Genomic DNA, 72,089 nt, shown 5'->3' on the forward strand with positions numbered 1-72,089 from the left:
GAGTTGTTATTTCAACTCAATGGTATGAAGAATGCCGAGTAGTTTCTCTCAAAGAACTTAAATGTATTTTTCGTGTCTTTGTAGTATAAGTTGTACATAGATAGTGTAATAAAAATACAATAAGAGTTGTCTTAGTATAAGTTTGTATATATCTAGTGTCCAAAAAAAAAAAAAAAAAACCAAAAAAAAAAAAATATGAATAAAGTAAGGTTACTGCGCTAAATGAGTAGAAGTGACGATACTTTAGCTTTTAAGCCTGCTTAATCGTAATATAACTGCTTAGTTCAGTGATTACAATTTGGGATATATCGGTAGACACAAAGTACCAAGGTTTCCTTCAATCTGAACTTAAATTATATAATGTTCTTGTGGGAAACATATTCAGATATATGGCTGAGATTGCTTGCTTTTCAGTAATGAATTGATCTAGTCCTTAAATTTTGTGAAAGATCTAGCATTACTATAAGATTTGTTCAATGAATAGGCACGAACCTCTACCAATCATGAACATAAAAGTAAATGTGATATTGTTATGCAAATCAATTATATGCAAATTAAGGGGCTAATGTGGTCTTTGAGATTCGGACAAGTATGTCCTCGGGGTATCTTTGTATACCTAGCCTACCTAAAGCTTCCAACTTGGGATAGGTTGTCAGAAAGTTCGCTACATGGATCTCATAGAAAATCACGGGTTCCTTATAAATCATGAAATGCAGAAGCATATATGTGAAATCACAAAGTAATTCAATTCAGTTATCCACAAAGTGTCTCATGATTGGTTAGGATGTTCTTGAATATATTGAATATTTTTTATCTTAGTGCTTGTATCGATTACGAAAGTATATCTGAATGTGGGTTACATAAGTTCGCAAACTATTCAAATGGCATATTAGGCTACTCGGGTTACATGGTGACTGTCCTTGGCCAGGGTATGTCGAAAGTGTCATAACTCAATGGAAACTGGATGTACCGAGTGTTTAAGAGGACAAACATACCGGTAATCGCTGTTGGGTCACGGTTCAGAACTTATAATAAGAGAATTATTTCTCACTCGCAGGCTTATGTAACATGCTATACTGATCTAATCAGCAGTAATCATGCTTAATGTGAATAATGTATAAAGTCTAGTTAATTAGAATTTAGATTAGTTTATTATTCTGCAATTTTTATTCTGTGTTATTTTTCTTTTTAATTGAGTCAAAATAGTATTTTTATAAGTTCTTATTGCACGAGAGATCCTATTCAAATTCTGAGTATATTTTTGCTGAATTCCTTCATGTGAATTTTTAATGAGGTTGTGTAGACTGTTCACAAAGAAGATTTTCTAATATGGACATTAATTTGTTTAAAGTTTAGAAAAAGATCTTTTCAAGTGTAATGTGAAATGTCAAAGTCATTTGAAATCTCATGATTTTCACTTGTCACCAAATTATTAATCGGTTTGTTTAAATTTGTGTGGTGACATTTTAGGGTTTGACAAGAAATGACCTCCCTTGATCTTTTGTTAGATTTTTAGTTATTTCATATTTGTTAACCCTGATTGAGTATGATTGTAACTTGAATTTTCTGCATTATACTGTTTTGTTCTCAATGCGTTGATGAGTTCTGTGGTAAGTGTGCAGTGTTCAGGTTAAGAAGATAACGTTGGAATGCTGACTTCTGTTATTGCATTGTTATTTACATGGATGATATCATTACGATAAGATCCTTGGTGTGTAGTGATAATATTTGTGATGCAGATTAGAGCATGTGAAGGATGAATACATGAACTGGTTTTTGGAATGGTTATTTATTTATGATTCATGTATTTAATGAAAATAATCAAATTTGATATTAGTTTCCTTTGAATTTCATGCTGTGATTTATGACATACTTTTGGAAACTTTACTAAGTTCTTCAGTGAATTTTGTTGGATAGTTCATTGTTTGTTAAGTTTTGTAGACGGCATTTAGTATGGGACTTAAGTGTTTCAAGATGGTTTGCTGTCATGCATATCTATGATCCAAGGAAGTTCTCGGTGTCATAATCATATTGGTAATGAGGTTCATATTTAAATTGATTATTTTCAGGATAGCGTTTAAACCATGGGTTTTCATTCAAGATTATAATGTTCGGTTATCTACTTACATTATGATTATGAATTTGGGTGCTAAGCCAGTTTTTAGTACAAGGCATGAACAGGTTGCTATCTAACGAGTTTTTGCTATGTACAGATTGTGATAAAGGGTTGTGTTTTGGAAGATTGCTTGGATGAAACTCTGAAATTTTTGCTGAACTACGGAATATTTTAGATTTGTTCTTACGAAGATAACTGCTATCTTCGTTCGACACACCTTTGTTCAAACAAAGTTTATCTTCGTTTGGCTAACTTCGTTTGTGAAGTTATGCCCGACCCATAGTTGGCCCATTGTTAGTTCCATATATAAAGGGGTTTTTCTTCGTTATTTCTTTATCAAACGAAAAATACTCTCATTTTCGAGCAAAACCCTAAAAACACAAACTTTTTTCTTTTCTCTCACTTTAATTCGTTTTCTTGATTCATTGTCCAAACTGAGATCTAAGTAAGTTTTTAATGTTCTTTTCATTCACGAATATGATTTAGGTTCCATGTATCTTCGATTTGATTTGTGTTGATTATGTTTATAAAATTCTTGTAATCACTCACCTGGTTTGATCAAACGAATTTAGACTTGTGTGAACGAATTTAGACTTTAGTTCAAAACGAATTTAGATGTGTGCACATGGACTTAGATTTTGAATTGAACGAATTTAACTTGGGTAGAAACGAAGTTACTTTTATGCCTTACGAACTTAGACCCAAGTTGATGAGGAACGAATTTAGCTTAACACCCTTAGGTTTATTCAAACGAACTTAGACTTCGTTTATAGGTTACGAACTTAGAAGATAAGTTTTATAACTTACGAACTTGCATGTACAGTTTAGTCTTAACGAACTTAAACTTCGTTAGGTGTTAATTTAGGTTTAATTCTTACGAACTTAAGACCTATTTTCGTTTAGTTATTACTTACGAATTTAGCTTCTATCTTCGTTCTGTCTACTTAACGAATTTATTGGTTATCTTCGTTCAGACTTGTTTTGCGAAATAAGGATTAGGGTTTTCAGATTAGGGTTTTCACATTAGGGTTTTTTCAAATTAGAGTTTTTCAATTCTGCAATCCATTTATCATGATTATTTATATTTGTTTCGATATTGTGATTGGTTTTGCAGAAATGGCTCTCGCTCCTCGTCAATTTGTGAAAAAGCACAATCTTGCCCTGAACCTAGATCCAGATCAGCATAATTGCGAACATTTTCATGAAATGTTCAACTACATTGCTCGCTCGCGATTATCTTTTGCTTTTTGTGATTCGCCGAGACTGATTAAGCTGTATATTGATTCTTTCTGGTCCACTGCTCATGAAGTCATGGTTGATGGCCAAAGTTTTGTACGAGCAACTGTTGAAGGCACAACATTTGATTTCAATGCTGAGTCGCTCCGCACTATTTTGCATCTAGGAGCAGAACCAGACGTAGAAGAAGAGGAAGATGTTGAAATGACTTACGAGTTCGAACTCCTTCTTCGCTGCTTTCAGAGAATGGGATTTGTTGGCCAGGTCAAACTTCCTTTTGACAAGAGTGGTTTTCAGGGAAGATGGAGGTATCTGGCGTATGCATTGCTCGTCTGTTTGAGCAATCGCAAGGCTGGCTTTGATCAACTATCTGCACAGATTGCGTCGCAGATGGTTGCTTTGGTATATAATCGCCCTTATCCTTTCTCCCGATATTTTTATCAAGAGTTTGTTGATCAGATTAATGCTAGGGGGAGAAAGCGATTTCTTCTGTATCCTCGATTTGTGATGGCTATAGTTAGACATTTTTGTCCAGACTTAGAATATGACCAAGGTCCTCGCTACGTTCTTCATGCTTGGCCTTCGCGTCTTTTTGCTGATCTAGAGGCAAATACGAGTAATGTGGCTGGTCTCCATGATCCACCACTTTTTGGTCACCTGATTAATCCAAACTATCAATCTCGTCTTGAGAATGATATGTTTGTGGATGCTGCTGATGACGATTCTGATTCTGGTTCTTCAGCGAGTTCTGTTGATGGTGTTGAGAGTTCTGGGGATGAGTCTACTGGTTCGGATGTTGGAAATGATGATGATGATGTTGCTAGTTCCGACGGTTCTGCTGCTACAACTGCGACAGACACAGATGATTCTGCTGCTGCTGAACGTCGAACTAAGATGATTCATGATATTGCGGCTGCTTCTGAAAGCGATCATTCGCATCAGTCGTTTGATCAAGCGGGTGTTTTGTTTCATAGAGAACGCAGAAGCAAAGCTTGTCACGCTGTTCCAGCAATTTCAGATTCCGCTAACTCAATTCCTGCTGCTGAGATTGATCCTGATGTTGCAGCTCAACATGATTCTGAATTGAGAGAAATCTTTGAAGATATGGAAGACCCTGTGAACAGAGCAAGTTCGGTTACTCCAGTGAAGAAGCAAGGGAGTATTGATCTTCAATATACCAGAATTAAGCGTCGACGTGTTGTTGAAGCTTCTTCTGTAGCAATGCCTGATCCTCCAAGACCGACTGCTGCTGTTGCTCCTGTTCTTGGTCGTCGTGTTGATCTGTTGGAGACCAGGGTTCGCACTTTGGAGTCTGAACTCACTGAGACTCGCGCTGCCTTAACATTTTTGATCAACTGGGTCAAGAATCAAGGGGGAGAAGTTCCTGAAGAAGTTTGCAGATTGTCAGCGGTTCAACCACGACGTCAGAATGACGATGATGATGCTGATAATGCTGCTGAAAGGAATGTTTCTCGCCCAGTTGAAGATAGAGGAAAGGGTGCAGCGATCGAGGGGGAGACAGGAGGTGATACTTCTCAGCAAGGTGCTTCTGGTTCTGGTGCTGGTCCTTCTGGTGCTCCTCGTGATTCAGGTTTCTAATTTTGTCTATGATAAAGATTGTTAGATATAATGTATAATTGATTGTGTGTAATAAGTTATGACATTTTATGTAATGAAAATGTAATTTATCTTATTTTAATACAAGTACATTTCATCTTTATTATAATTATCATGATTATTCTTTTATTCTGGTGTTCATTTTGTGTAAATTTAAATAGATGATCCAGATTATACAGATTTATTCTTTGATGGTGATGAGCTCGAGGAAGGCGAATTTGTCCCTGAACCAAATCTAGATATATTCAAGAAGCCTTATGGGTTTGACGAAGTATGGGACTCAATTCCTGAAGATTCGTTGATTGATGAGAATAGAGTGCTGGATCAGCAGAGATCAGATGTTAGAGAAAGAATGCTTCAAGTCCCATTCAGCAGCCTAACTCCAGTTCTACATTTTGTTGTGTATGCTAAGAATGGTGATGTGTCGATTCCATCTGAATATGAGATTAATGTGACAAGACCATTCAATTCAAATGATTTTCCAGTTTCTCTCAGAGATGATGATTCATTACATATTGTTGATCGACGTGTTCCCGAGAAAAGAGTAAATGATTGGATAGTACATAGGGAAACGTGGAAACCGAATTTGTATTGGACTCATATCTTAGATAAAGATGCTGCAAAGTACAAGACAATCATCTGGAGTTGGTTTTATGATGATGAATTGAAGTTGTTTGTGCTTAAAAGACCAGAGGGTTGTCAGTACTTAGCATGGTGTGAGAGACATTTCAGAAGTTTGTGTGAAGAAGATTTACATGAGCTTGGAAATAACTGGATTATCAATCCAAGCGATGATGGCTTAGCTGATGTGGTTGGTAAGAATCTTAGAAAAGATTTCTGGTTAAGGAAGAATATGAAAGATTCTGATAAACCACAGTTTAAGATCGAGCCAAGATCGAAGAAAAGAGTGGTCAAACCAGATAAAACAATTGAGTTTGTTCAACATGATATTAAATGCATGATCAAGGTCCCTGCCAAGAAATGGGCACAAGATGTCTTGGACAAGATGGATAATTGGGAAATTGATCGAAATTCTGGTGAAGCCAAGATGTATGCAGATTCAAAGAAGCAGATTTTGTTGAGAAGAGTTTATGATCCGATGCAGCTTGTGAACTTCTCGAGAAATGATCTGAGAAAGCTGTACGATACAGAGTGTTCGTTTTTGCCATTTTGGAAGCATGAAGAAAGTAGATATCGTAAGATACTTCAGCTCTGCTTACATGAAGATATTCATGCAAATAGCAAAAGATTGTTGTTTGATTAATGATCAGATTTTGAAGACTAAGAAATCGAAGGTGCTGCTGTCAAGGGGGAGTTTGTTGATGCATGTTGATGTGACAACAGCAACTTAGATTTGATATGTCGTTTAGATTGAGACATTATGTTAATTTATGCCGTATCTATATATGTAATTGATAGATTATGGACTTTATGTTATGGTAATGATCGATTACATGTTTTGGTGTTATATATATGTGTGTTATGTATGATGTTTGTTGTGTAATATACAAGTACAAACATAATATGTGTTAGGATTCCTTAAGATGAAATACTTAGGAATATAACTAAGTCTTGTATCTAACGAAGATAAGGTATATCTTCGTTAGAGGCAAACGAAGATAAACTTCGTTTGGTACAAACGAAGATTAACTTCGTTACATGGGCTGGGCAGCTAAGTTCGTAAGAACAAAGCCCAGCAAGCCCAGTTCGACTCAAAACATATATATACGAATGAATACTCTAAAATAAGGATCACGTTCGACATACAAGTACACCAGACACCTAAGTTCGTTCTATATCTTATAGAAACGAAGATAGCATAATACGGCTGATTATTTACTTGATAATTAGCGATATACCAGTTTACTAATCAAACTAGTTATCTCGTGAGGATTCCGCACTCACGACATAATCATAGACGATCTCGAGAGCGATCTATAGCTATCGAGGGACTCACAAATAGTAAGTCATTTTCCTCTTTCAAATTACTTTTTGCAATTTGGTGAACTTGTCTAAATACTCTCAATCCAAACAGTTATACTTCACAACTTTAAGTATTTCGATGAAGGAGATTATTTAGCAAGTATAGATCACTTGTAATTCATAAGGTTGTTTAGATATTTACTTTGGTATTATCTAGGTTCCGCAACAACCTTGTATTTTGTTTATACATCAATAAATAAAATACACATTGAAAATTACTTTCGTGTTCCACCTCATTTAACTTGTTTATTTATTGCTTAAGTCTTGTATTTTCTTATTTATATTCTTCCATTCATATTTACGTAAATACTAGTCCTTATCTAGTGCATACTTGACTTGTTGTATTTTACACTCGTGAGTTAAACCATCGGTGAGGGACTTCACATTTTATAATTTTGTTCCCCATATATAAAAGCTTATATTCCCGTAGTTAAACAAAAAACCTTAAAAAAAAAACTTAAGTACGTGTAACTGGCAATGAAGAGGAACAAATCAAAGCCCCAAAATCAACATCCTCAAGTGTTGTTTTATAATTTTGTGTAAACGACATCATCTACACAAAATCAAAGCCCCAAAATCGTTCGTTTTATAGTTAAAATCTTTCAATTTTAATCAGATCCAGAACCTATAGTTTCATTGAATTACAGTTTGTTTGTTTATTCGAGATGGCGACTATGAACAACAATCAAGGGTTCTGTGAATGTTCTCAAAAGGTCTTTTTGTTATGTAATTAAAATATTGAAATAATATATATATATATATCATCACTATTATTATATATATGTGCTAATAATAATTCAATTGAAAATAACTAGGGTTTCATTTTTCTTAGTGGTTGATATGTATATATCTGTGTTTTTATGTGTGTTTTTCCCCATTAAATTAGTAAAAATTCACAAGAATTCACCACACTGTGTTTGTATGTGTGGATATGGTGGCAGAATCAGTGGAAAATCACGGCGAGGTGTTGATAGTAACGGTGGCGGTGAGAATGACGAAGATGTAATCGCTACAAGAAAACAACGGATTACCCACAAATGCTATTTAGTGGGTATTTACCCACTAATCACCCACGGATTACACATGACGAGCGATTTATAATGATAAAATAATTTACCCGTAAATTTTCCACGTATTTACCCATATAATTACCTACAAGTGTATATTTTGCGTGTAATTTGAGGCTAACATATTCTAAAAAACCTTCTTCTTACATATTACCCACGAGTTTGGATTTCGTATGTACTAATGTGGCTAATATGGTGGGTGAATTACCCACAAATGCTAATAAGTGGGTATTTATTTACCCACTAATTACCTGCAAATTACACATTATTTGTGATTTATAATGATAAAAAGGATTACTCATAAATTTCCCACGTATTTACCCATACAATTTCTCACAAGTATATATTTCGTGTGTAATTCTAGACTAAAATATTCTAGTAAATCTTTTCATTTTACATATTACCCTAGACTTTTGACCTCGTGTGTACCAACATGAGTAATATTGTGGGTAAATTTATGTTATCAATGAAATACCCAAAAAATTTTATGTGGCGTGTAACGTTTTGTGGGTAATTTGTGGTAAATGAATACCTACTATTTTATTCATGTCTAACTTACATGTTTATTTTGTCGAATGTAAAACTTTGTGGGTGATTAGTGGGTACATCTATAACCACGATTTTTCATACGATATTATTTTTTTATATTTATTTGGTAATGATGGCTTTACGTGGCTAACTTACATGTATATGTTGACGAATTTTATTTTTTGTGGGTGATTAGTGGCTAGATATATAACCATGATTTTCCAACGATTTTGTTTTAAATTTTCTTTTTGGTAAAGATAGATAAGCATTTGAGATCATATTGTCATATAACTCAATATATCACTTAAAATGTAGATTTTAATAAAATATTTTATAAAATATTTATTTGTTGTTGTCTCATTATGTGGTAATGTTACAAGACATTTGATGACCAGGGTCATATTATAACATAAACTAATAGAACACTTAGTAATTATAAGTTATTGAAGATTAGTGTTCTATGAACCTTATTTGCCAGAGTTGTACTATAACATAGCCTAATAAGACACTTGACTGATTTTATAACTTTAATATTAATATGACACTTATTCGTTATAGTATTATTTTAATGCGGAAATCATACGTACTGTGGAACAATACTTAACATTAGATTTAAAAAAATGTTGAGTTGTACCATAACATATCCTAAGACACTTGACTGATTTTATAACTTTAATATTAATATGACACTTATTCGTTATAGTATTATTATAATGCATAAATCATACGTACTGTGGAACAGTTTTCAACATTAGATTTAAAAAAATGTTAATTCGTTAGCGTTTTATTGTAGCGTAACTTAATAAAATTCACTAAATATATAATAAATAAATTAAGTTAAGTATAATTATTTTGAATTATTTGTTTTTGAAAGGTTAATTTTTTTTATTTTTTATAAGGTGTGAGTTATTCATAAATATCACAAAGTCTGTCTTAAGTCTTAACCGAGACCTTGTTGAAGAGCTCCCTTGCCAAATAAATTCTCTTATTAAACCCCTCAATGAAAATTTTCTAGCACTTAAAGATGTGATGGAGAAAACTCACTAAGAACCATCATAGGTGAAAATAAAATACTCGTGGACACTCTAATTATGATTTGAACAAGACTTTAACCTAAGACAATAAATAAGAATATGCTTAGAGCAAGAGTTGAACATGAGACAAGAAAATAAACCACCATTGCTTTTTTTGTTGTTTTTTTCTTTCTTTTATGCCAATGATTTCTAGCTTAATCGATTAGAGGCACTCTCGGTTTTACCCAAGGTTTTGAGTTCGATTTTAAGGGATGACAAATTTTGAGGTTTTTTCCTTCCGAATACTTGTAATGACCTATAATCAATATCTCGTTGTGTAGGGTATGTGTATAGATTCACTACTATAAGATAAGGTTTTTCTGATGTCATATACCGACTAAAGTAAAAAAAATTTTTTTTTTTCAATTTAAAAATTAAAAAGCGAAGTACAAGTGTAATACTTTTTTGCAAAAAACATTGCCCGCCAAAAAAAATTGAACATCAAATTCAAAATCCATTCAAAATTTTCGATCCACCCGCCCTCTCAATCCGCCCGCCCCCTCTTTTTATTTTAGTCCTAAATATCAAAACAATTCACATTCCTGATTCCTCCCAAATCCCCATAGACATAATATAAAAATCTCAGAAAATTTTAATTTCAAAACCAAATCACTTTCTTAGATTCAATTCAATTGAAACACATCCGAAATAAAAAAAATCTCAATTCTATCTCATCTTTATATTTTGCTAATATTACTCACTTTTACTTCCACAAAAATAGAATTGGTTTTTTATATCATCCTTTTATTTAGAGATATTGAGTTGATGTATTTATTTAATTGCATATATATTTTCATCATTTAAAAGTTCCGTATATACTTAGGAATTTTCTATGATCAGTTAAGTAATTTTTTTAATAATTGATGTTGTTAAGTTTGTATTGACATTGAATTAGATTGAATGTTATGTTTTGTTTTTTCATTTGCTATCTGTTATTTATTTACAAGGTACAAGTGATCTAAAGAAAATGGTTGTCAATGGAACAAATAACTCTACTACTAGATTGCATCTATATTTGCCTACATGATGTGCTGCAGAGTTTTCTCAGGTACAAAGTCAAGAAAATTGATTAATGATCTCGTTTTTTTTTAGTTTTTATTTTTATTTTTATTGGGAGATGTGTTATTCGTTGATAAAATAGTAATATGAGGATATTCATCACGGGAGAAGTCCGTTTCATTGTGTTTTTGTTAATGGTAATCAGATATAACTATACTTTGTTAGGAGACAATATGGAAAGGATGTCTGCTCCTTTGTTAATGAATACACATAAAAATGACACGAAATCTCATAACATTGTGGGTGATTCAACCACCACCGGTTCTAATGAAAATGTGACTGGTACAAACTCGGGCACTCGCTCAAACAATAACAATGTACAGAATTCATTTTTTGGAATATTCTTTTGTGATATCATTTGTTTTTGGGTGTCATAACAGGCTATATAATTGAAGCAGTTGGTTACGGCGATCACAAAGATATTTGAAGAAAACATTGATGCCGAAGTATAAAGAAAAGGAATAAACTGATAGAGCAAATTGTTTGAAGGATGAAATTCATCAACTCATACTCTTGAACTTATGTGTAAGCATGTCAGTATTTTCACTCTAGAATTTCATTCTAATTTTGAGAATAATGATAATGGTGAAGAAAGTGCAAGTCATTCTTGTCAAGAACATAAAAGTCATTCGGAAGCAGGTGCAAGTCATGAATTTCTAGAATTTTTATCTAGTTTTAATGTGTGTTTTTGTTATGGTTTAGTGTTCTTTTTATTTGCTTTGTTTTGCAATGCATTTTAGATTGCAAGTTTTAAAATTATTTTTTTTTTACCTTTTTTTTTTTATCTTTATATTATGAAATTTTAATGTATCATTTGGTAATTATAGTACATTCTATGTCAATTTGGAATTCACCCATGCATATGATGGTATATGATTTACACAGGATTTATCCAAAATAAAATAAAATGGATTGTGTCTAATTTATCCACAAATATACCCTCCGATTGTGATGGATAAATTTTGTGTCTTTACCCTGCGCTTTACTCACGATTATACTTGTGGCAAAAAAAATATTACCCACAAATTATAAGCATAATTGAGAATATATACCCTCGAGTTACCTATGATCATCTTCGTCTGTAATTTACCCACAAGTAGATACCGATAAATTAAAAAATCTTTACCCACAAATTTTTTACTCTATCACTTTACGTGTCTAGATTTAGCCACAAATTAGTGGGAAATTTTGTTTTCTTTCCAAATATCTGGAACAACAATTACCCACAAATTTAAAATAATCACCGACTAAATATGTCATTGGTATAATTACCTACAGATCAAATTATTCGTGGGTAGAATTAGCCTCGAAGGTACTACCCATGTTGTAACACCCATCATTTTAAAAACCTAGATTTCAAAAAACTTTGCCAAACGGCATTTAAAAAAGTAGTAGAAATAGAATCACTTAAAAACTTCCCCATCCGTAACTGGATAATACCTTTATAAAATGGTGTTACTAGCGTGCATCATCAAAACAATATAAATGAAATTCAAGTTTTGGCACAAACATAAATGTCATTCATTAATGAACATAAACGTAAATAATGTAGTCGAGCATATGACTATGGGTAAAGTCTAATCATAGGGAGACTAATGCTTATACCTGCTTATCCTGGAGGACACAACGTTTTTCATAAAAGCAAGTGTTAGCTAATAGATTAGGTAAGTAAGATACACACATTTTAACAAAACGTTCTTCGTTTTACTTTCATAAAACTTCTTCGTATTTTACATATTAAGACATGAGCACATTACATATCATCCACAAATATAGTAAGATAATCCCATTTTTACTTATTCCCACATCCCAACACGTTTCATATTATATCAAATATATACATACAACTTAATCAACATGTCACATCTTACATATCTCACATAAACATATCACATATATACGTATAGCACATGTAAAGTATTTACTCCTAATTAGCCTATCCATCGTTAAATCATACGTCTCACATATCTTACTTAATCTTACGTTACATTGTAATCCCACGTCTTAAATTACATGTACATCTCTCTTACATATTCTTATAGTTATCTTAATCACTTAATCTCACGTCTCACATCTTCTCTTAATTAACTTATTCTCATGACTTACATATTATGCACTAGCTTAGCAAACATTGCAACTAGCACGATTTCCCACGTCTTACGCACTAGCATTACAACTAGCACGATTTCCCACGTCTTAACTTTTAGGAAAAGCAATGCTATATACATAGTATACCGTCATGCTTTTAACAATGGTGGTTAGTCACTCCACCCGGAAATACTAGTCACACGTAACTATGCCGCAAGGAGCCACTCAAGCGACCACGTACGCACTAGCTTGGCATAAACTAGAACGCGTTAAGCTTAACACTTCCCACGTCAATCTCACATATTTAGCTATACCATTTCCCACGTATTTATATCTTTCTTACTTTCTTACGCACTAACACTAAGGCTAGAACGGTTTCCCACATCTCACATTTTACTTTAACATTAGATACAATCGTTATCTAATTAGTCCCACGTCTAATTTTGCATTTAATCCTACTAACGTGCACAACTCATAACAATTCCCACATGTATCTAATGAACTAGACATATCATATGTAAGTCCCACATACAAGCCATCATATATCAACATTAAGGCATATCAATGACATTATCAACAACACATATCTTAAACATATCATGGCAACGTATATATACGCATCATATTGAAGTATGCACATATTTACTTCTACTTTAAATATCATCATATCAACACAAATCATTTCAACATGCATACATTCCCACATAACCTCCCGCATAACCCAGAAAACACAACACATATAAGATAATCCGATTAAGAGGGTAATTATAGAAAACCACATTTTGTTGTGCCTCCAGCGTGAGAAAAGTCATGTATCTTACCTGATGATGAGCACAACGATCAATAAGCAACTTTAAAGTATCTTGTTCGAGTTCCCGACTACCTATCACACACATATAATCGACATGTAACATAAACGGGACCTTAAAAAACATCTCCAAGCTCCCTAAACATTAACAGAACTTAACATTTGCTCATTATACTATTCATTGATACTCTTGTAGTTTTGATTCATCTTTAAAGGATATTACCATTGGAAAATAGACTCTCCCATGATTTTGTGGATAGCTTGTTCATAAAAAATGGAGTTACGGTTTGAAAGTTAAGACTTTTCAAATACTGAGTAGTTTGCATTCTGGACTCGTGATGCGACATGACCACCATGGTCACGACATGACCTCTAACCAAAAACCCAACTTTTCTCACTTCTGTAATTCAGATGCGACATGACCATCTTGGTCACGCCATGACCACCTGCGGGTTTGTTCAATATTGCATGTTTTTCACTCCAAAACGAATCCAAACACACCTAAGGTTAACCCCACGACTTATGCACCTAAGATTGACAATGAAAACATGTTTCCAATTACCAATTGATATCATCAAAGGATCCGGAAATCAAATGCATCAAATCTATTACCGGTTGATTATCAAAAACCTAATAAACAATAATAAATTGAACTCATACCCAACCCTCAAGATCTTAATTGATTGGACAAAATCTTACCAAAGAACTTAACTAACAATCAAAGAATGATGTTATACCTGTAGGGATGATAAACAGATCCAAAACTAGAAGAAACCACATTTGATTCATTCCGAAATTGCTCTAAACTTGAAGGATTGACTTAGGGTTTTGTGTGTGAGACTTTCTTAGGATTTTAATATGATTTTATGACATATGGGACGTGATTTCTACCATATATCTGCTGGAACAACTTTCATAACTTAACATCTAATTCCTTGCACTTCCTTATGGTATCACCCGTCATTTAAAAACCTGGATTTTCAAAAAACTTTTGCCTAACGGCGTTTAATAATAGCAGAAAAGGATCACATATAAATCTGCCCATCCGTAACCGGATGAAACTTTTATAAAACATTTGGTGTTACTAAATGAATCATCGAAATAATAAAAGAAAATCCAAGTGTTGGCACCAATATATATGCCAAGCATTATTACATAGTCTTTAATCATAATATCATAAATGAAGTGGCCAAACAAAAGGCTAAGGGTAGTTTAAGCATTAAGAACATAAATGCTATCGTCTTTAATGTCTCTACCCATCCTCACCAAGCTATCCTTTCTCTAGCTCCAAACTCATCTAATCTGATGACACAACATTTTCAAAGAGCAAGTGTTAGCTAATAAATTAGCTAAGTAAGAATAACATATTTGAAACATTTGCCGATTAGATATATTAACAAAATGATATCATCATTATATGTTAATATCACATGAGCATCATAAATATCATAAACATAAGAAACATCATAAACATCGTAAGCGCCATATAGCATAACACATTGGGAACATCATAATCCTAAGTGTGCCTATCATCATAAAGCTTTACTTTTCATCTCTCTTTACTTTCTTTATATCTTTACTTTTCTTTTGCCTAGGCGTAGGCAATGTGACATAAGCCACACATACTTAGGGATGTGGGGTTGTGTGTAGGCGGTCATAGACCATACATGGAGTCCTCACACCCGACATGATGGGTAAACCATAAGGTGGTCCATCGGCGTCGTTAAGGAAAGACAAAGTCGTTTCCAACTGAATAAACCATTTATGCCTTTATGCATTGGTGGTTAGTTACTCCACCTGGAATAAACAAACATAACTATGCCACAAGGAGCAACTCAAGTGACCACGTACTCACAAGCTTTACAACTAGCACGGGTTAAGCTTAACACAACTTTACATATGCTCGAGACTTCTTTATTACATTAGTTTAGGCTACACTTTCATCTAAACTAATCACTTTTATCTTTACTTTATATTAACGTAGGCTACACTTTCACCTAAGTTAATCACATATCATCTTTACTTTAGGGCCCTTAACGTGCACGTGAACATGGAAATCCTAATCAAAGGACTAGTGACTAGGTGATCAAGCCACACATTAAATCTTATAATAAACATATCATCACTTCATGATCATATAACATAATCATAACATCATTTCATAATCACCTATCATAATCATGTCATCATTACATATTCACTTTACATAAGCATATCATTACACTATGATCATTTAGCTTAAGCATAACATCGTATCATGATCACATAACATATACATGGCATTATATCTTATTCACATTTCATAAGCATATCATCATTCCATGATATGAGAACTTACCTTATGCCTTTGCTACCTGCATATACATGTCATTCATCATAGAAAGCTAAGCGTCATATCCCATATCAACCTCCCATAATCCCCTTTACTTTACTTTCAATCATACATAAATGTTTGGAAGGTTTTACTTATGAAAACGTATTTTGTTGTACCACCAGGTGACAAAAGATGTTATCTTACCTCGGTACAACTTACCAACCAGTTAAGAGTATCTTAGAGTGCTTGCTAAGTGCTCCCGACTACCTATAATCATTGAATGACATAATGAGCTATCAATTACCTGCTACTTATGGTCATGACTCAAGACTAGATGCCTATAAACATAACCCATGACAAGACTTGAAGCATCGGAGGTTCGTTTAATACTTTAGAGCTTACATAACTCGATAGAACTCAACATTCACTCACTAATTTAACCTTTCAGGAAATTTTACATCATAATAATCTTTTAGAAACATTACCATTGGAAAGTAGACTCTCTCACGATTCCGTGGATAGCTTATTTGTCAAAAACGGAGTTACGGTTCAAAAGTTATGATCGTTTAAAAATGTTAACAAAATCAGTCCCTAACGGGAGTTACGAAAACTTTAACGGGAGTTACGAAAATTTGCAACGGGAATTACAGTGGGGGTTTTATCACAAGTTACCACCTAACGGGAGTTACACAACCGTAACGGGAGTTACGACGACCAGACGTGAAAAACAACTCCAAAACCTAACCAAACATATCTCCAACGACTTTAACACAACTCTAGGTCTTATGAACATAAAATACACTTAAAATAAGACCAAAATCACTCATTGAAAACATCAATTAATCCTTGAATCATATACCAACGTTATACAATCGATTTAAAACCCGTAATGACCTAAAATCGATTATAAACGTAATTGAATCCAACCCAAACCCTAAAACCAGAAATCAATGGGTTGAAAGGACTTATTATGCATAAAATCAATTACCTGGAGATAGCCAAAGGGGATGCAAAACTTGATCAAACGCCCTCGTATCACCCAAACGACAATGAAATCGAATAGGGAATTGATTGTGGCAATGGGGAATGGTTAGGGCTCAAAGAGAAAAGGATAATATGAGTAATTAGAGTCTAATGACCTGCTCCAAGACCCTAATCCCGTTTTTTAGTTTCCAGCTATATCAAAACTAGTCCCTAGACTTCCTTATGGCTCATATTTAGCTCAAAACACTTATGGGGAATACTTACAACACATTAAACACTTCAAACACATCAAAAGGCATATAAAATGTATCTTAAACACTTTAGCACATTAATCATTAAGGCACTAAAACCTTACACATTTAGCACATTAAATACATATAAGCATCAAATCATCAAAAGACTTAACGGAGACATAATGTTGACTTAACGACTCAAGTCAACCGTTAATTAAAAAGTTCAGGATGTTACACTTATAACTCCATTTGTCACTTAACTGCTCGTTTAACGCGTACGGGAACACTTAACGGCTCTTGTATCTTATTGGGAACACTAATTGACTTCATTAATCATTAACAACTTTAATTTTCATTACTTTAATCACTTTAACACATATCTCACGTTAATCATTTAATTCACATAAGCACATAAAACACATAGTAACTAACGGTTACTAATGACAAGTTAACAGTAAACGTCAAAAAGTTTTGGGATGTCACACACGTACATACGCTCGTGGTTAATCTGGTGAGTATTAGTTATTTTCCCATGAATTTTAGTCATTTACACACAAATTTGGTTAGTGGGCAATCCGTTGTTTTCTTGTAGTGAATATGGGTGAGATTGGTGAATGTTGAAGCATTGAAAATGAAAACTTGGTGCAGAAAGGAAAGAGGTGATATCTTATAAGGAGTTGTTATAGTCTTGTGAAGCAATGGGATTCGCAAAATCAGTTAACGAAGCCAAAGCGTTTGCGACGTTTTGGATGAGGGTGGTGTTGTTATTATATTTAGGGATAAAGTTTATCTTCATCCTGATAAGGTATAATACTAATCTGATTGATTCATATTGTTTATATGGTTATTTATTTGTATTTATTATGTCTTTAGTGTGTTTTAAGAGTTAGATTGGGTAGGGTTGTTGATAGGTACGTTCAATTATACTAGGGATACTCCCATGGATTTTGTGCCTATATAAAAACAAAAGAACATGGTTTACTTACAATACGTTAAAAGCGCTATTCGGCAAAGTAAGTTATTGAAACATACAGCCGAATCGCTTGTGTTTCATTATCCATTGTTTTACACGGCTCAAGGCGTTATAGAAAGTTGGAAGTTATACTTACAAGTGTAAGTTACTGATGCCTTGCTTTCGTATATTTCTATATAAGTATATGTTCTATATTCGTATGAATTGAAGTGGGTGTTTTGAATGTAGAATATAAATAAGCTCGGGAAAGTAGGTGAAACGGTTAAAGTTGTGCTTGGCCATTTTCATAACCATCTGATGCCAAAGTTTCTTGTGGTTCCGTATATTGATAAATCTTATCTCATCAGTGAGCAAAGGAAGGTTGTTGGCTTTACGTGTCTATAAATTTGTATAATTACTTGCATAAGATTGTGTTGTTGTTTGGGTGTATCGTACTGAACTTTTTGAATGCGTATATTTGGCCAGATTTATCAACTCAAGGAAGTTGAAGAGGTCAAGGTAGTCCATAAGACAGAGGAAGATACAGTAAAAGAATACTGAACAACTGCAATACGACTTGAAAATGCTAAGCTGGATTCTAATGATTTTGGGCAAATTATATTGACCGATTAACTCAATTCAATCTTTTTTTGCTTTCCTATAAGTTTTTGATTTATCTTTTTTTGCTTTCCTATAAGTAGGAGGTTTGGGAAGTTTAGTTCAACCCGTTTTCTTATAATGAGTTGATTTCGGTTATGTTTTTTTTTCCTTTTAGTTGAAATCAGTTAACTTAAGGTATTAGTTAAAAAGGAAATTGGATGAATGAAATGGACTAGTCTAAACAGTTTTTATTTTCATCCATTGTTAAAGTTAGTCATTTTTGTCTTGAATATTGCTATAGTTTTTGACATATTGATCATTTATAACAGTGAGGCATGTGAGCGGTTCACATTTTGGAAAGTTCTGGCTGGTGAAAAGGAAGGGAGTGATGGGATTGTAGTGTGACATGTGCGCCGTTCACATTCTGGAAAGTTTGTTAGGGTTAAGAAAGGTATCTGTGTTATTTTGTTATTAATTGTATAGGTATGTTTAGGCTAGTGGTAGTTTGCCAAGTTATGGAGTGAAAATTTATGGTGCATTGCATTGTTAAATAACTGAATTATTTTAAGTGAATAGTAATGGTATTTTTTTGATAGTTTCTGAATATAGTTGATATAATAGGTGTTGCTCCCTGGTTTTAATGCTATTGTATGCTCTTACATTGATGTATTTGTCAATAGGAAATGTTTGGAAAAATATATCACGACGAAAAACTTTGGACACAATAAACATTTTTTAAATCAAAATCAAAAAAATAATTATTTCGTCGCAAATACTTTTATCGTCACAGCACATTTCGTCGCAAGAAACATGGCGGGAAATTTTTTCCCTCGGCGGGAAGAAAATAAAAAAGAAAATTGTTTAGAAAAATTCATTGCGACGAACTTTTTTCATCGAAAAAAACTCTCTTTAAAAAAATTCAAAAAAGATAAATAGTTCCTCGCAATAAACCCGTTCGTCGCAAATCTTTTAGTTTGACTACGAAAGTCAAAAAGTGGATATTTTTTGTTGTTTAGTGTATTTTTTGCGACAAAATGTGTTTCGTCGCAAAAAACCAGATTTCTTGTAGTGTCTCTAGTCTCTTGATACTACCCAACCAACAAGCCCAACTGTTAGCCCAATCCAAAAAGAGATGCTTGAATCAAAGAAGCTACACGTTTAATTAATTACTTTATTTACTCTCCATGTTTGCATGATAGGAAGTTACATTACGTATTTGTTGCATTAATTTAGGATTAGTAACTGCTCTTTTACTTATAAATTGTACTTCCGATAACATTATGAAATGGTGAAGAAAATATTTGGCAAATAATTGTATCTCTCGTTCTCTATGTTTTTTGGAGCCTAACCCCCTCTAAGGGTTATCTATCATCTCTCCCTTTTTTGTTCTTATCCAAGCCTCACTGATAGCTATCCAAACAATGGCTCGACAGTTTTCTCTTGTCTTTATTTGAACCTCGACACCCATGAACTTAGATTTTTTTCTAATCTTAACTTATTTAAGGGAGAGCCTCAACGCATCGCCTCCATTTTAGCTATAAAATATAGAAAGGTACGCGCTCCTAACATAAACTTAAGGACAAAAATCAAATAAGGAAAAAAACTGATAAAAGAATGAGAAAACAAACATTTGTAGATGAAAAAACACATTTTCTTAACGAATTGAACCTTTCAATATTTTAATCAAACACAGATTACAAAGAAAAAATGACCAATGACATGCAAAATAAGATGCAAATGAGATACATGGGAGACTAAAGAGACATGAATATAATGCACACCATGAGGAGCATGTGGGGGTGACTAAGCTACAACAGTAGTGCTTTTGGTTGTACAAACTGCAATGGATGTGTTGCACGAGTACTCGTCGACCAGGCAATTAAAATTTTTTATTAGTTAATACATCACAACTACCTATTATATACTGTACTATTGGAATTGGTTATGAATATTACTATTTGTCCGTGCTATAACCTGTAATATTATTCGGATTTTGTCAAATAGCATTCCGTTCGTGTTTTTTAATATAAACTATTGGAACTGGTTGTGAATAGTAACTCGCCTGCGTGGCAAGTCATTATTTGTCCATGCTATAACCCGCACTATTATTCGGATTTTGTCAAATCCATTCCGTTCTGGTTTTTAGTACAAGTTACTTTTTGGTTTTTTCCATATATTTTTCCTTTCGGGTTTCCAAATAATTATATTGAAAACGTTTATTTTTTTAATAACAATATTCAGATTTTACTACATTGGATCATTTCAAGCTTAAAATTACAGGCTACTTTTTGGTTTCTTACATATTTTTATTCATTTGGGTTTTCAAATAATACACTAAAGCTATTTATTGTTTGCTATTATCTTTGAATAAATATCTATTTCATATGTCAATGATTTTAACAAACATATATAGTGAACACATCATCAATAACAAAACATAATCGTTTCTAGATTTTCAAACAATATAGTAAAAACTTTTATTAATTTTTTTTGTCGTATTGACTTTGAGTAAGTATATATATTTTATATGTCAAAGTTTTTAGCAAACATAAATAATCAATAACAAAAAGCTATTGAACTAATTGAAACCACGCAACGCGCAGACGGAAACTATTGTGGTTTTGCCTTTAAATAAATATATATTTGATATGATAAACTTTTAATCAAACCTATCCACGACAAAATGTTTGTTAATTCAACTCAAGTATACTAGATAACACAGTTTTTTAACACGACAATTGATGCCCGCAACGCGGGGTTGTAAATTTCCTAGGTTATAATAAAGAGATTTTATTTATTCCATTCTTCAACATAAAAAACCAAAAGGAACAATAACTTAAAATGCAATGATTATTTAGGTAGGCATATAACACGGATGTTGTTTTCTTCAGATTGTTGGGTAGATATGTTGTGGGAGTCGAGGCTCAGCAACAAGTACAAGTGGTTTAGCCAAGAGAATATTATCATGATTTTCAATAAGGCTATTAACCTGTTGCTCATTTTGTGGTGTCTCCCATGAAAATCCTTGAATCATTCTAGCTAACAACATTGTGGTGATGGTCGTTCCCAAAATCATTCCCGGACAACCACGTTTCCCTGTGCTAAATGAAAGTAACCTCAACTCATGATCAGAAAGAGCCACTTGTTTTCCATTCTTCCCTAGATGTCGATCTGGATCAAACCTCATTGGATTGTTCCACACATTAGGATTCCTTCCCAGTCCAAGTCTACTAATTAGCACATAGCTACCCTTGGGTATGAAGTAACCAGCCACAATAGTATCCTTGAGTGCGAGACGTGGAACGTTGAAGGGTGTGTAAGGATGTAGCCTGAATGACTCCTTGATACATGCTTTTATGTAATTAAGTTGTGGAACATCTAACTCTTCAACAAGCCTATTGCAACCAACAACATTGTCAATCTCCTCAACCGCTCGTTTTAGGATCAAAGGTTCTTTGATCATCTCTGCCATTACCCATTCTACTGCATTAGAGGGGTTATCGATTGTGGCAAGCATAAGCTCCTATGCAAAGAAAGAAAATAAATAATGAATAGAAATCGATAATAATGTCTAGGTAATACATATTATTTGAAGTAAGTAGAAAATAAAAGAATCATTAAGAGTAATATGGCCTTGAATGTGCAATATACATTGTAAGAAGAATTTTTAAATATTTTTATGTTATTTTAATAAAATCTAGAAATTCCTACGGTTGAGCTCATAAAAGTTATTGATCCACCTAACATATAATCCAAAAGAAAAACAGGAAAAGAACAAAGAAAACCCATTGTTCATGATATTCTCAAACGTAAAGCATATAGAATTTTGAACTAAGCTTATATATGTGTGTGTATACATATATATATATATATATATATATCGATAGATGTAGTGAGACTTACAAGAATTTGGGCTTTAATCTCCTCAGGTGTAAGTTTTGGATTTTCAAGTGTTATTAGTTTATCAAGTAGATCTTTCACTTCATTTCTAGCTCCATTTTTCCATGCTTGAATTCGTTCGTCGATCAAAGGATCATGATACTTTTGAACAATTTTAATGGCGTCCCTCATGATCTTTACATGGCCGTCAAAATCTATTCTCCATCTTAACCATGGGAAAATATCAGATGTGGAAAACCCATAAAGATACCTTAGCATGGTGAAAAGAGCGGAGATATGTTCGATATCTTCGACACCTGGTCCTCCATCTTCATGGCCTTCCCCGAAGAATCTCTTCCCAAATATCAACTTCTTGATCACATTTGCACAAAAATGTTGGCTTGCAATTCGAATATTAACGAGTGTACCTTTTTGAATTTGATTGCTTATGTAACAAAGCAAGTGATTAGCTTCTTCATCTCGTTTTGGTTGGAACCATTTGTGAGCCCACGATGAGAGCATGTTTTCACTCACGATTACTTTCATCATTCTCCACTGTTCTCCTATAGGAGACAGGACGGTTGTACGATAGTTGTTACTTATCAAATAAGCTGATATCGCGTCTGGCCTTGAAGCAAATACTTCATCTTGTGTTTTGAGAAACTCACATGCAATTGTTGGGCAAGATACTGCAATGACATGGGTTGATGGACCTAGACGAAGGCAAATGATCGGGGAGTTGTAGTCGTCCATGAGCTTGTGAATCCATCGGAAGATGGGTTTGTTTTGATGTAACTGGATCATGGAACCAATAAATGGAAGAGGGGTTGGGCCAGGTGGCAGTTGAGTGGAATTTTTCTTTTTAACAAGCTTTATGAACAAGAGAAATAAGATAATGCCCATGATAATGGAGGGTTGAATGGTCATAATTTTGTGTCAACAATTTTAGTTAATGAAGATATTGATTTGAGTTGTGATATACATATACTACATGTTCGTGCTGGCTTTATAGTACTCAAGCCCAGCTCCAGATAATGCATTTTTTTAATATATTTTATGATCTTTAGCAGAACACATGATTCATATCCTCAAATAATGTATTCCATTATTTAAGAAGAATGACTTCGACTATTTTTGTAATGGAGTTTATTTAATAATAATCACGTTTCTTCTTAATATATGCTTTTATGAGGAAAATCAAAATGTTTTATGAGGAAAATGAAGTTTTGAAGATGAATGCAAAATAATGTTAAATTATGTGCAGCTTTGTCAAAGTAAGAGTAAAGACTTAAAATTGATGTCTCGTGAAATAAAAAGAAAAGAAAGAACTTAAGCTCAGAACTCTTTTATACCGGTTCATTATTTTGGCCAAATTATGTTTCTAGTCCATATATGTGATTTATACCGGTTTACATGTTGTGTCGTGGATTTGATGAGCACACTCCGGGCTAAATATGTGAGCTACTCCTCATCGATCAATATTAATCTTTATATTTCAAAATATGTTCGATGACTCACCAATATTTTGTAATTCAAATATGGGCGGAAAAAAGAAGATAAGAAAGATGGTCCTAAAGAAGGCTTCTCTTCCATATCTGATTCGAAACTAGTGCCGTCTTCGATAATGTTGAAACATTTTGGGACCCGGCTCAAGATTAAAAAGTAGGCCTCTAAAACTAAAGCGAAGTTTATAAATATAGAAATATGTAAGAATATAAAATTTTTTAAATAATTTAAAAATTCTGAAAACAATCAATAAACAGATACAATTCACTATTTTCACTTATTGAGTTACTCGCTTATAAATACATATACAATTTATGTTACTCCATATACAATTATGTTTACCAACTCAATTATACTATATTGACAAGGCGAACTTGAATTTTTAAGCCTAAATGGTGTTTTTTTTGTACACCTTTCACAAACAATTTGCTATTTATAATTTATAATAATATTTGTGGCATACAACTATATCTTCACTTACCTTTCACCAAAATTTGATATATTGACTTCCATTCCTAAACCATCTAATTAACCTTTTCTCCGGCGGTTATAATAAAAAAGTATCTTATTTTAGAGTGACCAAACCACCAACCTTCGTATAATTTCTTCAATTTCAATAGCAGATGCATGTTAATGAGTCTGTGCAAAGTGCAAAAAACCAAGTACACTCTTTACTCACATCTTGTCATCTAATTGAGATCATAATTAGCATATATAAATACAATCTCTATATATCTATCTCGAAGAAAGTGGGCCCTCGAGGAGAGTGGACCCGGCTCGCCGACATCCTCTGCACCCCCTTAGAGCCAGCACTGCTGAGAGGTCTCATCCTTGGTCTTCAAGAAGAATACTGTTATGCTTAAGATTTTCACCTCCAAGATCTTCAGGTCCCAAGTTCTTCGTGGTCCAAGATCTTCGTGGTTCAAGATCTTCGTGGTTCAAGATCTTAGGGCTCTAAGATATCTGACTGTTATTTTACTTTGACTTAGCAATACAGGAACAGGTAAAACGGTAGACTTGCCCCCAAAGTCAGAATTTATGTTGAAAACGTGTAGAAATGGTTCCACAACGTCCATTTACCAAGTAATCAAGTCAAAGAGAAGAATCTGCTCAAGATCCCTGATTTCCAGCTCCAAGATCCCAGATTTTTAGGATAGTTGGTTATTTTCTCTATAAAAGGGGCAAGTGATTGCAGGTTTAGGCACTTCGTCTTAGACCAGAAAAAAACACATATTTCTCCCTATTTTCTTTTGTAAACACATCACACTTAGCACATTTCATCATTGTAACACTTAGATCAATCACTTGGGCTCTCGAATTGTAATTATCTTTGATTTATAATAATAAAAGTAGCACGAAGGGACGATTGTTTCCTCCCGGGGTTTTTATGCCGGAAATCCAGAAGGATTAAGGGCTTTTCCTCGTCAACAAATCACGTTGTTCTTACTCCTTTTATGCATTTTACTATATATATATATTTTATATAGCGTTTTCCTTACGATTATCGCTCATATCTTTACGTTTTGCTTAATGTAGATCAATTTTTACAAAGTAATCTTTTTATTTACGTTCAAGTACATTAATTACTCATATTATATGCTTTTATAATGTTTCTTAATGAATTTTTAAGTATTATTACATTTTAACGTTTTTTATTCAAGATCTTGGCACTTTAAATGTTCATTTATTAAATTTTACAAGTAGATCTTTACTTTTACAGTCCTATCTTGATAAAAACATTCTTTTAAGCATTCTTTTACGTGATTATTCAATATCTGGCAAATACGCTACATTTTCGCAATTATTTTGACACCTCAGTCTACTGAACTTTCAAGATCTTTAAGCACACAACCTCACGATCGAAAGTTTGGTTACATAATTAATGTAAGTCTTCAAAGGTGATTATCTTAGGTAAATTTTTGACCAAAACAAATACCCACGAGAATCTAGAGTAATCATCAGTAACTACTAGACAGTAGTACATATACCATATGCTTCGAGCATTTACTGGTCCAAATAAAGCCATATGCAGCAACTGAAATGGAGAGGCAATAGAATTCTGATTCTTTGGCTTATGCGGCTTCTTAGTTTGTTTCCCTTTAAGACAAGATACACATTTATCTTCCACCATAAATCGCTTATTTGGAACGCCGAGAACTAATCCATTGCTTGTAATATAGTTCATTTTTCTGAAATGGATATGACCCATTCTTCTATGCCATAGAAGAGATTCGTCCACAGAAGCTTTGGTAAGCAGGCATACTGGCTCCATTGAATCAACAACACCTAATTTCAAACCATAGATGTCCTTCTTTCTTGGAGCTTTCAACAAGATCTATTCTTCTGGAATTGCATAACCTGGTTCCAAGATCAGGGCTTCCCTTTCAGTAAAATGAATTGGATTCCCTTTGTCGCATCTTAAAGACACACTCATCAGATTATGCTCTAGCTGCTCAACAAAGTTAATGTTATCCATTTTAATCTTCCCATTGACGACTTTTCCAATACCGGAGATACTACCACCCTTGGGACCAACAAAACTACCATAAGACCCTTTAACAGGTGTAAACTCTGTTAATAGTCTCTTGTCACCAGTCATATGTCTAGAACATCCACTATCGACAAACCATATCCCAATAGTTTTCCTTAGTGGTTCCTTCTGTTGAAGGACTTCTAGATGTGCGATAAAGCCCGCGTCAACTTCTGGAACCATACATTTACATTCAACTCTTACTGGACTTGATGGTTCAGGTTTCTCTTCTACCATCTGATGAAAAATATCATGATCATCTGTGCTGGCATACATTGTGTAGTCGAATGAATTATCAACTAGATCGTTCATTCCTCCATCAAAGTCTTGTAATTCAGCTATGAATGCATGATTCTGATCATCGGTACTAGTCGATTTCCAATAATATATGCCATCACTTTGAACAACCAAAGCTCTTAAGTTGTCTGATTCTCCTGAGCTTCTATTCCCGGTATTAGCTGATTGACGCCTTGAATTCTGACCTGCAATAGAAAGGCCTCAAGGGAGGGTAAATGGCATCACATATCGAAAGGCCTCATTTCTATGTCTAAAATGAGTTAATATTTCGGAACTATCGGTACTTAATGAGTCGTATGTTTATGCAGGTTCACGGGAGATGTAAGAGAGGGTAAATGGCATCAAGTAATTCAAGATGAAGGTCTATGAAGCTACAAGACACAAGGAGTTGATTCGGGAGCCGAACAAAGAAGTACGAACAGCAGCAGCTGACAGCACCGCTAGTAGCCATCCCAGCGCCGTTGGCCCAGTCCTAGCACCGTTGGGGAGCTCATCCAGTGCCGCAGGGCGACCCAGATTAGCAACCGACTTTCAGCTCTATATAAGTCGAACTAACCCTAAAAACCCTAAAAGAGAGCCGATTTAGCAGCCCTACCCGCCCATATTCAACTCTACGTCGACATTGCAGATTCCAAGGAGGTTTTGGAGCTTTTTACACCTTCCGATCTTCATCTTCAACCTAGATTTACTCTTTTATTTACTTTCAGTTGGTAAACAATGTCTTTCATCTTTTCAAAATTTATTATTCCCTTATAATGTCATGCTAGTAGGCTGAATACTTGTTTTGATCAACGTGATGATCATGTAACGTTTATTGTTTTACTTTTTTTTGTTAGAATATGTTGGAGTGTGATTTACTGTTTATCGTAGATCTATGTTTACTAGTTCTTCATATTATTATCGGTTCTATATCTGAATATATTAGTTTAATTCTAATGGTTATCTGAATACATTTTGGTACTTTATGGCACTAGGCTTGTTAACAGGTTCAATGTTGGAGATTACATTTAATTGGACTAGAATCAAGTGAGGGAGATTAAGTATGGAGTTTGGACGAGTTAAATGTGAAGATTTGAAACGAAAACAAGAAAATATGGACACTACGGAGCTGCCAGCGCCGCTGGAATCGTCCAAGAAGCAGTCCAGCACCGCTGGGGACATAGCCAGCTCCGCTGGAAGTAGGTGAGCAAATTTAGGGTTTTTCTTGTAGCCTATAAATACCCACTTATAAACCCTAAAATATAACATACGCACATATGTCGAAAGTACTAGCCAAGAGGTCGAAAATTAAGGTTCCTTAGCACTCCAAAGCAGATCTAACATTTGTTTGGTTTTCATACTGATTTGTAAACATGAATTGATTGTTGTTTAGGGTTGTTTGTTGATCTGTTTCTATGCTAAATCACAGATCCATATTTATTTGAGTATAACTGTGTTATTGGTTTTCATGCTGATTTGTTTGGGGTCATTTGGTCCGACATCCTTAGAGTCATTTAATCTGTTTGTGAAAACGTTAACCGGTCTATAATTAATGAAATCATTTGATCTATATCTGAACATTCGATGGGAAACTAATAATCGACTCAAACGAGTATGTGTTTTATTAGGTTATTTTAGTTGATCTGGCGAATGGAAACTGGATGCATGAGACTAAGACACTTAGTGTCTTGTGAATTAAACTAGGACCTAGACTTACATAGAAATTCCAGTCATAGTGCAAACTCAGTTTTTAAAGCCCAGTAAGCGACCTAATAAAAGTGGTGTCCTGAAATTATCTTTGTCCTGTCCACAAAGATATATCTTATATATTATTTAAGAGTTCTTATCTAATATAGGTTTTATAATAATTATTATTCATTGTTGATGGAATAATTAATTGTTTGTGTATATGCATCTAACTAGAATAGAACCTCTATAAAATAATACTTAATAAAATAATAATCTTAATAAAATTAATGATTTGTCTGGTTAGACCTCAATCAATAAAATAATAAGATAATGACTTTTTTGAAATAATAGTGTAAATATACTAGTCTCGACGAAACTATAAATTAATAGTTCGTAAAATATTCTAAAATTGTTTAGTAAAAAAAAAATTATTTGTTTTTTGTGAAAGACCGCATCGAGAGTTGCTTTACCTTTTTAATCATTTGTTCTCATATTTAACTTTAAATCTATCATTAGTTTTTTTCAAAAAATATTTTTATTACACTTAAGAGTTGAGGCATTATCTTCATGTATTGCAAAAAAATGGTTGTGAATTGTTGTTGTCACTTACAATGCTTTAGTTTTTTTAAAACATATATTTATTGCACTTAAGAGTTGAGTCGTTATCTTCATGTATTTGTTATTGTTACTTACAATGCTTTTTTCTAAGTGATCGGTTCAAAGTGCTACCGGATCATCCTCAAGTTTGACGTCATACATGAATTTTTTAAATTAATATACTATTAATTTATTGATATAATAATATCTCGTTAAATTGATAAAATAGTTTGATCCGGTATTAGGAATTTATTGAGGTTTTCCTGATATATATATTATATATATATATGGCCACCACAGCTAAGAGAAAAAAATATTTTAAACTTTTGATCTTGGCCATTGAAAATCATAAGCTTTTAAATCTTGACCTTTGAAATTCAAAGTCAACTTTCTCAAATTTAAAAGTCAAAAGATAATAAACATGGTAACTATTTAATTGCATATTAATAATACTAATGCTAATTATTCTTAGAAGTTTTGAATTTGTGTACCAAAAAAGAAACACGACAATGATCAGTAACAACATACTCATCAATCACAATTTCATAATTAATTACATTTTACTTAACAATTTATATGACATTTGAGTTTATATCATTAAAAAAAACATAACACTTCTCATTTCAAAGTATCACCATAAATATTTATAATAACATAAAAATATGGGGTTTGCTAAATACAACCCTTAGGGCTGTGTTTAAGGTGCATAAATTGTTTGTACATTTACCTTGAAAATCAGGAGGCAGACTTTTAATATGGAAGGTACAAGTTTTTTTATGCACGTTAAATACAGCCCTTAGGGGCTGTATTTAGCATTTCCCTAAAAAAATATTAATACTTACTCTTTATTTTTTACCTTTCAAAATAAACTAAAAAAGTAAACCTCAGCATAAAAATAAAAGTCATTTATAGACTAATATTAGAAAGTTAATGAATATACAACTCTTTTAGGTTTATATATTGAATAATTTTATTTATTTATTTTTTTAATCACAATATTAATTTAGTACCAGTAGATGTATTTAACTAACATAACTATGTTGTAAACTGTAATTACTTAAACGTATGGTATTTACAATTGAAATTTTGTTTTTATAAAATGTGACCAGTATTTAAGGTATTTAATGTACTTTTATTAAATTTAGAACCATAATAATATTAAAAAAACATGCCTTTTAATTTTAATACCATTTGGAACTTCAAGATAACCTTATTTCTCTATTAATTGGTAATTCCATCTGAAATGAAATACAGGGAAAAGTAAGGATGTTCAATTAACAAACAATAGCTTACTTCAATTTAGAGTTGGTCAATTCTAAACATGAAATGTGAAACCAAAATCAATATCGAAAATCAAGAATCAAAATTGGAAATTATAGATATTACAGATACAATGTATAAATACGGTGCGAAAATATAAATAAGAATCGTATCCCCACAATGCGTAACATGGTTAATAATTTTTCAAAAGATTTAACTTTTTAGTTAAATCAAATTTAAAAATGATGCTTATAAATTTTACATATGAAATCGGGTGAGGGTGACGATGGTCCACTTCACCAAAGATCGACTTTAAAATTTCCAATGCACGGATGAATAACTTTATATAGAACAAAAGCTAAAATAAATATGTTTATAATTATTTACATAATTATAACAGGTTTAGGTTAACTGATTTGGATTAACGGGTTGAAAATAACCAACCTGAAGCTGACTTGATATCAAAATCGAATTGAAAATCTCAACCTGCTGTCAAACCGAACCCGGCCACCAACACAAAAAAATTGGGTTTGCATTGGGTTAGTGGGTTAATTTCATATCACATGGATTGGTGGGTTGACATGTTAAATGGGTTAGTGAGTTGACCTCAAGTAATATAGATTGGTGGGTTGACGGATTGAATTGAAATCAAAATGAGTTGTGGGTTTTGGATCAAGTAAGTTGATGGATTGACCTATTAAAAAACATTATATAAATTAAATTATATTTAGGTTAACAAATTGACTTATTAAACCAAATGGTCAACCCAACCCTGGCCCACAAAAAGTCAAGTTGGCAGGTTACTAGGTCGAGATTCACAACCCTAACCCAGTTTTCTGAGTCGGTTTCAAATCAAATTTCGGGTAAAGTCAAGTATTGGCAATCTTAATATATATCAAACCGGCTCTATATATCTTATATCAAAAGTTGTGCAAATTTATGACTTTATTTAACATTATACTCGATTTCATAATAAATTTTATTTCTGAATAAAATGCTTATAAATTTACTTGGTAACCCGATCACCGACCGGGTATTGATCTAGTTATTTCATGGGTCGAATGTCCGATATGTAGAATTTTGTAACTATAATTTTGGGAGAAAACTGAAAAATTTGGAGCATTTTGGGCTCACAACACCACCACAACATAATTACCAAGGGTCTTAATTAATAGGATGCATTATTGAACTGGAAATTTCAGCCTATGACTAGGCACATACAATAACAAAAGTAGGTAATTAAAAAGATGCAACTAATTAACACACCCGAGTGACAGAAATGAAAAATCAAGAGGCTAAACTAATTAACCCCAAGACCAGCAAGACAAACAAACAGAAATTAAGAAGCTTTTATTCATTCATTCATGCATCCCATCCCATTGAAAGAAGCTTTCATTATTCGTGCTCAAACCACCTTGACACCTCACCGCCACTTCAAGTTTGAATGTGGTCGGGTTTCAAGAGCGCAAGAGCTTCACCATCGTGCAAATTCTTTGAGTACCTCAGTTTCCTGTAGCCTTGACAATCGATAGGGAGGAACAAGCGAGGGTGATGATCGTCCACAAGGTCTGGTAACGGTTCAAGTATCTCAGCTAGTCCTGTAACGAACGATGTAACCGACACCCGTGACTTTCCATCTTTGCTTACAATCCTGTGCCTAACATTGCGAAATCTTCCATTGCTCCACACCTTCCAATAGTTTACTTACTTAGTTCGTTAGTTCTAATAATATATATTTATAAACATATAGATATATATATATGGTTACCGTTGCCATGTCAGCAATGAGAATAGAAAGGGTGCCGGGCCATGGATCGAAGGGGACGAAGTCGCCAGAGGGGCTCATAGCTTCCATACCACCAACGCCTTCCTCATCATCATGGACGAGGGTGAGGATACCAGAGTCTGTGTGCACCGGCCCACCCAAGCTTCCAAAACTTTGAGGGGTGAAATGGTATTTGTTTATCCTGCTTTTGCATTTCCAATTCTCGAATTCTAGGTTTTCACTTTTCGCCCCTAAGCTTTCACCCATTTTCTTTACGATCTCCCTAGCAACCTGATCTAAAGCTTCAGCATATTTTCTAATCGTCTCTCTGAAACAAAAACACACACACAAAAAAAAATCATATATATACATACATATATATATATTGTATGTGTTTTATGTATACCTTTGCTGAGGCGTGGCATCCAATTGAGAGCAAAAAAGGTCAACACCACGAGTTGACGTTAAGTCCTGCATTCCTATCGCCTCGTACAATGGGTGTTTGGGCGTCGGAGCAGCATATCCATCTTCAGGGACTTCGTGGTCGATGTTCCGGCGCTTGATCTCCTCCGGCAACTCACAAATTGACCGGGCCACCGCCTGCATCTCCAGCATCAGTGTCTTGGGAAGTATTTCATTGAAGTTGACCAGCCTAAAACAGCCCCATTCTTCACACGCAGCTAACAATTTCGATGATTGGTTTGGGAAATCCTGCAGATCGATCACCGGAATACTTGCATCATCGTTAATAATAGTGTTGGCACCCATCTTCTGTTATTGTTTGCTGAAATTAGCCAACAAAGCTATTGGTATTTATAAAGCAAAAGAGTAGGGGAGAGATTGTGGGTGAATACTTGTATCACGTTTTGTGAAGATTGGCTTAAATTAATAGTTTTCAGGCTCCTCGATAGTCTTAACTTATGTTAATATCAAAATAATAGATACATGAAAAACAATAAAACATAAACAAAATAAATTAAAAAAAATAATCTCTTTTATAATAAAAGTAGAAAACATAATGGAACAACTAAACTGAAACGGATGAAAAATAGTAATAACTTTACATTTGAATATCGAATAATAAATAAATACTAACAAAATACCTAAAATAAAATTAAAGTGATATAAAAAAAATCGTTTGTTTTTTAGTTGAGAATTCACTGAATTTGATTTTGTTTATTAAATATAGTAAGAAGAAAAATAATACCGAGTACGAATGAGAATATATAATAAAAATTTAAGTTGTATATATAATAATTTATTAAAAAAGTTTTAAAGATATTATATATCTTTAAAATTTAAAAGATTAGTTGGGATAGAAAAAAATTTATGATAGAATTTTAAATATAATTATCTATTTAATAAACAAATAAAAAATAAAACAATTTTTTTTAAAAAAAACAAAAAGGAGAGAGGTTGTACATAATTAGAAGATAATTTTAAGAAAAAAATAGTTTTAAGGGATGTCAGGTGTACCCTAAATATACTCTTTTTAGTTATAAGAAAAACTGAATTTGATTTGTTTATTGAAATTAAGAATGAGAGAAATAATATGAATGAGAATGATTAATAAAGATTTAGGTTGTATATATAATAATCTATTGGGAGAACTTTAAAGATATTATTTTAAGGATATTATATATCTTTAACTAAAATAAAAAAAGATTTCTTTTGATATGCTAAAATTTATGATTGAGTTTAAAATATAAGTGTCTATTTAATAAGCAAATGAAAAATAATTTGCCTTTCCTGGATGATATCGAATCTCACAATCGTAGTCGCTAAACAACTCTAGCCATCGTCTCTGGCGCATATTAAGATCTTTCTGAGTGAAGATATGCTGAAGGCTCTTATGATCCGTATATATCACACTCTTCGTCCCGTATAGATAGTGTCTCCAACATTTGAGTGCAAAAACGATAGCTCCTAACTCCAAATCGTGTGTCGTGTAATTCTTCTCATGAATCTTCAATTGGCGAGAGGCATATACAATAACCTTGCCTCGTTGCATCAGCACACATCCTAAGCCTTGACCTGACGCGTCGCAATAAAAAATAAAATCTTCGGTTCCTTCTGGAAGACTTAAGACCGGCGCATTACATAGTCTCTCCTTCAAAATTCTGAAAGCTTCTTCCTGTTTCTCTCCCCAATCAAAACTTCTATCTTTGTGGGTCAATAGTGTAAGTGGTTGAGCTATCTTTGAGAAGTTCTCGATAAATCGTCGGTAGTAACCTGCCAATCCAACAAATTGTCTGATCTCTGTCGGTGTCTCTGGCCTCCTCCAATTCTCTACTGCTGCTATCTTACCGGGATCAACCTTTATTCCATCCTTGTCAACTACATGACCCAAAAACTTCACCTCTTCTAACCAAAATTCACATTTCGAGAATTTTCCGTACAACTTTTCAGCTCTCAGAAGTTCTTACGCTTCTCTCAGATGAACTTCATGCTCTTTCTTAGTCTTCGAGTAGATAAGGATATCGTCAATGAAAACTATGATGGACTGATCTAAGTAGGGCTTACATACGCGATTCATCAGGTCCATAAAAACAGCAGGCGCATTTGTTAATCCAAATGGCATCACTAGAAACTCGAAGTGTCCATATCTTGTGCTAAATGCTGTCTTTGGCACGTCTTCTTCACAAACTCTTAGTTGATGGTAGCCTGAACGAAGATCGATTTTCGAGAAGTACTTTGCGCCTTGCAACTGATCGAATAGATCATCAATGCGCGGTAAGGGATATCGATTCTTAACCGTTAACTTGTTTAGCTCACGATAGTCGATGCACATGCGAAAAGATCCGTCTTTCTTCTTAACAAATAATACCGGTGCACCCTAGGGTGAAGAACTTGATCGAATGAAACCCTTGTCTTGTAGCTCTTGTAACTGTGTCGCGAGTTCTTGCATTTCAGAAGGAGCTAAACGGTATGGTGCCTTTGCTACTGGTGTTGCATTAGGTCAGAGGTCAATTCGAAATTCAATTTGTCGAGACGGAGGCAATCCTTGAACGTCATCAGGAAATACATCGGGAAAATCACGGACTATTGGAATATCGGCTAGTTTGATTACTTCGGTTGCCGTGCTCATTAGGTTTCGTCTGTGAGACTCGGGTCGTTCACCTTGGATTTCTAGTATGTCTCCCCCACTTAAGGGTATTTTAAGGATTTTTGCGCGATATACAATGGTAGCATCTACCAGGGATAACCAATCCATCCCCACTATTACATCAAAGCTACCCATTTCAAATGGGACTAAGTCTATATAGTATGAATGAGTATTGAGTGTTAGCACACATTTAGGCACAATTTGGTCAAGTTTAGAGATTCCACCACTAGCTACCTCTATTTCATAACATGCATGAGTACGAATGGATTTCACATTAATAGTGCACACAAAGTTAGTGGAGATAAAGCTGTAGTCGGCACCCGAATCTAATAACACAGTAGCTAGATGATTGTTTAAGAGAAATGTACCCGTGACAACGTTCGGATCGTTAGCAGCTTCCACAGCATTCAAAGCAAAGACTCGGCCCCTGGCCTGCTGGGCTTGGTTAGCTCTTGGTGGGTTTGGTGCTTCAATCTGTAGGGGATTCTGATTGGCTGCGGCTGCGGCGGGTCGCCTAACAATTCTTGGGCAAGCATTGCGGTATTGCTCAGTGCTACTACACTCATAACAAGCTCTTGGATTAACTGGAGGATTTGGTGCTGCAGGAACTCGGGCTGCTCTGCAATCTCTAGCCAAATGCCAAAACTTCTGGCAGTTCCGACAAAATCGACATGGCACTACTGTTGAATGATGATAAGTGCAAGTAGCACACTGAGGGAATTGGCCAACATACGCCTTCTGTCCAGGTTCGAATGCTGCAAACACCTTTCCAACTTTGACCCTCTTATCAGTTCTGAAATCCCTCCTGCTACTGGTTTCACCAAAGTCTCTTTTCTTCTCTGCAGACTTAGACAGTGTTCCAGCCCTAACCAAGTCGTCAGTCATAGCACTAGTCCTTCGTATGGCTTCTTCAATTGAGTAAGGAGGAATGCCAGTCATAGTGTTACGGATCTGAGGAATGAGACCATAAATGTATCTCTCAATCAGCTTCGACTCAGAAGTCACCAAGTGAGGTACCAATCTAGCCAACTCTTGAAACTTGCTAGTATACTCTGCATGACCGGATCCTACCATGGTGTGGTGCCAAAATTCTTGCTCAATCTTTTGCATCTTATTCAGTGGACAAAAGCGGTTCTTCATCATCTCTTTAAACTGATCCCATGGTGTTTCCAAAGTAGCAGTTCTTCCACGGGCTCCTAGCAAGGTGTTCCACCATGACAGTGCATCATCGGTGAATGAACCTCCAGTGAATCTGACTCTCTGATGAGATGGACATTCACTTATGTCCATGACTGCTTCCAATTTCTCCAACCACTTCATAAACACGCCTGCCCCTCCTCTTCCATTATAATCCGGTGGACCACATTTCTTAAACTCGGTGTAACTGCAACCTCTTCTCTCCACAGCATACTCCTCATTCCTGGGAAACCTTCTGGGTCCAGGGTCCACATACACACCTTCCCCAACAAACTCCACTTCGGGGTCAATATTTTCTGGTTCTTGATTCACTTGTTGCGGTGCAACTCTTACTGGTTCAGCTTCAACTTCAGGGCTCTTCGGTTCTGATTCGGAACAGCACCCATTGCGGCAGTCACTTGTTCGATAATAGTAGGCATTGAAGCCGCCAACTGTTCAGCAATGATAGTGGCCAAATCAGGGTTCTCAACGTGACCCATGCCATCACCACGGCCACCACGACCTCTACCATGGCCTCTTCCTTGCTGACCTCCATGACCTCCTCTCGGGTTGCCACGACCACCTCCAGGATTACCACGACCAACGTCATTATCTTGAACTTTGACATTCGGGTTTGCTCTTGTTCGCACCATTTTCCTATATTAGGAAAAGATGGGATTGGCGTTAGAATGAGGAAATAGTCGTTCGTGTCGTCAATTACGCACTCTCAACACACTCATGTTAGTTTTCTAGAATCCTATACATTTATACTTTCATTATCGCATGTAACTCAAGAAATCAAGTATTATATCTGAAGGTGAACATTATCATCATATCAATCATGCAGTACAAAGTAATATTACAATAAGATACTCAATTCATGAAGGATAGTTCGCAAGGTGAATAACATAACCATTTCAATTTAAATTTAATTTTTAAATCCAATTAGCTTTTGACAGCCAAAATGCGGTCCGGATCTAACACCTACATCCGTTGCACTAGCGGTGTATGTATACAGGGTGTACCAACGGCAACCCTCTACACCTCTAGTACATCTAATGCAAGGTCAGTTCACGATACTGATATGCTCCCTAGGTATTGGCAAAGGTATGTATACAGGGTGTACCAGTGGCTAACCCTCCACCCGACCAACACCTATTGAACATGCCAGAGTTGCTACCACACTCTAACCATCTTAGGCACGATCCATGTTTCCATCAAGTCCATAGAAAATATACCACACGCGAAAAGTTGATTTGGCTTTTCTGTGATGATATATCGCCATACTTTCTTGCTAACAACACATCATTTCGCTAACTAATTATCATTATTTAGATTTAATCACATCTCATAGTACGAATACTAATAGCATGAGTACATGTGGCAAGGTAGCATGGTCCTAAGGTCTGCGCATGAATGAATACAATAGCGTGAATATCGCAGATATAGATAAGATCCATAGAGATTGAATGCACACACAATTCCTACCATGCATGCTACGTGCGGTTCCTAAGTTATAGTCTAGGCAAATCCACCTAATTCACTATAACCACGGCTCTGATACCAATCTGTAACACCCCGACTAAGGCGGAAAACTCGGGATGTAAGATAAAGCACACGCGCACATGGATGTTACATAGGAATACTAAATGAGTGCATAGAATAGGCATAAATAGTCGTTACATAGTCAAATAAGCATAAGAGAAGTCATCCCACACATGTTCAATCGAGCATTCAAATAAAGATAAGATAAGTTCCCACGCAGGGGAAACGGTTAGGCGTATTGCCATCAAGCATAAACAAGAGCATGCAAACTTCATAACCTAGCCTGCTGTCTGCTAAAAGTCCCATGCTACCCATCCTAGCCACGATTCGCTTGATTTCCTGAAAGGAATACTTAAATGAGTCAACACAAAAGTTGGTGAGTTCGTAGGTTTGAGTATATAAACAAGTTGTATAAATGAGTTTTATGCCGTCAATAGAATTCAAGTATAAAGTAGTATGTAGTGGTTAGAGACCAACTTGCACATAAGTAAGCGAGCACACACAATCCTCATAAGGACCGGCTAAAATGTATAAAGCGAGCACACACAATCCTCAACAGGACCGGCTAATATGTATAAGCGAGCACACACAATCCTCAACAGGACCGGCTAGTATGTATAAGCGAGCACACATAATCCTCAACAGGACTGGCTGGTATGTCACAAGTAGTTAGTTAGCCAAAGAGTAATAAAAGCAGTTACGGCATATATAAAAGCATATGTAGTATTCCTTTCACCCCAAAACATAAGTAAAGAAAAAGGGGCTATGAAGACTCATAGTGATCCGGTACAAGCGTAGTTTACAAGCACAGAGAACAAGCACAGATATAAATGAGTTATATCTATTTGTATCCAAATACGTCCTCGTGTCAACCTAATCGCAAGTCATTGATCATAAATAAACATATGTATTAGTTCTTGTGATTAATTATTCACTGAGTTGTCCTTGATGAACTGATGATTTGGTCCTTTGAAGATCTTTGAACGTTTTGACTCGAAAAGTGTTTAAATGGACTTTAAGTACTTGAACTGGTCTCGATATGAACGTCTTAGAACTCACACACAAGTGATTACCATGATACAGAGTTGAACGTGTCTTTAGATAATGAACTTTAACTTTAAGAACTCGATTTAGTTGTTTCATAGGACTCGTACTTTAATGATGCAAGATAGAACATGTTCTCGTATATTCAATTTAGGGTTTGCATTATACTCGTTCCTCTAGATCGATTCTTTATTTAGCTTGATGTTAATAAGTAGCCTTTAAGGTGTTTAATCGTATGATAATGATGTTATGAACTTGGTTTGGTGTCAAATGATCATGTATGGTATGTTATAGATCATGTACGTGTTATTTTATGATTGCTCGAAGTCATTTTAAGGTTTAGGTTACAAGATCGTCCCACTAGACAAGTAGCAAGATCGTCCTAGTGTTTCAGCCAGCCAAGATCGTCCCATTTTCATCTCAAGATCATCCTAGCTGCTGCTCCAAGATCGTTTTAGGTTAAGCTTAGTTCAAGATCGTTCCAAGAGAAAGGGAGTCAGGATCGTCCTAGGTGATTGCTTGTCAAGATCGTCCTTCATGCTAGCCTCAAGATCGTCTTACTAATAGCCTCCAGATCGTCCTAGTGTCATCAAGTTGAATCAAGTGCACAAGATCGTTTCAAGATCAAGTGTTTGAGCTAAACCAATCCAAAGGATTGGTTACCCATTAAACGTTCCAACACACCACAACATCACATAAGAACAAACGAGCAAGAACCAAGAATCAAGGATTGCCCAGGACGATCTTGGGCTCAGGATCGTCCCAGGGAGATCGTTTTAGCTGCCAAACAGGCTGAAACTCGAACTTTAATCAACACACTAAGATCTAGATCGATTCCGGGACTTGTTACAACATCAAACTAGTACATGTATACATAATAACACTAACCAATAACACTTTTAACCATTTCAAGACCATCTATAACATGAATAAGGCGTGGCACATCAAGAACAAGTTTTCCCTCATTTTCAAAAATGGGTTTTGTAGATTAAAGCATGTTATGACCCAAATTTGTTCATAAAACGGTTAATAGACACATTTAGACACAAACCCATTAGCTATTAACACGTTTTTCATTCAAAAATTGGACCAAATCATCAAGAACATAAACTTGAAAAAAAGTACACTTTTAATTTGATCAAAAACTCAAAATTTGTTGTTGTTACCTGAAATTTGATTTCAGAAATGTGTTTTGATTATCACAAGGATTCTAGAAGTACAAATGATTTTGGTTTAACAATCCAAAATCAAAAGATGAATTTTGTGTGTGAAAATGGTGGCTGGAAGTGTGTGTTTTTAGAGAGAGAGTGAAGAAAGATGGAGAAGATGATGAATAGTTGTGTTTCTCTCACTAGGGTTCCATTTCCTTCTTTATATACCTTTCCCTTATTAAGTGAACTCCATAAATACAAGGGCCATTTACAAACATTTTGAACTAGAACTTTTATTAACACAAATGCTTACGGCTCGAATTCTAGTAATTTATCGTATTAAATTATAAACTTGTCATTTAAATAAGGGTTTAAGATCAATTTGACCTTCATGTAAACACGTATTTGAAACTAACATATATCATGAACTTAAATTAAATTGAATTGGCTAATCATTCTATGGCGAAATATGACTCCATAAACTTATTTAAAACATTTCTAAGGCGGTTGTTACAACTGTCAAGCTCGGACTTGGCTCTACTTGTTTATACCCCTACTGACAAGTATACTCTCAACCTTCATCTTTAATTATAAGATAGATTTTGAGTCTATCCTCTTAACCACTCGAATATATCGACATTTTTCAGTATATCTAGAGTTAACATTTCACACAACTTTCTCATACTGATAAATCTTTTGTTTTTTTAATCTTTTAACTATATGATGACATTTTAAACTTTATTACTTTAGTAATCAAGATGAACATTATGTATTTATAAATTTAATGAATCGTGTTAAATAGGTAAACTTTATTGTTACTAAAAACTATTTTAAATTCATTTAACCTGAATATGAAATGCGTTCTCATGGTGTTGATGCACGTTGATGTGACAACAGCAACTTAGATTTAATATGTTGTTTAGATTGAGACATTATGTTAATTTATGTCGTATCTATATATGTAATTGATAGATTATGGACTTTATGTTTTGGTAATGATCGATTACATGTTTTGGAGTTGTATATATATATGTGTTATGTATGATGTTTGTTGTGTGATATACAAGTACAAACATAATATGTGTTAGGATTCCTTAAGATGAAACACTTAGGAATATAACCAAGTATTACATCTAACGAAGATAAAGTATATCTTCGTTAGAGGCAAACGAAGATAAACTTCGTTTGGTACAAACGAAGATTAACTTCGTTAGATGGGCTGGCAGCTAAGTTCGTAAGAACAAAGCCCAGCAAGCCCAGTTCGACCTGAAACATATATATACGAACGAATACCCTAAGATTATAGATCTTCGATATACAAGTACTCCAGACACCTAAGTTCGTTCTATAGCTTATAGAAACGAAGATAGCACAATACGGCTGATTATTTACTTGATAATTAGCGATATACCAGTTTACTAATCAAACTAGTTATCTCGTGAGGATTCCGCACTCACGACATAATCATAGACGATCTCGAGAGCGATCTATAGCTATCGAGGGACTTACAAGTGGTATCAGAGCCAATCGATTTCTTATCGAAGGTTCGAGATCGTTTTGTTTGATTCTTTTCTCTGAAAATCAACCTCCCGACACCCTTACTGTCGCTAACTTCGTTTTCTCAAACGAATTTAGCAAACGAAATTAACCACATCTTCGTTTCGAGTTCTTCCAACGTTTTTAGCTTTATTTTCGTTAAGTTCCTTCAAACGAATTTCAAGTTATCTTCGTTACTCTCACCTTACGGATTTTGCTTTATCTTCGTTCTTTCCTTCAAACGAAGATAATTCTATCTTCGTTTCCTCCTGCAAACGAAGTTAATCCTATCTTCGTTTCTCTCATTCAAACGAATTTAAGATCTATCTTCGTTCAGTGCAAAAAAAATTCCGAAATGGCTTCCTCGTCAACCAACACTGCTGTTGCTCAATACCTGAATTCTCTTGTCTATCATGATCATCTCGTTGGACGTACTAATTCTCCACCAAAGTTAGTTTCATTGGCTGACTTTTGGGCGTGGGGAGGTCGATTTGAAGATTATATTCAACGAGAAGATTTGAATATGTGGATTATGATCACTGAAGGATATGAATGGCCAACTCTTACTGTAAACGGTGTTACAACTAATTACAAAGTAGGAGAATTAAAAGGTGAAGAAAAATCCTTGTATGCTGTTGAAGTTAAGGCTCTTTCTACTCTTAGAATGTGCATTCCTCAAGAATTAGTGCACTTGTTTCCTAAACAGGAGTACAAGACTTCCAAGCAACTGTTCGATGCTATTGAAGCTCACTGTGAAGGTGATCCATTATTGAAGCAAAATCGAGTTAAGATGCTTAAGAAACAATTTGATTGCTTTAATGCTACCAAGAACGAACTAGTTGAGGATCTTATCTTGAGATTTCAACATCTTCTTGCTGAGTTAGCCTATTTTGATCTTAAGTATACTCCTACTGAGATAGTGGATAAATTCTTGGATGGTCTGCCGAAAGCTTATAAAGAATTTCGTCATGGATTGCAAGAAAGAGCTGATTATGCATCTCTTCGTATAGATGGTGTTATATCCACATTAAGAAACAGAGAAATGAAGGATAAGGCAAAGGATCTCCAAGACAACTTCACACAAGATCCATCTCTTTATCATGCCACTATGAAGAATCCTACAGCTGATATTAATGCATTCTTTTTGGAGTTGGTTCTTCTGGCACGAAAGAAGGTCCTAATTGTGTTATGGATGGAGATGATTCTGCAGGTTTCATGGCTTCTGATGCTGGTTTCAAGGCTCGAAAGACAAATGAGAATGCCAAGCCTGGAAATATGTCGTTTGGTAACATTTCATCTACTTCTGCTGGTTACAAGTCTATGCCTATGGATATGAAATCTGCTGAGGGAAGGATGAATGTCTTTGCTGCAATGTGTGCTGCACATGAAGCTTTTGTTGCTGGGAGGATCACGGATCCAGCACTCATTGATGAAGATTATGACCAAATAGATCCAGATGATGTTGAAGAAATGGATCTGAAATGGAATTTGGCGATGATCACTAGGAGAGTGCAAAGGTTTATGCAGCGAACAGGTCGACAGCTTATTGGGGGTACTCAGGGCTTTGACAAGTCAAAGGTTAAGTGCTATAATTGTGATGGCTTTGGACATTTTGCCAAAGAATGTCAACGACCAAAGAGAGATGTCAACATTACCCCTACCCGTCAAGATAGAGGTGGTAATCGTCCTTTTAATCAGAATGCAAGTAGAGCTCTCTTGTTGACTGAAGATACTACTGGAAATAGCAATGACAAGGCTATCGTAGCTGCTCAACCTGATGGTTCTTATGTCTGGAATCTTCCACAGGATGAGACTAATAATGCTTATTTGGCCGAAATAGTTGATGATATGGCTCAAATAGCAGATTCTGTTGAGGATTTCTTGGACACCTCAGTTTACCACAGTGATGAGCATCTGTATGAAAATGCTCAAAGCTCGAACTTGGAATCTTCTACTCAGGTATATGACACTGATTCTGAGTCGGATGAAGAGGTTGAGGTTGCTGATACGAAAGATTCTGGAGAGGTGAACGCTGCTGAGAACAAAGACGATTCTGCTACTGAAAAGGTTGAAAAGACGATTGAAGAGCAGATGAAAGAGTATGAAATTCCAGCAGGCATGAGTGTGGATGACTTTGTTGCGTACATGGCAGACTGCAAAGAAGCAGATCAACAGGTATCTTATTCTCTTCGTACTATTGTTCATGTTTGCCAAATTGTTAATCGAATGTTTGATGAAATTGAACAAAAGAATGAACGAATTAAGCATTTAGAATCCGTTGTTAATGCTGCTCATGAAGAAAGAGATAAATTGATTAAAAAGATTTAACTGTCACTGAAAGAGAAAGATTTTTAAAGGATAGGATTAAATCTTTAGAGTCTGACATTAATGCTATGAAAGACAAAGTTAAACATGCTGTGGCTGTAGAAAGAGTAGGTGGTGAAGCTTATGCCTTATTAGCTAAGAAGTGTTCTACTATTGAGAAAGAATTGGCTGATGCTAGAATAGAAATAGTGGACTTACAAGCTAAGGTTGATTCAGGTAGACATGATGAGCTTTTGATGCACATGCAAAAATTTGGGGACTCTCCATCTAAGAGTTCTGACTCTGCTAAGGTTTCTTACAATAGCATGCCTCCTCCTTTCAACAATAATTATACTCCTGTAGAACCTAATATCCCGGAAGTCCTACTTCAACCTAGTGTTGATGTTGGTAAATCTCAAGACTCGTCTCCTAAGCCTACTTTGACTGAGGAGACAACAATGTCTAAAGGAGTTTCTTCTCAACCTACCAAGGAAGAGAAATTGAAAGGTGTTGTCCTAGATTCGTCCACTTCTTATGGTCAAAAAGACAGTATTACTCACTTTACACTTCGTAAGAGTAGTAGGGTCTACACTGAGTTAGAATTCCCGTTATCATTAATTGACCCTAAGAGGATTGATAAAGTCTGGGATGTTGATATTAAGGATATGAAGCGATTAAGTCAGTTGCGTCAAACTCCTTTACCTAAGCAGTCTAGGAATAGTCAATCTGAAGATGAATTAGTTGTTAATGTCGAAGCAACTAAGGCTTTGAAGCATATCTTAATGCCTGCTCGACAGAAGTCCCCAAGTAAGTCTAGGACATCACCGACCAAACGAGACCATAAGGATCCTAGTAAAACAAGTAAATCAGTGGACAATAGTGTATCTGTAAGTACCAATAATAAGGTAGATACAAAGAAACAACCTAAGGTCCTCTCTTGCTTTGCTTGTCATGAAAAAGGTCATGTTTACAGTGTATGTCCTAATCGACCTCGGCGATCAGGTTCTCCTTCAAAGGTTACCACCTCGGAAGGTAAAAGGGGGTTGGGTAATGCTAAACAGGTTTATGAAACTAAAGTTCAATCTTCTTCAAAACTGTTTACTATCCCTCAACGACGTGACTCTCCACCAAAAGGTTCTTCTCCTATGGGACAAAGATTCACTACCCCCAGTGGGAGTTCAAGTCGGTCACACACACCTTCAAGTCGTAATTTCTTTTATGACCGAAATCATTCAAGTGTTCGACCTTCTTTTGGCCTTCATTCCCCAAGACCTTCTCCAACGAACGGTCAGAAGTCTTCTCCAGTAAGAAGACAAGTTGAGAATCAAGTCTCACCCATGGCTTCTAGCAATGGATATTGGACTGAACTGATTCTCAAGGATGAGAAGGGACGACCCAAACCTATGAAGGTTTGGGTCCCCAATGATAACTAATATTTCTCATTTGATGTGCAGGGAGTTCCTAGGAAACCTATTCATTTGTGGTACCTTGACAGTGGATGCTCCAGGCACATGACAGGGGACAAGAAGCTCTTGTCCAATTATACTGGTATAAATGGGTCATATGTTAGTTTTGCTGGTTCCAAGGGCGGCAACATCACCGGTCAAGGAGATGTCGTCAATGGACAACTAACTCTAGAAAGAGTTAATTATGTGGAACAACTTACTCACAATCTAATGAGTGTCTCACAGATCTGTGATAAGGGCAACAATGTTCATTTCACAGAAAAGGAGGCATACATCTTGAAGCCGGGTTTTGTTATTCCAGAAGAATGGATTATGCTCAAAGCTCCTAGGAAGAGAGACATCTATGGTTTAATTTTAGGTGTTGATAATCCAAAGGAGCCCCTTTGTTTGTTGAGCAAGGCAAATGAGTCTGAATCTCTCCTATGGCATCGTAGAATGGGACATATCAACTTTCGGAAAATGAATGAACTTATCAGTCTTGGGTTAGTTGACGGTGTGCCTGTTAAGAAGTTTGGGATGGAAGATAAGTGTGTACCGTGTTTGAAAGGAAAGCAACATAAGAATCCGCATAAATCCAAAGTACTCAACTCTATTTCCAAACCATTCGAATTACTTCATATGGATCTCTTTGGTCCTGTGAACAAACAAAGCATTGGAGGGATGTCTTACTGTTTAGTGATCACTGATGATTACTCGAGGTACTCATGGGTATTTTTTTTGAAGACCAAGGATGAGACTGCCGAACGATTTATGGATTTTGTCAAGCAAGTTGAAAATGTCCATGGAGTCAAAGTTAAGAGAATCAGGAGTGACAATGGTACTGAGTTCAAGAATAATACTATTACTGTATTTTGCTTGACCAAAGGAATTCAACATCAGTACAGTGCACCATATGAGCCACAACAGAATGGAGTGGCTGAACGGAAGAACAGGACGTTAATTGAGACAGCCAGGACGATGCTTGCTGATTCAGGGCTTCCTATTACTTTCTGGGGAGAGGCAGTGAATACAGCTTGTCACATTCTGAATCGGGTTTTGACAGTTAAACGGTTTAAGAAGACTAGTTATGAACTATTGCACAACAAAAAGCCCAATTTACAGAATGTTGAGCCTTTCGGTGTTCCGTGCACTTTTCTTAAAACTCTTCCTCAAGGGAAATTTGAACCTAAATCTGAGGAGGGTTTCTTTTTGGGCTATGTTCCAAGTACACCGATTAGGCGAGTGTACAATCAGAAGACTGGCAAAGTAGATCTTGGTACAAATGTTGTAATTGTCAGTCACAAACCTGCTGTACACCTTGGTCCTGCTAATCATTTTGATTATGACGGTGTCTTCACTTCTTTTCGTGGTCCTGTTTCTTTTGCAGGTGTTCCAACAGTGGAGGATGTCGTTACTCTTCATGATCCTTTGGATGGTGGACCGGTTTCTGGTTCTTCTTCTGGTTCCTCACCAATAGTTGAGCCTACCTCTAAATCTGGAGAATCTAGTGGGACAAAAGTAGCAGATTCAACCTTAGAGCCTGCACCTATAGTTCCTACTGATCCTTTGCATGTACCTCTACCTGATTCTCCTTTCTATGATACTGATGACACGGAAGGTGAAACTCAGGAGGAGCCTAACACTCCAGATTACAAAACTCCAGAGCAACATGTGCAGACGAATTTGGGAGATGATCTTTCTGTCGATAAGGTTCCTCAAACCAGAGTCCACAAGGATCATCCAGTCAAGCAAATCATTGGTGATGCTTCTGCCTCTGTTCGCACGAGGAATCAATCTAAGAAACCGTCGTGTATGTTTGCTGAAGTTAAGGATACTGGGGCAATTACTTGGTACTTGTATTACTGCTTTATCTCTCAGGTTGAGCCTAAGAATGTTGGAATGGCTCTTAAGGAACCGTCATGGGTTGAGGCGATGCAAGAAGAATTGGCTCAGTTTCGGAAGCTTGAGGTATGGAAGTTAGTTGACTTACCTCCGGGTGAATCTCCTTTAACAACGCGTTGGGTTTTTCGTTGTAAACGCGATGACAGAGGTGTAGTTACTCGAAATAAGGCTCGATTGGTGGTTAGAGGATTTGAGCAACAAGAAGGTTTTGATTACGATGAGACATTTGCACCTGTAGCTAGACTTGAAGCTATTCGATTATTTCTGGCATATGCTAGTTATAAGGGTATTAAGGTGTATCAGCTTGATGTAAAGAGTGCCTTCTTGTATGGTGATATTAAAGAAGAAGTGTATGTCGAACAACCTGCCGGGTTTGAGGATCCAGACTTTCCTAATAAAGTATATCGTCTCGATAAGGCTTTATATGGTTTACATCAGGCTCCTCGATCATGGTATGAAAAATTGTCAACTCATTTGAAGGAAAGTGGTTTTACCAGAGGTTCTATAGACAGCACGTTGTTTATTAAATGGAAAGGGAAGGACTACTTGCTTGTACAGGTTTATGTCGATGACATCATTTTTGGTTCATCTGATAACCAAATGTGCAAGGAATTTGAACACAGCATGAAGGCTAAGTTTGAGATGAGTGCTATGGGGGAATTAACCTTCTTCCTTGGACTACAGGTGGATCAACTGAAAGATGGTTTCTTTATACATCAGACCAAGTATGTTAGAGATTTGCTTACTCGGTTTCGCATGTCTGATGCTAAGGATGCTGTTACTCCCATTAAGACTAATCATGGGTTGTGTCCTGATAAGCCTAATGATCCATCTGTCGATGCCACTCAATATCGAGCCATCATTGGATCCTTGATGTATCTGACAGCCTCACGTCCAGATATTACCTTTGCTGTTTCTATGTGTGCTAGATATCAGGCTAATCCGAAAGAGTCTCACTTGACAGCTGCAAAAAGAATCCTTCGTTATGTGAAAGCCAAGCCTCGTCTAGGTCTTTGGTATCCCATGTATGGTTCTTTTGACTTTGTAGCTTATACTGATTCGGATTATGGTGGTGACAACTCGGATAGGAAATCAACGTCAGGTGGATGTCAGCTTTTAGGGGGGAGAATTGTATCGTGGCAGTGCAAAAAGCAGACATCTGTTGCACAGTCATCCTGTGAAGCAGAGTACATTGCTGCTGGATATTGCTGTTCTCAGGTGCTTTGGATACAGCAACAACTGCGCGATTATGGTATGAATATCTCTAATACTCCTATTTGTATTGATAATAAGTCTGCCATAGATATTACCAAGAATCCGAAAAACTTTAAAGTCACCAAGCACATAGATATAAAGTATCATTTCATACGTGACTGTTTTGAGAAAAAGCTTATTCATTTAGAAAAGGTTATTACTGATGATAATCTTGCTGATTTATACACTAAAGCTTTTGATGGACCTCGTCTTGAGTTGTTATTTCAACTCAATGGTATGAAGAATGCCGAGTAGTTTCTCTCAAAGAACTTAAATGTATTTTTCGTGTGTCATAAAAAATACAAAAAGAGTTGTCTTAGTATAAGTTTGTATATAAAAGTGTCAAATATATATATATATATATGAATAAAGTAAGGTTACTGCGCTAAATGAGTAGAAGTGACGATACTTTAGCTTTTAAGCCTGCTTAATCGTAATATAACTGATTAGTTCAGTGATTACAATTTGGGATATATCGGTAGACACAAAGTACCAAGGTTTCCTTTAATCTGAACTTAAATTATACAATGTTCTTGTGGGAAACATATTCAGATATATGGCTGAGATTGCTTGCTTTTCAGTAATGAATTGATCTAGTCCTTAAATTTTGTGAAAGATCTAGCATTACTATAAGATTTGTTCAATGAATAGGCAAGAACCTCTACCAATCATGAGCATAAAAGTAAATGTGATATTGTTATGCAAATCAAATGAATGCAAATTAAGGGGCTAATGTGGTCTTTGAGATTCGGACAAGTATGTCCTCGGGGTGTCTTTGTATACCTAGCCTACCTAAAGCTTACAACTTGGGATAGGTTGTCGGAAAGTTCGCTACATGGATCTCATAGAAAATCACGGGTTCCTTATAAATCATGAAATGCAGAAGCAAATATGTGAAATCACAAAGTAATTCAATTCAGTTATCCACAAAGTGTCTCATGATTGGTTAAGGATGTTCTTGAATATATTGAATATTTTTTATCTTAGTGCTTGTATCGATTACGAAAGTATATCTGAATGTGGGTTACATAAGTTCGCAATCTATCCAATGGCATATTAGGCTACTCGGTTACATGGTGACTGTCCTTGGCCAGGGTATGTCGAAAGTGTCATAACACAAAGGAAACTGGACGTACCGAGTGTTTAAGAGGACTAACATACCGGTAATCGCTGTTGGTCATGGTTCAAAACTTATAATAAGAGAATTATTTCTCACCCGCAGGCTTATGTAACATGCTATACTGATCTAATCAGCAGTAATCATGCTTAATGTGAATAATGTATAAAGTCTAGTTAATTAGAATTTAGATTAGTTTATTGTTCTGCAATTTTTATTCTGTGTTATTTTTCTTTTTAATTGAGTCAAAATAAGTATTTTTATAAGTTCTTATTCCATGAGAGATCCTATTCAAATTCTGAGTATATTTTTGCTGAATTCCTTCATGTGAATTTTTAGTGAAGTTGTGTAGACTGTTCACAAAGAAGATTTTCTAATATGGACATTAATTTGTTTAAAGTTTAGAAAAAGATCTTTTCAAGTGTAATGTGAAATGTCAAAGTCATTTGAAATTTCATGATTTTCACTTGTCACCAAATTATTAATTGGTTTGTTTAAATTTGTGTGGTGACATTTTAGGGTTTGACAAGAAATGACCTCCCTTGATCTTTTGTTAGATTTTTAGTTATTTCATATTTGTTAACCCTGATTGAGTATGATTGTAACTTGAATTTTCTGCATTATACTATTTTGTTCTCAATGCGTTGATGAGTTCTGTGGTAAGTGTGCAGTGTTCAGGTTAAGAAGATAACGTTGGAATGCTGACTTCTGTTACTGCATTGTTATTTACATGGATGATATCATTACAATAAGATCCTTGGTGTGTAGTGATAATATTTGTGATGCAGATTAGAGCATGTGAAGGATGAATACATGAACTGGTTTTTGGAATAGTTATTTATTTATGATTCATGTATTTAATGAAAATAATCAAATTTGATATTAGTTTCCTTTGAATTTCATGCTGTGATTTATGACATACTTTTGGAAACTTTACTAAGTTCTTCAGTGAATTTTTGTTGGATAGTTCATTGTTTGTTAAGTCTTGTAGACGGCATTTAGAATGGGACTTAAGTGTTTCAAGATGGTTTGCTGTCATGCATATCTATGATCCAAGGAAGTTCTCGGTGTCATAATCATATTGGTAATGAGGTTCATATTTACATTGATTATTTTCAGGATAGCGTTTAAACCATGGGTTTTCATTCAAGATTACAATGTTCGGTTATCTACGTACATTATGATTATGAATTTGGGTGCTAAGCAAGTTTTTAATACAAGGCATGAACAGGTTGCTATCTAACGAGTTTTTGCTATGTACAGATTGTGATAAAGGGTTGTGTTTTGGAAGATTGCTTGGATGAAACTCTGAAATTTTTGCTGAACTACGGAATGTTTTCAGATTTGTTCTTACGAAGATAGCTGCTATCTTCGTTCGACACACCTTTGTTCAAACGAAGTTTATCTTCGTTTGGCTAACTTCGTTTGTGAAGTTATGCCTGATCCATAGTTGGCCCATTGTTAGTTCCATATATAAAGGGGTTTTTATTCGTTATTTCTTTATCAAACGAAAAATACTCTTATTTTCTTGATTCATTGTCCAAACTGAGATCTAAGTAAGTTTTTAATGTTCTTTTCATTCACGAATATGATTTAGGTTTCCATGTATCTTCGATTTGATTTGTGTTGATTATGTTTATAAAATTCTTGTAATCATTCACCTGGTTTGATCAAACGAATTTAGATTTGAATTGAACGAATTTACCTTGGGTAGAAACGAAGTTACTTTTATGCCTTACGAACTTAGACCTAAGTTGATGAGGAACGAATTTAGCTTAACACCCTTAGGTTTATTCAAACGAACTTAGACTTCGTTTATAGGTTACGAACTTAGAAGATAAGTTTTATAACTTACGAACTTGCATGTACAGTTTAGTCTTAACGAACTTAAACTTCGTTAGGTGTTAATTTAGGTTTAATTCTTACGAACTTAAGACCTATTTTCGTTTAGTTATTGCTTACGAATTTAGCTTCTATCTTCGTTCTGTCTACTTAACGAATTTATTGGTTATCTTCGTTCAGACTTATTTTGCGAAATTAAGAATTAGGGTTTTTCAGATTAGGGTCTTTTCAACTTAGGGTTTTTCAATTCTACAATCCATTTATCATGATTATTTATATTTGTTTCGATATTGTGATTGGTTTTGCAGAAATGGCTCTTGCTCCTCGTCAATTTGTGAAAAAGCACAATCTTGCCCTGAACCTAGATCCAGATCAGCATAATTGCGAACATTTTCATGAAATGTTCAACTACATTGCTCGCTCGCGATTATCTTTTGCTTTCTGTGATTCGCCGAGACTGATTAAGCTGTATATTGATTCTTTCTGGTCTACTGCTCATGAAGTCATGATTGATGGCCAAAGTTTTGTACGAGCAACTGTTGAAGGCACAACATTTGATTTCAATGCTGAATCGCTTCGAACTATTTTGCATCTAGGAGCAGAATCAGACGTAGATGAAGAGGAAGACGTTGAAATGACTTACGAGTTCGAACTCCTTCTTCGCTGCTTTCAGAGAATGGGGTTTGTTGGCCAGGTCAAACTTCCTTTTGACAAGAGTGGTTTTCAGGGAAGATGGAGGTATCTGGCGTATGCATTGCTTGTCTGTTTGAGCAATCGCAAGGCTGGCTTTGATCAACTATCTGCACAGATTGCGTCGCAGATGGTTGCTTTGGTATATAATCGCCCTTATCCTTTCTCCCGATATTTTTATCAAGAGTTTGTTGATCAGATTAATGCTAGGGGGAGAAAGCGATTTCTTCTGTATCCTCGATTTGTGATGGCTATCGTTAGACATTTTTGTTCAGACTTAGACTATGACCAAGGTCCTCGCTACGTTCTTCATGCTTGGCCTTCGCGTCTTTTTGCTGATCTTGAAGCCAATACGAGTAATGTGGCTGGTCTTCATGATCCACCACTTTTTGGTCACCTGATTAATCCAAGCTATCGATCTCGTCTTGAGAATGATATGTTTGTGGATGATGTTGATGACGATTCTGAGTCTGGTGATTCTGAAAGTTCGGATGATTCTGTTGATGGTTCTGATGATGACTCCGGGGATGAGTCTGCTGGTTTGGATGTTGGAAATGATGGAGATGATGTTGATAGTTTCGACGGTTCTGCTGCTACAAATGCGACAGACACAGATGATTCTACTGCTGCTGAACGTCGAACTAAGCTGATTCATGATGTCGCCGCTGCTTCTGAAAGTGATCATTAGCATCAGTCGTTTGATCAAGAAGGTTTTGCGTTTCATAGAGAGCGTCGAAGCAAGAATTGTCATGTCATTCCTGCTCTTTCAGATTCAGCTGTTTCTACTCCTGCTGTTGCTGCTGAGATTGATCCTGATGTTGCAGCTCAGCATGACTCTGAATTACGTGAGATTTTTGAGGATATGGAAGATCCTATAAACAGAGCAAGTTCGGTTAGTCCAGCAAAGAGGCAAGGGAGTATTGATCTTCAGTATACCAGAATTAAGCGTCGACGTGTTGTTGAAGCTTCTTCTGTAGCAATGCCTGATTCTCCACGACCGACTGCTGCTGTTGTTCCTGTTCTTGGTCATCGAGTTGATCTTTTGGAGACCAGAGTTCGCACTTTGGAGTCAGATTTCACTGCTACTCGCGCTGCCTTAACATTTTTGATCAACTGGGTCAAAAATCAAGGGGGAGAAGTTCCGGAAGAGGTCTGCAGATTGTCAGCGGTTCAACCACGACGTCAGAATGACGATGATGATGCTGATAATGCTGCTGCAAGGAATGTTTCTCGCCCAGTTGAAGATAGAGGAAAGGGTGCAGCGATCGAGGGGGAGACAGGAGGTGATACTTCTCAAACTTCTCAGCAAGGTGCTTCTGGTTCTGGTGCTGGTCCTTCTGGTGCTCCTCGTGATTCAGGTTTCTAATTTTGTAATTTATCTTATTTTAATACAAGTACATTTCATATTTATTATAATTATTATGTTTATTCTTTTATTCTGGTGTTCATTTTGTGTAAATTTAAATAGATGATCCAGATTATACAGATTTATTCTTTGATGGTGATGAGCTCGAGGAAGGCGAATTTGTCCCTGAACCAAATCTAGATATATTCAAGAAGCCTTATGGGTTTGATGAAGTGTGGGACTCAATTCCTGAAGATCCGTTGATTGAAGAAAATAGAGTGTTGGATCAGCAGAGATCAGATATTAGAGAAAGAATGCTTCAAGTCCCATTCAGCAGCCTAACTCAAGTTCTACATTTTGTTGTGTATGCTAAGAATGGTGATGTGTCGATTCCATCTGAATATGAGATTAATGTGACAAGACCATTCAATTCAAATGATTTTCCAGTTTCTCTCAGAGATGATGATTCATTACATATTGTGGATCGACGTGTTCCCGAGAAAAGAGTAAATGATTGGATAGTACATAGGGAAACGTGGAAACCGAATTTCTATTGGACTCATATCTCAGATAAAGATGCTGCAAAGTACAAGACAATCATCTGGAGTTGGTTTTATGATGATGAATTGAAGTTGTTTGTGCTTAAAAGACCAGAAGGTTGTCAGTACTTAGCATGGTGTGAGAGACATTTCAGAAGTTTGTGTGAAGAAGATTTACATGAGCTTGGAAATAACTGGATTATCAATCCAAGTGATGATGGCTTAGCTGACGTTGTTGGTAAGAATCTTAGAAAAGATTTTTGGTTAAGGAAGAACATGAAAGATTCTGATAAACCACAATTTAAGATTGAGCCAAGATCGAAGAAAAGAGTGGTTAAGCCAGATAAAACAATTGAGTTTGTTCAACATGATATTAAATGTATGATCAAGGTTCCTGCCAAGAAATGGGCACAAGATGTCTTGGACAAGATGGATAATTGGGAAATTGATCGAAATTCTGGTGAAGCCAAAATGTATGCAGATTCAAAGAAGCAGATTTTGTTGAGAAGAGTTTATGATCCGATGCAGCTGGTGAACTTCTCAAGAAATGATCTGAGGAAGTTATACGATACGGAGTGCTCGTTTTTGCCATTTTGGAAGCATGAAGAAAGTAGATATCGTAAGATACTTCAGCTCTGCTTACATGAAGATATTCATGCAAATAGCAAAAGATTGTTGTTTGATGAATGATCAGATTTTGAAGACTAAGAAATCGAAGGTGCTGCTGTCAAGGGGGAGTTTGTTGATGCACGTTGATGTGACAACAGCAACTTAGATTTAATATGTTGTTTAGATTGAGACATTATGTTAATTTATGTCGTATCTATATATGTAATTGATAGATTATGGACTTTATGTTTTGGTAATGATCGATTACATGTTTTGGAGTTGTATATATATATGTGTTATGTATGATGTTTGTTGTGTGATATACAAGTACAAACATAATATGTGTTAGGATTCCTTAAGATGAAACACTTAGGAATATAACCAAGTATTACATCTAACGAAGATAAAGTTTATCTTCGTTAGAGGCAAACGAAGATAAACTTCGTTTGGTACAAACGAAGATTAACTTCGTTAGATGGGCTGGCAGCTAAGTTCGTAAGAACAAAGCCCAGCAAGCCCAGTTCGACCTGAAACATATATATACGAACGAATACCCTAAGATTATAGATCTTCGATATACAAGTACTCCAGACACCTAAGTTCGTTCTATAGCTTATAGAAACGAAGATAGCACAATACGGCTGATTATTTACTTGATAATTAGCGATATACCAGTTTACTAATCAAACTAGTTATCTCGTGAGGATTCCGCACTCACGACATAATCATAGACGATCTCGAGAGCGATCTATAGCTATCGAGGGACTTACACATGGTTTATTTTAGTGTACTAATACCGTATAGATATCTTCATGATGCGACGATGATGATGGTAGCAATGAAGATGTGGCAATAGCGGCAGTGTTAGCAACGATACGCGGCGGTGACGGTGGTGGTGGTATGGTGGTAAATGTAAAGTAATCGATGTAAAAGTGATTAATATGGTCCTTTAAGGGTTGGCGGATCAATTTTGTAATTTATTTCATTAAGGGATTATAGGTAAATAAGTGAATATATTTAAATTATTCAATAAATAAGAGGGATCATATGGTCATTTCTAAATCTTAATTAATGGGAAGGGGATAGTTTGTTTTATAGTATACTAGACGGTTGCCCACGCGATGCAGTGGTGATGGTTGTAGCGATGATGGTGTGGCGACGGTGGCAGTGGTGGCGGTGGAGGCGTGGTAGTGAATGTAAATTAATTGATGTAAGAGGAGTTATTATGATTATTTAACGGTTGGAGGATCTATGTTATAAGTTATTTCATTAAGGATATTATTGGTATATAGGTGAATATGTTTAAATTAGTGAATAAAGAAGATGGATAATATGATCTTATCAAAATATTAATTAATTAAAGAGAGTGGATAATTTGCTTTATATAGAAATATAGAACTATATATATATGTATATATATATAGGGTAAACTTATTTTGAGAACTCTTTTTTTTTTGCGAGAACCTTTAAAAACTTTTCAAATCAAGCCCAACCGATGATTGTTCTTTACATGAAAATTGTTTTTTGATTGTTTTCTGAATAACTTATGTGTAATTTTGAAGTTTATAATTGTGTGTAGGCATGGATTATCATCCATTATACAATTATGTGGAGATTTAGATTCTTTATCACTCGACACCAATTGTCGATGTCATCACCACGCGTCACCAACCCCACTATACCATCGTCGCCGTTACCGCCGCCGTATTGCGCGGGTACCATGCTCGTATATATATATAGGTTTTAGGTAACATAAAACAAGTATTAAAGTAAAACAAATAGAACGATAGGTTTATCTTCACTCAAGATCAATGTGCATGATGAAAATCATCGTGCATCAATTGATTTGTGAATCTTGGTGCATCAATTTAACCATGATCTAAGGGTCAAGATCTTGTCTTATTTGTTTTACATTAATACGAGCTAGATGAGGTAATACGAGCCCACGAGGTCGCAAACAATGTTGTCTCCTTTAGATCTCTTGAATTCAAAACCCTAATGGCTAAAAAAAACCAAATTCAACTGCTGCAACCACCAAAATATGACACAACGAAGATTTCCGGTCGTAAACTCGTGTAAGAATCACGTCTAAACGACCCTAAATCAATATTGTTTATCACCAACAAGCTATAACCTTCCGATATTAAACCGAGAGGCTCTGATACCACTTGTAAGTCCCCTAGAACTGATCGTTAATAGCTTGCTCCAGTTATTTAGAGGTGCGGAATCCCTCTCTATAACTTGGTGATCAACAATATGCCTTCAGATTATCTGCTGCCTCGCAGATCTTCTCTAGGCAAGCGAAATAATCCTTTGACGACTTAACTTGCACTATATGCTCGAAATTTTGACAAATGTCCAACCCTAATCTATGTTAGGGTTCGGTATTTATAGGAATCAACACGATTGGGCGTCAGCATGCCCACCTCGTATTTCTGGTCCTGCTCAACCCAAATACGACGTTGTATTCATGCTCTCGCCTCGTATTTGTCCCTGCAAATACGGGGTCGTATTCCTATGGTGAATTACGAGGTCGCAATTCACTTAGTAGATTATCATTATACATTCAATACTAAAACTTAATCTAGTATTTTATGCATAATACAAAGGTCATCAATGACAATCACATTACAAAGACATATTACAATTTAAACCCAAATCATCTAGACTGCTATTGACATAGTCGTGCACTTACACTGAGCAAGGTGTCTCAATTAATCTTCTTTGATTACCTCTTGACAAATTGACAACTTGCATTGGATCATACATGCGTAGAAACATTTGTTCCTTTGAATTATCAACAAACATCTGTGCTTCGTCTGACTTGATATCGATCTGCCAATATGTCATTGTAGTAAGCATGTCTTGCTCCCATTTAATAGCAGGAACTTCAGTAACACAATTAATCTTTCCTTGAACAATTTTTATTATGCCATCAGGTTTTGTAATTTTCATCAGCGATCTAGGTTTAACCATTCTATCTTCTGGTTTCAAACCTCTATCTCCAAAATGCCAACTTTTTTCCTTTCGCAATCTTTGCCAAAGAAAATCAGCATATCCATTGTTACAAAGATTTACAAACCATCTCCTTCCCAAGTCCAACAAATTTGACTCAACTAGACTTCGGAAATATTTTAATTCCCTTGGTAAGTACTGACATCCTTTTTTCCTCTTGATAACAAACATATCAAATCTACCATCATAGAACCAACTTTATATCACTGAGAAATGTAAGGTCCTATGGTTGCGTTGATCGTAATAAGACGTGATTCGTTATGTCAAGAGTGTGGAATCCTTTTGAGATAACTAGATTGCTATTGCCTTTTGCTGATTAATGAGCAATTAACCAACCTATGAAGACACACAAGATGTTGGTTCGTGTAGAAGATCACACGAGCAACACTTCTACTCAATTCGTGATTATATGATAATCTCGTTTACAATTAATCACCTAATTTCGTAGATTAGGTTTGTATTTATACTAATAGGGTTTTGGTTCGTGTGGGCTTAGGCCTTAATCGAAGTAGTAGATTAGGTTTGTATTTATACTAATAGGGTTTTGGTTCGTGTGGGCTTAGGCCTTAATCGAAGTAATTAAGCCCAAATGACAATTAACCAATCGACCTCGTGCTGACGTCAGAACGAGGGTAATCCTATGTGCTGATGACGTCAGCACGAGGATCGTCCCTTTGGTTCTTTGTTTGACTTTGTTTGACTCGTACATACCATCCAACCATCGTTTAAGTATTCTACGACACTTACAAAAGTTCTTATTTAAATGATTACAAACATAGTTCCTAAAACATAAACGATAATCAAATCTATGTTGCTATTGTCACTTAAATCTCCATCTACAGACTCCCCCTTGACAGTTGCAACTAGATTTCTTTAAAGTCTTTGAACTTCAAAGCTATCCATTAAACAAAAGCCTTGTGCTATTCGCATGAATTCTCTCTTGTAAACAACGAGCAAGAATGTTTCAATAGCGCCTTTCTTCAACTCTCCAAAAACTCACTGCTGAACAAGGTATATTCAAAAGTCTTCTCTGATCACCTCTTGACAAGTTGACAACCTGCATCGGATCATACATGCGTAGCAACATCCGTTCCTTTGAATTATCAACAAACATCTGTGCTTCTCCTGACGTGATATCTATTTGCCAATATGTCATTGTTGTCAGCATATCTTGATCCCATTTGATAGCGGGAACCTTCTTGACACATTTAAACCTTCTCTGGACAAACCGAAATGTGCCATCTGGATTCTTAATCTTCTTCTTTGGTGTAGGCTTAATCAACCTATCTTCTGGCTTCAGACCTCTATCATTGAAATTCCAAATTCTTTCATCTCTGAATCTATTCCAGTAGAAATCTGCAAGTCCATTTTGTTGAAGATTAACGAACCATCTTCTTCCCAAGTCTAACAAATCAGAATCACTGAGAGCGGAAATGTCTTTGACTCATTGACATATACTGGCATCCTTTTTTTCTCTTGATAACAAATAACTCGATTCTTTGATCATAAAACCAACTTTGTATCACTGAGAAATACTTGGGTGCATCTTTGTCTGAGGTGAACTCCCAAAACATTGGTGGTTTCAAGTTTCCACCCACATGAAACCAGCACGAGTTAAAACTACTGGCATAGCCGGCCTTGGCTATGGGCAGTGTGGGCTTAAGCCCAGAGCAACATATAGATTGGGAATTTGGGGGCAACAAGGTTTCAACCCAACTTATTATATACTTTGTACTAGGCTCATTATTAGTCCATTTGCTTATTATCTCTACTCCCTAATAAAGCAATTCCCCCCCCCCCCTATTAAATATTTCTGTCTTTAAATACCTTATTTGTCCTTGGACTTTTTTATTTTTTTTCTTTACGTAACTACCCAAAATCCTTATTAAAGCAGACCGCCTTCCCCACTATTGCCGCTGCATTGCGCGGGTACCATACTCGTTAACCCATCAAATGAGAAATATCAGGGTTTTAACTTTTATCTTAAACAAATGTAGCACTGAGATTTCAAACTTCATTTAATTACTCGATTGTTTCTTCTCCTTTCCATAGTTTGATCAGAATTCAAAAACTTCACCATTAATAATAAAAGTCCTCATTCTTTGTTTGTAACTTGGTTAGCCATATAATTTATATTATATATATATATATACTGTTCATAATGAAATCAATGTTATTTATGAAATATCATGAGTCAAAAGTGATTCATTAGGTTAGCAATTTTTAAGTATTGAAAGTAGGTTTTAAAATAATGTATATTATGACAAAATAACTGAAGATTTTACATCAGAAAAGCATGTAAACATCATTTTAGGCGATTTGTATGTTGTAATTTCAATTCAAAGTTTAATCTCTTGAGTTGTAAATTACAACTTTTTATTTTTTTATAAATAAAATCGAACATGAGTCGTCTAGCTAGCTTGGTTAGTTTCCAAACCCATAAAAAAATTTGTGTTGTATTAGGATATGAGCATATCTTCTACCCTCGAGCCCTGAGCATCCGAATCCTCGTGATCGGCCCTGACTACTGGAACCCTTCGACCAATAATAAACTCAGGGTCTTGCTGCACTTGAGGTATATTAAATCTTTCAAAATTTACCTCTCGCGTAGCATCTATCTTCCAGTATAGATCAACTATACTGTCATGTTCTTCATCTACTATATTTGCAGATACATCAAACCTCAAATTTGCTGCATTCCTAGGTTCATCTGGACTGCTCTGATTGGATTAAGATTGAGATGTTCTACTTCGGCTATCGGTTCAACTTGAAAGACTTCATCTTCATTGAAGACACGATCAAAGTCATAAGGTATATCAAGTAACCTTTTCCTATCAACTTCTGAAGTAATGAACTCTCCTTCTTCCAGATCTTCATCATTGATAATGTCTAAGTCATCCTCAGCATCAAGATCATCCAATGCACCTATCCTTTGAAGCTTATCTGCAATTTTAACAATTCAAATATACAAAGACACAGAACATAAAACATAAGTCAAGACATAATAAATAGTATAATTACATAAAAGAAATTAAAATAAATAATACTATATCATAAATATAATGTAACAATTACATTAATACTTATCTTATAATCTTTATCTATTTTAACTTACAAGAATAAAATTATATTATAAATATAATGTAACTACTTAATACATTCATATTTATCTTATAATCATTATTAATTAACATCTAAAGTACACAAATCATTAACATTAAGGTTTATAATCCGAATCTAAATCTGAATCTGACTCTGACTCTGAAGGAGTATGAGTTAACCCTGGCCACTCTTTCATTTGATCCCTAAGTGATCCTAGATCATAATAATCATCATAATCTATAATATCTGCTCTAGCTCTCATAAGAAAATCAAACCTTATTTTGTTTAGATTTAGCTTTAACAACAGTGTTTTTGTGTCCTAAACACCTTTACAAACTCATAGTTTACATATTCAAGGTATAAAATCAAAACCCACTTAATGCTCTTCTTTTTGGTATTTTTGGTTTTTTTTTCTTATAATACACGCACCACACACGCCAAGTATCAAACTTCTTACGTCCAAAACGTTTAGAATCATATATTACAACTTTTGTCAAAGTTTCGTGTGATTTCGTTAACAAAATCTTGAGATATAAGAATTTTATACACTTTTTATAAACTTTGTTCAAATGGGTTTTTGTGATTAAGTCCGTTTTTCGAGTTTCCGACTTTAGTATTGTTTTCTCATCATATTAGGGAGTCTAAAAGTACAATCTGATGATAAAAACACCTTCCAGATCGAAAGATACGATTAGGGTTTTCTAGAACAAAATTGGGGAAAAACAACTCAAATTTACGACCCCGTCACTATTCCAATTTCATTTTGTCTTCTAGTGAAATAAGACCCCAAAATTTGTGACCTCGCAATTGAGTTTTACGACCTCGCAATTTCAATTTAGCCTCTTATTTTCAATTTAGCCTCTCAATTTCATTTTCTTTTATTGAAATACTACCCTATTTTATCAATTAAGACCCCAACTTCAATTTAAGACCCCAAATTCAATTTAAGACCTCAACTTTCAATTGAGACCTCAGACTTCGATTACTACCTCGATTTAGTCAACCTTGGTAAACTTTAATCGGTTTAGTCAACCTTGGTCGGTTTAGTCAACTTTGGTCGGTTTAGTCAACTTTGGTCAACTTAGTCAAACTCGTAATTTGGTCCACTTTGGTCAAACTCGTAAAATCTGGTCAAAGTCAACCTAGTACGCTTTTGGACAACTTGGTCAACACTTGGTGACACGTTATGAGCACGTTTACCTATATTGAATGAATACTTAATTGTGATAACTTGTAACAGATTGACTGCGTATCGGTTACATGTTTTCTAATATCTTTTGTAGCTTGATCTTGTTGCTAGCAGTGAAGTGAGTTTCGTAGCACCTCTTTTTATATGTTTTGGGGTGAAAGGATACTCGTGCCTTTGTGTCTATCATCATTTATGGCTATTTGACTGTACTGTATGATGTGCACTATGATACTTGATACTCGATACTTATGTTGGAGTTTGAGATACTTGATACTTGATACTTATATTGGAGTTTGAGATGCTTGATACTTGATACTTATGGTAGAATTGGAGGCACCATATTTGAGATACTTGATACTTGCACCTTAGGCCTGGTATACCGTAAATGCTGGTGGCATAGAGATACTTGATTCTTGCTATCATAAGTAAGTTGATAGCCATATTGCTGTGTGGATCTTGATGATATTTCGACCTGGACCCATACTTGATACTTGTTTACAAAACCTACGAACTCACCAACCATTGTGTTGACGCTTTTGAGTATCCTTTCAGGTGAACATGTGAACCGCATTAGAGGTGACTGAGGAGCATAGCATGATGACCTGTAGCAGACCAGACTAGGGTTTTGGAGCTACATATCTTATGTTTTGTTATGTTTGCTATATGTTTAGATTATGGCATTATGCCTAAGTGTTAATCCCCTGCGTGGGAGTTTATCTATGTTTTATTTGAATCTTGACTCTATGTTGGATATTTATGTTTGAATTCTATGAAATGTGTGTTATATAAGTATTCATGTACCTACTCTACGTAATATCCATGACGTGTGTACTATGCGTCGCATCTCGAGTTTTCGGCCTTAGTCGGGGTGTGACATAGAGTTAGGCCTAGGAGCTGGAACTGTCGGTTCTGGGTCTTGACGAACTGTAGATTCTGGAGCAGTAGGAATCGTAACAGTCATAGCCTCAGTGATAATCGTAGCTTGAGAACCACGTCCACGAATAATAAACTTGGATCTTAGCCTCTTCTCGCCAACAGAAGTACGAAACGAAGTATCAACAGAAGTAGTAGACACCGAAACTGGAACATCAGAAACTGAAGCTTTTAGAGCAGCAACTGATGGAGCATCACCTGTAGGAGGTGCATAAGATCTCTCCGTAGCAACTTGATATGTGGAAAAGTCTATATCAACGTCAGACTGAGTACGCTGAAGGGTGTAAATCCCTTTCCCTTGTCTTCATCTTCTATTCAGTGGCCTATCTGCATCAGCATTAACAATAACATGTGATTCAGACGGACCAAAATTATCAGCAACTGGAGCAGAGGTAGAAGTAGAAACTCCAGTAGTGGGTGGCACAAGATTTGTAGGATCATCAATATCCTCCGCAAGCGCATCAAACTCTGGATCATTCTCCAGATCACCAATAAACAAAGAAACATCAATGAGTCCCTCAAACTGATCAGCCTGCTCTTCCATAATATCTTCTTGATCTTGAGCATCATCAGCAACAGCAACAAGTTCATCATCTTCCTAACCTTGTCTTGGAGCAACATAGTTAGTGTTATGCCTGAGATTTTCACCTCCAAGATCTTCAGGTTCCAAGATCTTGAGGTTCCAAGATCTTCGTGGTCCAATATCTTAGGGCTCTAAGATATCTGACGGTTATTACTTTGACTTAGTAGTATAGGAACAAGTAAAACGGAAGACTTACCCCTAAAGTCGGAGTTTATGGTTGAAAACGTGTAGAAATGACTCCACAATGTCCATTTACCAAGTAATCAAGTCAAAGAGAAGAATCTGCTCAGGATCCCAGATTTTTAGGATAGTTAGCTCCAAGATCCCAGATTTTTCGGATAGTTAGTTAGCTCCTAGCTCTATATAAACGAAGGGGTTGATCGATCATAGGCAATCAATTTTTCTCATTATCACTTCTGCTGATAAACACTTGTAAACACACACAGCTTTCGTTACTTTTATTTTCACACTTAGAAAGATCGATCAACTTGCTTCATCATTGTAATCGATTTAAACACAATTAATAAGAGAACAAAGGCAGGGACGATTACTTCCTCTCGGGGTTTTTATGCCGGCAATCCTTAAAGGATTAAAGGCTTTTCCTCGATAACAAATCTCGGTGTTCTTTGATCCTTTCTATTTTATTTACTACATTTATTTACGATTATCATTCTTTATCTTGTTTCTTTTATCATTATTTACATCATATTTCATCAAAATACAGTATGCGAATACTTTTGACTACCTTTTTTTGCTTAAGTCGACATAATCTTGATTTATCATACTAGTTTTAAACGCATCTTTGAATCTAAACATATTTTACAAGCCCTTAACTTCATGAACGAAAGTTTGGTTACATAATTGATCTAAGTCTTCGACGTAGATTATCTTAGGTAATTTTTGACCAAAACAATTTGGCGCCCACCGTGGGGCAAGTGGTGCTTTTCTCATATTTTTTTTTATTTTTGCGATTATCTTATCTTACAAAACTTATTGCGAAAATGTCATTTCAATCCAGATCTTCTTCTTCTTTTTTATCATCTTCAAATTCAGGGACAAATGACTCTCCTTTTCATATGCTATCATCTCATAAGGAAGATGGCGATTCATCCAAGATATTGACATCCCGGTTAACTACGTTGGATTATGTTGCTGATTCTAACCAAGATCTTGTTTCTATGATTTTTCAATTTAAAGAACATGTACAAATGATGATAGAAATGCAAAGATCAAGGACCAGAAAGCCATTTGGAGCTCTCAAGATCTTACCAAATCAAAATCAGGACGTCACTCAGGATCTTAAGGCTCCGGATCATAAAGCTCGGGATCTTAAAGCTCAGGATCTTAGAGTTCAAGATCTTAAAGCTTAAGATATTGACGCTAAGGATTTTGACATTACTCTGGAATCTTCATACCAGAACCCAGGTCATAATATTACCTTCTGGACACTAACAATATGCAGGATCATGGAATCACAACTGAAGAAGTTCCACCAAGAAGCTGTATTTCAAGATTTGCTCCTTCGATATGTGATATGGAGATCCCCAAATGTTTCCAACTGCTCAACTTGAAGCTATATGATGGTATTAAAGGTCCTAAAGAGCATGTTGCCCAATTTAGAGAAAAGATGGAAAAATTTCCTATTCTTGTGCATTTGAAGGAAGGATACTTGTGCAAAGGTTTCGAATCTACTCTTACGGGTTCCGCTTTGGAATGGCTGCTAAGTTTTCCTCCCTACTCAATTACTTAATTCTCTTATATGATTGACTTGTTTTACAATCATTTTTATAGAAATTTAATTAAAAACCTTTATAAGATCACCCAAGGTTCTAATGAATCTCTTGGAGGTTATCTTAACAGATTTCTCCAAAAGTCTTTTCCTATCCTAGATCTTGAGATCACTTCGGCGGTACACGCTTTCCATATGGGTTTGCGTAGTGATTCTCCACTCTATAATGATCTTTCAGAAAATCCATGTAAGAGCTTGTTGGAGGCAAGGATCCGAGGTTCAAGATATGCAGATGAGGAGGATATGATGAGGATAAAGTTGCAATCCGCTTATGATCATCCCAAACGAAAACTGAAAACCTCATCTTCTAAATCTTTTAGGGATAAACCCTATTCAAGATCTGACAACCACAGAGTCGATGGCGTGGATAAAGATAAGGATAATGAGGAATATCCTAACATAAATGACTATCATTTTTCTGTTGACATTTCAGGTCTAATTTTTGCAATGTATGAACTTGGGAACAAAGTGAGATAGCCAAAGACGAAAAATAAAAACCCTAAACAGAGTGGAAAACTCGATTGGTGCGCTTTTCACAAGGATTTCGGCCACGTGACTAAAGATTTCTTGCTTTGAGGAAAGAAGTAAGCATTCTCGTAAGCAAAGGATACCTCAATGAGATCTTGAGTAGAAATGAGACGTGATCCCTACGTGAATAACATCAAATGCCAAGTAAGAATTTATCATATGCGGAAACGAGGTATTCTCTTCTTAAAGATATTACTTTATTATTACTTATATCTTCTACAAAACATAGGCAATATTCGAAATGCATGCTACGTATATAAAGGCTAATATTTTATAAAATACTTAGCAAATAGAAATCATCAATAGGATGACTGCATGATTTACTTGCGACTTAGAATATGATAACGATAATAGAATCCCATGTATTAGTAAACTTGTGAATAATTTTAGTAATAATTTCCGACATAAAATAAATTTTCTAAGTTGAAGTAGACAGTTAAAAGGAACAAGATTAGAGGTCATACTAAAATTTTCACAGGGGGACATAATATCTTGATTTATTATATGTTGATAAGCGAAACTTAATATGAGGAATTGACTATATGATTTCAATCGACTTGAAATATCAATTTCAAAAATTTTTGGATACCTGATTAATTTCTATTTTGATATTTCCTTAGTTATTAAAAATATATTATTATGTTTAGTAAAAAAAAAAAGACACTTGTGCAAATTTTCAATCTTTTACTTCATGATTTTGAACCTCAAGATACTGGTGACAATCCAGGACCCTTAGGATCCCGGATCTTATATTTAAGCAATCATATCTATGTCGGAACTTTATACTCAATTAAGGATAGTATGTCTATTATTTCAATCTATTTCAATTTTATAGAATTTCGTTTGTTTCTATCACAATACTGACTTGAGCGTCGGAGTGGCGTTAGCCAACAAGCTAACGTCAGTTTGTCTTTATTGAAGTCTACTTTTGTAGGTTAAGCTTGAAGAGTGATCACTACCAACAAAAGCAAGCATATCATCGTGGAACAAGGTCTTCACCTTTTGGCTTTCACGCCAACTTTTGTCTAAGGTTTTCACCTTATCGCCTCGGTCTCACGTTATTAATTTCTGGCTGAAGTGTTAAATTCCAAGGTTTAGAAATTAATCTGTTGGTTGTCGATGTGACCATCGATCTCAATTTGCCCCTAGTCGCACGTTGTTAATTTCATGGTTGAAGGGTTAAATTCGAAGGTCGTGAAATTAATTCTACCGAATCTCGATGTTATCATCGATCTCCCGAATTGGCTAACCACACCACCCAATACTCATTCACACGAATTGGCTAACCGCCACCCATTAATATTCAAGGACTGGGGACGCCCTCCAGATCTTGGATACCAACATCCCAAATGCAATGATTCGTTGTAATTAAGAGTCTAACCTTTTAATTTTGGCTCCCTCGTTGTAATCCTGGACGCAGGATATATACATATATATTACTTTAATCTAGGGTTTGCAGATACTCTCAATAAACTTATGGATATTGATAGCTATAAAGCCAATAATGACTTCCTAAACGATCATCAAGACAAAAAAGGAACACTAATAGCGAATTGGGAAACAATCTTCCATCCACGGTCACTTTTGTACTTTATACTTTTGATTATCATTTTGAACTTTTATTTTGACATTGTTAATGATGTTTTTTGGAAAATTCTAACTCTATTTAAAAAGATAAACACGAGTAAGAATTTTGGGGACAATTGTTATGCCTGAGATTTTCACCTCCAAGATCTTCAGGTTTCAAGATCTTGAGGTTCCAAGATCTTCGTGGTCCAAGTCGGAACAGGTAAAACGGAAGACTTACCCCCAAAGTCGAAATTTATGGTTGAAAACGTGTAGAAATGACTCCACAACATCCATTTACCAAGTAATCAAGTCAAAGAGAAGCATCTGCTCAGGATCCCAGATTTTTAGGATAGTCAGCTCCAAGATCCCAGATTTTTCGGATAGTTACTTAGCTCCTAGCTCTATATAAATGAAGGGGTTGATCGATCATTGGCAATCAATTTTTCTCATTATCACTTCTGTTGATAAACACTTGTAAACACACACAGCTTTCGTTACTTTTATTTTCACACTTAGAAAGATCGATCAACCTGCTTCATCATTGTAATCATTTTAAACACAATTAATAAGAGAACAAAGGCAGGGACGATTGCTTCCTTCCGGGATTTTTATGCCAGAAATTCTTAGGCTTTTCGTCGATAATAAATCTCGGTGTTCTTTGATCCTTTCTCTTTTATTTACTGCATTTATTTACGATTATCATTCTTTATCTTGTTTCGTTTATCATTATTTACATCGTATTTCATCATAATACAGTTTGCGAATACTTTTGACTACCTTCTTTTTCTTAAGTTGACATAATCTTGATTTATCATACTAGTTTTAAATGCATCTTTGAATCTAAACATATTTTACACCCCTTAACTTCACGAACGAAAGTTTGGTTACATAATTGATCTAAGTCTTTGACGTAGATTATCTTAGGTAACTTTTGACCAAAACAGTTAGGATTAACCAAGTGTCCGAACAATTGTGGATTACCAACATCTGCCGGAACATCATTAACTCTAACATGTTTCATCATCTCTACAAAACTTTATTAGTTAGACGACCCAAATTGAATGTAGGACTTACAAATCTTGGAAACAGAATGAACTTTTTATCGCTTACAAATGATCTCAACTGCTTAACAAAAATATCATATATGTATTGAGAAAAGTTGTAAGGTTTGTTCAGCACAAGAGCAACCATCTGAGAACCAATGTAAATGTTCAACTGATCATGACCTGAACTCCGATTACTAATGGACCTCAATAGGTAGTAGGCAAGCAATCTCCATTTGCCTCTAATGCGGTTCTTGCGATAAGGATGCATAATTACACCCTCATAACCCATACGCCTGAGAACACCATCACATAACCTTTCCTCAAAGTCTGCCGGACCTTGCTCTATATCAACATCACCTATGTCCAATATAGTCCTTAAGTCTCCAACAGAATACTCAAAAGTACGACCATCAACTGTAGTACGTATCATAGTATGATCACCTATCTGCACAAGTCTGGCTGAGTTCCAGAACTGAGTAATGAGACTAATGACCAACGGAGGATTGTCGGTCAATGCAAAGCGAATACGAGAACGTGCAAGATACTGAAGGACACCATGAAATTCTGCTGTGCATCCTTGCTGAGTAATGCTGATATTGATTGCAGCATTATGTTCCTTTACAAAAACACGAGCACATACACGTTGTCCTGCAATGCCTGCACAAAACAAACGAAAACGAAAAGTTAAAAAAATGAAAAATAAAATTTTTCTAAGTGTCACGATCTAGTTCGTGGTGACGTCAGCACAAGGGAAAATCCTCTTCGTGTGACGTCAGGACGACCTTCTTTGTGAAACCAGAAAAATCGAAGCAAAACATCTCCATTTGATACATGAATGTACTTTATCAACTTGGACTTGTTTTCATGAATTACATGCCCAAAAATTCAAAGAAAGTTTGATAATATGAACACGGAGTGGTCATGTTCTTCGTGTTCTTCATCTGCTTCATGTGAATAGTGACCGTGACATAAAATTTTGGTAGAATTAAGGTGTAGTAACATCACTTAATCCAATTTTAGTCCAAATCATCAGAAATTGAAGATTTAGTAATCACTTCGTCCGTGTTACTGTTCACGTGAAGGAAAATTCGATAATTGGGCATTATAACAGCTTAAATTCGATGATTTTTAAAGTGAAAGCATCAATAAACTATCCTAGATAATAATTTTACCAACAAATCTGGATGTTTAACACGAGAAGGAGATGAATAGATCGAAAAAGAGATCGAATGAATAGTGCGCACGAAGGTAGACAAGTTCGTGTGATTTACTTAGGGTTTAATTTCGAGTAATGGTAATTAATGAATAGTAAAAACCCGTATATATATTCGAAATTCACGGGCCGGGCCGAAGAGGCTTTTTCATGGGCTTGAGGCTCACGTCAGCGCGAGCATGCTGACGTCAACACGAGTGAATTCGAATGTAAAATTCACACGAGCTGCACAATTAATCAAAATTCGTAAATTTTCTAGAAATCTTAAAAAGGAAAAATTACAAAAATTTCAGAAAACGTAAACCTGTGGATACTCGTTACCTGAAACTTGTATCTGCTCGAAATGTAAACTAACCATAAATCACCAATACTAACATGTCACCAAAATAATGTATAAAAATAATCTTACATTATGATCTTGACATAAAATCGATCATTTCTCCATTGATGCTTAACTTAAAACATGAAAACTTACATGGAAACACATTCAATGTATAATGCATTACAAATTTATCATACCAACAACCTATCACATTCAATCTTAGTTTGAGGTCTGATTAAATAACACAAAACCATCTATCCTTGTAGCAAAAATAGAACTATCTTGCCACACTGATATAACTGTCTGTAAATACTAAACTTAGGTTTAGTGTTTCGCTTGATGGTTTGAGTTGCGACAGAAATCGTCCAACATGCACAGCATAGAGATCTATACCCCGTCTCATCAAGATGTATACTTTATTTGTGATTTTCAAAAACGAAACTTTGTCATTTATAACCTGCACACTTAACAAACTTCATTAATACATCAAAATCAACAAAATAACATTAGCATGCAAAAACAATCAAAATCTTAACCTAGTAATCAAAATAAGATCTAAGTCAAGTCATATCTGTGTCAAGCATACTTATCATCAAAAAACAATTGAAAATTTTAAAAAGTTTACTGAAACACATTCAAAAATATTTTGATTTTTCAATTTTCAAAACAAATTCATTTTCTAAACTTAAACAACTTATGTCTATATTAGACAATTCATCTTTTAAACACATATACCATAAGCAACAGGACTTACATAATCCACTAAGGATCACATAATTTCCAATGGAATCATCAGATGCTTACCAAATCTCTCGTGCAATAAGAACTTGTTAGACACTACAAACTGACACTTATTGTACAAAAGATAAAAAATAAAAATAAAACTAACTACTTTATTTATCTATAATTATAAGAAATCTTTAAGTTTTTTGCGGATTAGATCAGATTAGCAATTACATAAGCCTGCAAGTGAGAAATAATTGTTTTATTATTAGTTATGGACAGTGACTCAACTACGTATACCGGTATATTTGTCCTCTTCTATTTATAGGTTTCCAATATTAAATGAACCTAATAAATGTAGGGACTATTTGTGAACATTTTTGGACTAGAACTTTCATAAATACGATCGTTTACAACTCGAAACCTAGTATTTTATCGTAATAAATCATAAACTCGTCTTATAATTCAAGGTTTAAGGTTAAATTGACCTTCATGTGAGCACATAACTCAAGTCTAATGCACGTCAAGAACTTAGATAGAATTTAAGAAACTTATTCACTACATTTTTAAGACGGTTGTTACATTCTCCCCCACTTAAAGGAATTGCGTCCCGAAATTCGAATTTACACGTCATGTCTCATGTTTCGATTGCACACCAAGTTTTCAAGCATCAAGTTGCACGTTTAGTTCTAAGTATGAAATCACACTAAAAGTAACAAGTAGTATGCTTCACATTGAGTTTCAAGTATCATATTGCATAGCAAGCATCAAGTATCAAGTTAGAAACTAAGTCCTTAAGCTTACTTACTAGACTGTGATATTAAGTTAAGTGAATAGGTGTGGATACTTAAGCTTCATCTGACCTTCTCGTTCCCAAGTGAATTCTGGGCCTCTACGGGAGTTCCAACGAACTTTCACAATGGTATACTTATGTCTCTTGAGCTTTTTGACTTCTCGTTCCAAAATTTCAACGGGTTTTTCCTTGAAGCTTAGGTTACTATCTACTCGTATCTCATTCAAAGGAACATATGTTGTTTCATCGGCTAGACACTTCTTAAGGTTCGATACGTGAAAGACATCGTGTATGTTACTTAGTTCTTGGGGAAATTTCAAATGGTAAGTTACTGCACCAATGCGCTCTATGATCTCAAACGGTCCAACGTATCTTGGAGCTAGTTTCCCTCTCTTTATGAATCTGACTACACCCTTCCAAGGCGAAACTTTTAGCATCACTCGATCACCAACCTGAAACTCTAAAGGTTTCCTTCGGTTGTCAGCATATTTCTTTTGTCTATCTCTTGCTTTCAGAAGG

The 72,089-nt window shown here is 35.3% G+C and overlaps 2 protein-coding genes and 1 pseudogene across 2 annotated transcripts; 1 reads left to right on the forward strand and 2 right to left on the reverse strand.

Annotated features, from left to right (window-relative positions):
• Positions 1 to 18,079: 18,079 nt before the first annotated feature.
• Positions 18,080 to 19,063, forward strand: LOC122586614 (annotated as a pseudogene).
• Positions 19,064 to 21,545: 2,482 nt separating this feature from the next.
• On the reverse strand, positions 21,546 to 23,464 carry LOC122586405 (valine N-monooxygenase 1-like). The gene is made up of 2 exons (XM_043758399.1): positions 22,562 to 23,464; positions 21,546 to 22,181 (listed from the first exon to the last, which is right to left on the reverse strand). The coding sequence occupies exons 1-2, from the start codon at positions 23,462 to 23,464 to the stop codon at positions 21,546 to 21,548; spliced, it is 1,539 nt and encodes a 512-aa protein (XP_043614334.1).
• Positions 23,465 to 31,547: 8,083 nt separating this feature from the next.
• LOC122589784 (2-oxoglutarate-dependent dioxygenase DAO-like) lies at positions 31,548 to 32,987 on the reverse strand. The gene is made up of 3 exons (XM_043762106.1): positions 32,567 to 32,987; positions 32,164 to 32,488; positions 31,548 to 32,084 (listed from the first exon to the last, which is right to left on the reverse strand). Exons 1-3 carry the CDS (start codon positions 32,926 to 32,928, stop codon positions 31,830 to 31,832), a joined length of 942 nt encoding a protein of 313 aa, XP_043618041.1. The 5' UTR covers positions 32,929 to 32,987; the 3' UTR covers positions 31,548 to 31,829.
• Between the last annotated feature and the right edge of the window lie 39,102 nt (positions 32,988 to 72,089).

This window comes from Erigeron canadensis, chromosome 2 (genome assembly GCF_010389155.1).
Source record: "Erigeron canadensis isolate Cc75 chromosome 2, C_canadensis_v1, whole genome shotgun sequence".
Lineage (NCBI taxonomy): Eukaryota > Viridiplantae > Streptophyta > Magnoliopsida > Asterales > Asteraceae > Erigeron > Erigeron canadensis.

Excerpts from the sequence above, each read along its gene's own strand:
- LOC122586405 (XM_043758399.1), bottom strand. The coding sequence starts at position 23,464 with ATGACCATTCAACCCTCCATTATCATGGGCATTATCTTATTTCTCTTG. Across the intron at positions 22,182-22,561 it reads AGATTAAAGCCCAAATTCTT|GAGCTTATGCTTGCCACAAT; the intron begins GTAAGTCTCACT and ends TTCTTTGCATAG.
- LOC122589784 (XM_043762106.1), bottom strand. The coding sequence starts at position 32,928 with ATGGGTGCCAACACTATTATTAACGATGATGCAAGTATTCCGGTGATC. Across the intron at positions 32,489-32,566 it reads GATGCCACGCCTCAGCAAAG|AGAGACGATTAGAAAATATG; the intron begins GTATACATAAAA and ends TTTTTGTTTCAG. Across the intron at positions 32,085-32,163 it reads TCATTGCTGACATGGCAACG|GTGTGGAGCAATGGAAGATT; the intron begins GTAACCATATAT and ends AACTATTGGAAG.